This window comes from Oncorhynchus tshawytscha, linkage group LG05, assembly GCF_018296145.1.
Source record: "Oncorhynchus tshawytscha isolate Ot180627B linkage group LG05, Otsh_v2.0, whole genome shotgun sequence".
NCBI classification, from domain to species: domain Eukaryota; kingdom Metazoa; phylum Chordata; class Actinopteri; order Salmoniformes; family Salmonidae; genus Oncorhynchus; species Oncorhynchus tshawytscha.
The window spans coordinates 49,682,531-49,743,478 of NC_056433.1; the positions used below are offsets into that span (position 1 = coordinate 49,682,531).

The 60,948-nt window shown below is 41.7% G+C and overlaps 3 protein-coding genes and 1 long non-coding RNA gene across 6 annotated transcripts; 3 read left to right on the forward strand and 1 right to left on the reverse strand.

The window, feature by feature from the left end:
- The first annotated feature begins 3,807 nt into the window (after positions 1–3,807).
- On the forward strand, positions 3,808–13,852 carry LOC112250748 (disabled homolog 2). Its single transcript, XM_024421151.2, has 10 exons — positions 3,808–3,965; positions 4,321–4,436; positions 6,325–6,470; positions 8,443–8,541; positions 9,287–9,418; positions 9,694–9,783; positions 9,950–9,997; positions 10,207–10,269; positions 10,450–10,519; positions 12,363–13,852. Exons 2-10 carry the CDS (start codon positions 4,340–4,342, stop codon positions 12,758–12,760), a joined length of 1,143 nt encoding a protein of 380 aa, XP_024276919.1. The 5' UTR covers positions 3,808–3,965; positions 4,321–4,339; the 3' UTR covers positions 12,761–13,852.
- Positions 13,853–14,752: 900 nt separating this feature from the next.
- On the forward strand, positions 14,753–24,523 carry LOC112250749 (FYN-binding protein 1). Of its 3 annotated transcripts, none has more exons than XM_042322034.1 (14): positions 14,753–14,896; positions 19,744–20,389; positions 20,748–20,844; positions 21,040–21,137; positions 21,377–21,414; positions 21,565–21,590; positions 21,845–21,980; positions 22,252–22,414; positions 22,568–22,733; positions 23,192–23,255; positions 23,445–23,607; positions 23,836–23,866; positions 24,014–24,054; positions 24,264–24,523. In XM_042322034.1, the coding sequence occupies exons 2-14, from the start codon at positions 19,798–19,800 to the stop codon at positions 24,305–24,307; spliced, it is 1,659 nt and encodes a 552-aa protein (XP_042177968.1). In that variant the 5' UTR covers positions 14,753–14,896; positions 19,744–19,797; the 3' UTR covers positions 24,308–24,523. The 3 variants fall into 3 exon arrangements, with proteins under 3 accessions (XP_042177968.1, XP_042177969.1, XP_024276920.1); XM_042322035.1 differs by lacking the exon at positions 14,753–14,896 and adding an exon at positions 18,362–18,783; XM_024421152.2 differs by lacking the exon at positions 14,753–14,896 and adding an exon at positions 18,846–18,946.
- Positions 24,524–36,924: 12,401 nt separating this feature from the next.
- Positions 36,925–44,622, forward strand: LOC112250750 (amyloid-beta A4 precursor protein-binding family A member 3). The gene is made up of 10 exons (XM_024421153.2): positions 36,925–38,964; positions 39,101–39,131; positions 39,216–39,361; positions 39,953–40,039; positions 40,623–40,811; positions 41,333–41,512; positions 42,104–42,316; positions 42,776–42,895; positions 43,307–43,447; positions 43,613–44,622. Exons 1-10 carry the CDS (start codon positions 37,948–37,950, stop codon positions 43,682–43,684), a joined length of 2,196 nt encoding a protein of 731 aa, XP_024276921.1. The 5' UTR covers positions 36,925–37,947; the 3' UTR covers positions 43,685–44,622.
- A 3,480-nt stretch (positions 44,623–48,102) lies between these two features.
- LOC121846525 lies at positions 48,103–54,535 on the reverse strand. The gene is made up of 2 exons (XR_006083439.1): positions 53,799–54,535; positions 48,103–49,509 (listed from the first exon to the last, which is right to left on the reverse strand). It is a non-coding gene; the product is annotated as an uncharacterized LOC121846525 (long non-coding RNA).
- Positions 54,536–60,948: the final 6,413 nt, after the last annotated feature.

Consider the following 60,948-nt stretch of genomic DNA (forward strand, 5'->3'; position numbering starts at 1 on the left):
AACAGTTTTCCGTGTGTATCAAGAATGGTCCACCACCTAAAGGACATCCAGCCAACTTGAAACAAATGTGGGAAACATTAGAGTCAACATGGGCCAGCATCCCAGTGGAAAGCTTTCGACGCCTTGTAGAGTCCATGCCCCACTGAACTGAGGCTATTTTGAGGGCAAAAAAAGGGGGGGTCTGTTCTTAATGTTCAGGGATGATGTTATTAATATTTTGTACACCCATTGTATAGTCATACTACATGTAGGCCTACGTGTCTTTCCTTACGATTGCTCTACAGATCAGATTGTTTCATCTGAATGGTATTTACTGTATGTATACCAGTATGGCATGGTGTTCAGTTTAGTATTTAAAATTAACCATTTGCATGCCATTTCATGTACTTTGTCAGATGGATAATATTGTATTCTGTATAGGGAAAGGGGGATACCTAGTCAGTTGCACACCTGAATGCATTCAACTGAAATGTGACTTCTGCATTTAACCCAACCCCTCTGAATCAGAGAGGTACGGGGGATTGCCATAATCGACATCCATTGAACTCCCTCCTTTTACCTCTAAAAAAGGAGCGCGTTGGGCCTTCTCCATATGTTCCCTTACCACTGGCCATATGGCTGTCATCCGCTCCCTCATCATCTCCAGGTACTCTACCACGCTGCGTAAGGGGGTCGGTTGGGCTTCCCAGACCTCCTTGGCGAGGTCCAGTAGGCCGCGTGGCCTCCTCCCATAGAGGAGTTCGAAAGGGGAAAAACCAGTGGAGGACTAGGGTACTTCTCGGATTAAGAACATTAGGTGGGGTGGTAGCTGGCCAGTTCTTCCCATTCTGCTCTATGACCTTCCCCAACATTTGTTTGAGCGTTTTATTGAACCACTCAACGAGTCCATCCGTCTGCGGGTGAAAGACAGAGGTCCGGATCTGCTTGATCTGCAGAAGAGCACACAAATCTTTCATTAGGCGGGACATAAACTCAGTACCTTGGTTTGTCAGGAACTCGTTCGGGATGCCCACCCGGCTAAAGAGGTGGAACAGCTCTCGGGTGATTCCCTTGGATTCAGCCGCCCGTAGGGGAATGGCCTCGGGATACCAGGTGGCATAATCTACTATTACCAAGATGTACCGGTATCCCCATGCCGTTTTTACCAGGGGTCTCACTATGTCCATGATGATGCGTTCAAAGGGCACCCCGATGATCGGTAGGGGTACCAGTGGGTTTTGGAAGTGTGCTTTTGGTGCAGTGATTTGACACTCTGGGCAGCTGCGACAAAAGTCTTCCACGGCTCTCCTCATCCCGGTCCAGTGGAACCGGGCGGAAATCCGTTCCCGGGCCTTCTCCATTCCCAGGTGCGCACCCAACAGGTGGGTGTGGGCCAGCTGAAGAACGGTTCCCACGTACCATTGGGGCAGCAACAATACCTCTCGAAGTTCCCCCTGTTGGCGCGACCCCTGATACAAAAGGTTATTCTTGATTTGGAAATGGGGGTATCGCCAGTCACTCACCCCCGGAAGTAGCTGTCCATCCACCGCTATCACTTGGGCTGCGGCGACTTTCAAGTTCGGATCCTCCCACTGGGCAATCCCGAATTGTCCCATCAGTTGTTCCCCAGCGTGTGTCTCGACTGGCCCCTCAGCGCCCCCTCCGACTCCGAACCCATAGATACAGGTTGGTCAACCGTTTGCTTCCGGGCCGCACAGGCGATGGGTCGTCCTCACTCTCGTCTTCAGCCAGCTCATAACTTTTTTCTCAGCTCGTGCCCCCACAGGGCTGCGAACAACGGACAATCTCGTCCCAATAGGAGAGGTACCGGCAACTCTGGTACGGCACCCACCATCATCTGTTAGCTCCCTTGTGGCTTCACGATGTTGGCCCATATGGTTGGATACAGCTTTGTGTCACCGTAAACACAGGAAATGGACATCTCCCTATCACGTTTGGCCCCCTGGTTCAGCAGGCTCGTGGTAATAGAGCTTCCGTGTCGTATCCGTCAACCCTCACCGGGACCATGGGTGCAGTTGATTCGTGGAACGCCCAACAGGAGGTGACGTAGTTCACTGCGTGACCCACCTCGGCTCCGGGGCTTGCTGATGGCATCGACTCCTCTCGAGCCGGGCAATTCTAGACAATGTGTCCCCAGGCGCGACACTCAAAACACCTCCTTTGGTCTCCATCTACCTGGGGTCATCGGTGGCGGGTCAACCCTACCCCAGCCGAACTGTCGGTTCGGGGTACACAGCGGTGGGGCTGTCCTTCCATCCCCTCAAACGGGTCGCCGACTCGGCCTGGCTCCCACTCAGCAGGGCCTGAGTGTTCTGATGCGTCTCCACTGCTTCTAGGAGGCCCTCCAAGGTCTGGGGCGCGAATAGACTTGCTGCCCTCTTCATGTCGTGGGGTAATGCCCGTAAGAAGCGATCCAGGACCACTTTGTCTAGGATGGAGAAGGTGGACACGTCGGTTAGGAGCCATGCCCTGGTGATGCACAGTAGGTCGCTCATCTGGGCTCGGGGTGATGCGTCGGCTACAAACCTCCAGTTGTGGAACAGTTGAGCCCGATGGGCCAGGCTGTACCCATAGCGGCTGAGTATCTCCCGTTTGAGTCCGTCATAGTTAGCCGCCTGTTTGTCGTTTGCCCAATACGCCTTTTGGGCATTCCCAGAGAGGAACGGGTCTAGCAGACTTGCCCACTTCGGCCTTGGCCATCCTTCCTGTAGTGCTGTCCGTTCAAAAGTACAGAGGTATGTTTCGATGTCGTCGTCTTCCGTTAGCTTGATTATAAAACTGGTTTGGATGTGATTCAGTAGACGCTCCTCCTTGTAGCTTCCTGATTTCCTCAACGAGGCGGACGTTTTGTAGCCGCTGTTCTTCCAGGGTTTGTTCCTGAACCGCCTGTTGGGCTTGTTGGGCTCAGACTAACTGAGCTATCAACTCGTCCATGCTGATGCTGCGTAAACGTCAACCCTGATCTGACCATGTTATCAGATTGCCCGCATTCTCCACCACTTGTGGCAGACCAGGGGGTTTGGTCAAAACGTTTACACAAATCAGACACGGACAGAGTAGGATTAGCTCGGTTTCAAGGGTGTTTATTTGAATAACAAAACAAAACAAAAGAATAGGTCTCCCCCACGAGACCCTCTCCGGGATGCCGTCTTCTGGGCTCCAGGTCTTCCTGTATCCTGTGGGGAACAAAAACTGAACTCCCTCCTTTTACCTCAGGAACCGTCCCCAACTATACAGGAGTAACCTTTCTTCCCCCAGTCCCTTCTCCCGTGTGCTGCCCTTCTGGCAGCTTCAGCAATTGATTACTCACAAACCACAATCAGCCCCAATTAGTCCTGGCCGGAGAGCCCGTCGAGACCTGGCACGTCCAGCAGAGGGAGCCATCGCCTCGTGATGTATACTCCATCTGCCTCGACGAGTCTCCCCCTGGTGGCTGACCTGCTGTATGCCACAATATATATATATATATATTATACATTATGGGATATTTTGTGTAGATTGCTGAGGAAGAAATTTAAGAATGAGGCTGTTACGTAACAAAATGTGGAAAACGTCAAGGGGTCTGAATACTTTCTGAAGGCACTGTAAATGCTGTATACTCTGTGTATGAGTAATATGGGAGATGGGCTTCAATATTCCAATGTGTTTTTCAGCTGACCACCTGACATTTTCATTCTATTTAATACATGGTAAGACTGGCTTAGCATTGCTACACCAGTTTAGCCCTTATGACCTTTCGATTGTTACTTCTTTCATTACTGATGTCAATATCACCTGGGAGATTATGCTGTTGGTGGGAATTACAGCAACTCCGTTGAAGAGTTCCAAAGTATTTTATTGCAACGCCAGCGGATGTTAATACATCACCAGTGAGGCATCTTTCTGACCTTTGGCTCCAAGACATTTCACACGGCTTTGAGGCTCGAGTCGAGCCAAAGAGTAGAAAGGAACAACATCCTTAGCAGGTGAGATGTATGTCTTTCTCAAGGCTTGGACAGGGAGAAAGAGATTTACATTGTTAAATGACTAATGAAAGGTTTTTCCTTTAATGAGGTTTGTTGAAACGATCCTTCGTGTATGTTTATATTGCAAATGTTCTAATTAGTTATAAGTACAGCTATCTACTTTAAGCATTTACCTAGACTGAATTCATTTGCCCAATCTCTACTTTTTTGGCAATGTCCAGGTTTCGTTCTAAAAATGTGAATACCCCAGTACACCTAGCATAACGTGTAGCCTTCCACTGAATTACATATGTGTTTCTGAAGCAGATTGAGCTTCTCTCGTAATATCTCTATCCTCCATTACATTTCTAAACAGTTGCAAGCAGCACATCATTATGGAGACAGACCAAGAGGCTTGCAAGGTAGCTGCGAGCTGTCCAGTTCCAAGCCAAGGACCCGTCAAGACTGGCTGGCTGTCCTCCAACAAGAGGGGTAAGGGACTGTGTCCATTCTAAGAATCATGGGTCCCATCTACCACTGCTGAAATTAATCTAGTTTCTTCTGGAAAGTAATTTACCAGAGTAAATAGATGTTTTTTTCCTGAAATGTATTTTTCCATTACTTCTGGCAGTTAGCATGCATATTATTACTGAATATTACGTAATACTACTTGAATGCTTTACCTAGTAGTAGGGTATTTACAAGAGGCTGATAGATGGCTCTTTAGATTAATAAACTGATAAATTACTGGTCTTTGAGGGTTCCTTTCCTTTCCGGGACACAGAGTTAAAATTAGTCCTGAACTAAAAAACTATCAGTGGAGATTCTAAACTGTGTCTGGCAAACTGGCCCTGAATGTCTTAAAATCAACATCAAATCAAATTTTATTGGTCACATTCACGTGATTAGCAGATGTTATTGCGGGTGTAGCGAAATGCTTGTGCTTCTAGCTCTGACAGTGCAGTAATATCTAACAAGTAATAACAAATTACACAACATATACCCAATACCCACAAATCTAAGTAGCAATGAATTAAGATTATATACATATGGACGAGTGATGTCAGAGCGGAAATGACTAAGATACCGTAGAATAGTATAGAATACAGTATATACATATGAAATGAGTAATGCAAGACATGTAATCATTATTATGTGGCTAAGATACCGTGGGATAGTATAGATAGAATACAGTATATACATATGAGATGAGTAATGCCAGATATGTAAACATTATTAAAGTGACTAGTGTTCCATTCCTTAAAGTGGCCAGTGATTTCTAGTCTATGCCTATAGGCAGCAGCCTCTAATGTGCTAGTGATGGCTGTTTAACAGTCTGATGGCCTTGAGATAGATGCTGTTTTTCAGTCTCTCTGTCCCAGCTTTGATGCACCTGTACTGACCTTGCTTTCTGGATGATAGCAGGGAAAACAGGCAGTGGCTCGGGTGGTTGATGTCCTTGATGATCTTTTTGGCCTTCGTGTGACATTGGGTGCTGTAGGTGATCTCATTGGGTGTTTCTGAATTTAAAAAATTGTTTAGGCAAACACACGACTAGGAGAATCTTAGCCAAAATGTAAACATAAATGTTGTATTTACTACATTGTTTTTTATTCATAAACCTCAAAAAGATGTTAAAAATTAACCAATAAGAGCAAAGTTGTTTTTTATAGAATTGAATAACTTTTGATGAGTTAGGATTTTGTGCTGCCATAAAATGCCAATTTGATCATTCTCACAAATAAATGCTCAAAAAATGTGTACTTGACACTTCTATGCAACCAATGTTTTATAGAATCCTCAAGTCTTAGTAGAATATGGTACAAAGTTGCTAATTGTCTATAATGCTAAAGTTGTCTGTAATGAGATTTGAACATGCAACTGTTGGGTTGCAGAGTTGGGCTGCCAGAGTTTCGAGATATTTGTCCACCCATCCACCCTGACCAACCACCCTACTTTCATTTTTGCCTTAAGTAACCTTCTGCCTTATGCAACCATATCAAACGTAACATATCATACCAATTTGAGTGTCCCGGATTGTTGTTTACTATGTTACATCTAGTCTATGAGACCAGGCTGGTTAAAAATCCAACCTTTGTCACAAATACACTCTCTCTCTCACCCATAAACAGGTAATTGCAATTCCAGGAAGCATGAAAATAAAACATTGACTACTAGGCTACAAGGATTGTCAGGAGCTCTCTCTTGGATGAGCCAAATGCTGCCTCAGCATCAGCATAGACACTATAGTACTCACTGTCTGTGGGAGCAACCACTAACTCCCTGACTGACTCATGTTGTGGTGGGTTAAGTCCAATGGCCCTGTGGTTAGTTCCACTGTCTTCCCCGTTATGCCTCATTTACTCCCTCATGTTCTCAGGCCCCCCAGTAACCAAGCCGCCATCTGATGGGACCTCTCGTTTCCAAGGAGATGGGGTTCGCTATAAGGCCAAGCTGATTGGCGTGGACTGCGTCCCAGCAGCCCAGGGAGACAAGATGTGTTTGGACTCCATGATGAAACTCAAGGTAGAGCAGACTGTGGGAAAGAGTCCACTCTATTTCTTACTGTACATATCCATTTCAGGAAGTAGTGATGTTAGATGTGTCATCGATCACTAGAATGAGGACGTTGTGTGGTCATTTAGCGGCAGGTATTATATGAGAAAATTATGTTCTGTTCGTTTCCAAAAATATCTTCGACAGCTAGTCTTTCTGGGGTCCGACACATAATGAAAAAGACATCTAAGACAAAAACATTTTCTTGTTAACAAACTATAGTTTTGGAAGTGACACAAGGAATTTTTCCAACAACTGTTTACAGACAGATTATTTCACTGATAATTCACTGTATCACAATTCCAGCGGGTCAGAAGTTTACATAAACTAAGTTGACTGTGCCTTTTAAACAGCTTGGAAAATTCCAGAAAATTAAGTCATAGCTTTAGAAGCTTCTAATAGGCTAATTCACATAATTTGAGTTAATTGTAGGTGTACCTGTGGATGTATTTCAAGGCCTACCTTCAAACTCACTGCCTCTTTGCTTGACATCATGGGAAAATCAAAAGAAATAAGCCAAGACCTCAAAAAATTGTAGACCTCCACAAGTCTGGTTCATCCTTGGGAGCAATTTCCAAATGCCTGAAGGTACCACGTTCGTCTGTACAAACAGTAGCAGCCGTCATGCGAAAAGTGCACATCAGTCCCAGAACAACAGCAAAGGACCTTGTGAAGATAACTTTACTATCCGCAGTAAAACGAGTCCTATATGGACATAACCTGAAAGGCTGCTCGACAAGGAAGAAGCCACTAAAAAAGACAGCCTATGGTTTGCAACTGCACATGGGGACAAAGATCGTACTTCTTGGAGAAATGTCCTCTGGCCTGGTGAAAGAAAAATATAACTTTTTGGCTATAATGATGATTGTTATGTTTGGAGGATAAAGGGGGAGGATTGTAAGCCGAAGAACACCATCCCAACCGAGAAGCACAGGGGTGGCAGCATCATGTTGTGGAGGTGCTTTGCTGCAAGAGGGACTAGTGCACTTCACAAAATAGATGGCTTCATGAGGAAGGACAATTATGTGGATATATTGAAGCAACATCTCAAGACATCAGTCAGGAAGTTAAAGCTTGGTCACAAATGGGTCTTCCAAATGGACAATGACCCCATGCATACTTCCAAAGTTGTGTCAAAATGGGTTAAGAACAACAAAGTCAAGGTATTGGAGTGGCCATCACAAAGCCCTGACCTCAATCCTATAGACAATTTGTGGGCAGAACTGAAAAAGTGTGTGCGAGTATGGACGCCTACCAACCTGACTCAGTTACACCAGCTCTGTCAGGAGGAAGGGGCCAAAATTCATCCAACTTATTGTGGGAAGGTTGTGGAAGGCTACCCAAAACGTTTGACCCAAGTTAAACAATTTAAAGGCAATGCTACCAAATACTAATTGAGTGTATGTAAACTTCTGACTCACTGGGAATGTGATGAAAGAAATAAAAGCTGAAATAAATCATTCTCTCATTCTCTCTTCACATTCTTAAAATAAAGTGGTGATCCTAACAGACCTAAGACAGGGAATTCTTTACTAGGATTAAATGTCAGGAATTGTGAAAAACTGAGTTTAAATGTATTTGGCTAAGATGTATGTAAACTTCCAACTTCAACTGTATATATACAGAGCTGGTAACTGAGTCAGGTTTGTAGGCCTCCTTGCTCGCACAAGCTTTTTCAGTTCTGGCCACAAATTTTCTAAATTTACTTAAAAATTACTTGTGTCATGCACAAAGTAGATGTCCTAACCGACTTGCCAAAACTATAGTTTGTTAACAAGACATTTGTGGAGTGGTTGAAAAACTAGTTTTAATGACTCCAACCTAAGTGTATGTAAACTTCTGACTTCAACTGTATAAACACAACTAAAGGCATACCAATTTACATTCACATTTTTCTCAATTGTGTGTTTGTGTTTGTGTTTGCATGTGGGTGTGAACACAGGGCCAGGAGGTGGCAGGCAGGAGCCAGGGACGACACAAGCAGAGGGTGTGGCTGAAGGTGTCCATTACTGGTGTGAAAATCTTAGATGAGAGGACTGGGGTCAGTGCTGATACTGCAAGACTCCACAAACGGAGTTTAATGGATATATATTTAGAAATAACTGCCCTTTTTTCCAGCACGCAAATGTATATTTATGAAAAATAAGTTGGAGGCCCACAGAAGATAGGATGGGAATACTGTCCAGGTAAACTGAGAGGATGTAGGGGCACTAAACTAAGGGCTTTAATGTCTCTCTTAGGCACGATAACATGAAGCAGGACATAATCATATCCTATCAGATTGAATTATGAGGAATGGGATTGAGTTCTGGGAAGATATTTTTTTTAAATTAAAAAATCCTAATACCTAATCCAGATTTGTTGGGATATGTAATGCTGTAGGTAATATTGTGGGCACATTGATATTATAGATAATATTAAGAACCATTTCAGAGAAATTGCTTCTTTTTCAATTGTATTATTTATTATATATCATGAAAAATTACCATGAGAGAAACCAGCCTTCTGCTATTTTGAGGTACAGCATATCAATAATCATGTTTGAAAATGGCAGATATCCCAAAATCCTGACCTTCAAATTGCTACCTTGTCCTTTTCTCTTGAATGAACTAGTACATTCTTAGGATGGCAGAGGGCCATATTAGAACACTAACATTCGCCTTTACACGGATATAACCACTTTCACCAAGAGGTGCTCTCTAGTTGCAGACGACACGATGTTTACATCGCTGACTGTCTGGCTGCTATATCCATTCCACTGTCGTCCCATTGTGTTCACAATATAGGTTGTGGAGTATGACCATGAGAGGGGGAAGATAAACTCCCTGACAAAGGATGAGTCAGACCCTAGAGCCCTCTCCTACATCTACGATCATGAAGGCACCTACACTCTGTTCTACATCAAGATGGCCAATTTGGTAAGGGGTTTTGATCTGATCCAAAGATCCAGAGATGATCCATAATCGCAGTAAATACATATCTTGTTCGTACAGTATATTAATTATGAGTATGTCTTTTGGACATGCACCATAATTATGTCTGGAATTCAATCATTTACAGGATTTATAGAAGATTTCAACTCTGCACTTTCAAAAGTGTGTTTAATTTGTACAGCAGTGCAATGATTGAATTCTTGGCTAAAATCCTATATCAAATCAGAAGTGTAATTGACTTTTGGTTTCTTATGGAACAGGCTGACCCTGTCCTTGATGATATCAAAGAAGTCTGCCAAAGCCCAGTAACACAAGAGGACCAAGTCATAAAGGTCAATAAACCAGTAGAGGTGAGGATAAACTACACTTACTGTTGTCCAAAGGCTTGTATAGGCAATTTCTTCTGCTAACCATTTTAGGGATGTCCTGGTATATATACATATGTAGTCTCTATAATGGCCTGGGTGCCTTTTGATAACAACAATCCCTTGCTTCTCAATTATTATGTGTCTCTAGAATGCTGTCGCCTTACTGCTTCTTGATGAGAATATAGCTTCTCCAAAGGTAAGGAGAGCGAGTAACTGCAGAAGGTCTCTTCCTAATATGGAACAAACCAATGTTGTAGTTTTTGTATGGTAAAACCAAGTTAGATAGATTGAGAAATAATATGATTGCATACTCAAATATTCTAGCTACTGTACATCATCTCAATTGCCAACATGAGATATTTAATGAGATCATCTTTGGACATAATGTTAGCTTCTCATTTGAAGGGCCTGGATGACTTGGAAATGTTCAATTCCATGCCTAGCTCTCCGTCAGGGCAACCAAAGCAGGTAATGGACACATTTGATGGTCTTTTATCAACTTGTAACCATTTCTATGGTTTTATATGGTAGGCCTAGGCAAACCCACCAGTCATTAACTTTCAGCAGGTGGCAGACTTGTTTTTTGTGAATGTTACATTGAGCAGCGATGACAGAATCCTGTCTACTTTTTGTGGTTTGTTCCCACAGATCTCATCCAGGGACGAGCTGATGGACATCTTCTCTTTCCCCAGTCAAAACTCTGACATGAATCAACCAGGTGAGTTATTACCCAGCAAACATATTATGGTTGCCTATACTTTCTCAGAATGTTAACGCTTCAAAAAGATACAAGTGGTAAGCTAAAAAACTTCCCAGATGATAGAGGTTTCCAAATATGTTTCTATTACATCACTAATATGTCACCTTTGATGTAAAGAAAATGCAATGAAGGGGCAAATCTGACAAGTATCCTAGTTTTCGAAAGAACTTTCATGGGATATTCTAATGATAACCTTTGCTGCCTGAGGGCCATGTTGGGACTCAACCTGGTCTCAGAACATTTCGTATTATTCTGTATATAAATCCGAGATATACATTTAGTATGATATGTTATGTTTCGTATGGTATGTATTAATTTGTTGATGTCTATCAACCATTTCATATGATGTGTTACGAATTACAATTCGCATTATATGTTAAGAATTAGAAAAACGTACAATATGTTACAAATTAGCTAAACGTACTATATGTTACTCATTTGCAAAACGTATGATATGTTACGAATTTTAGCTAGGTGCTAGGTGGCCAACGTTAGCTAGCTGGCTAACGTTAGCGAGGGTAGGGGTTAGGATTAAGGTTAAATTCAGGAGTTTAGTGTTAAAGGGTTAGGGTTAGGGGAAGGGTTAGCTAAAAGGATTAGGGTTAGCTAACATGCTAAGCAGTGGTGGAAAAAGTACCCAATTGTCATACTTGAGTAAAAGTAAAGATACCTTAATAGAAAATGACTCTAGTAAAAGTGAAAGTCACCCAGTAAAATAGTACTTAAGTACTGGTTTTACATATAGTTAAGTATCAAAAGTAAAAGTATAAATATTTCAAATTCCTTATATTAAGAAAACCAGACAGCACCATTTTCTTGTTTTTTAAATTAACGGATAGCCAGGGGCACACTCCAACACTCAGACATCATTTACAAATTAAGCATGTGTGTTTAGTGAGTCCGCCAGATCAGAGGCTGTATGGAGGACCAGGGATGTTCTCTTGATAAGCAGGTGAATTTGACCATTTTTCTGCCCTGCTAAGCATTCAAAATGTAACGAATACTTTTGGGTGTCAGGGAAAATTTATGGAGTAAAAAATACATTATTTTCTTTAGGAATGTAGTAAAGTAAAAGTTGTCAAAAATATAAATAGTAAAGTAAAGTACAGGTACCAAAAAAAACTACTTAAGTAGTACTTTAAAGTATTTTTACTTAAGTACTTTACACCACTGATGCTAAGCAATTGCAAAGTAGCTAAAAAGTAGTAAGTGTTTGAAAAGTTTCTAATTAGCTAAAATTGTCTGTGATGAGATTCGAGCTCCCAACCTTTGAGTTACTAGATGTTCGCCCACCCATCCACCCCGACCAACCACCCTACTGTTGCTTTTGTCTTAAGTAACCATCTGTCTTATGTAACTATACCAAACGTAACATATCTTGCTAATTTTATAATCCCGGATTTATATTTACTATGTTATGTTTAGTCTATGAGACCAGGCTGTGGGACTACACAACAATGTTGACTGTTTGCTGGGTAGTAACATTGGAATAATAAAAGTCATATCATTGGCATTGTAACATGGCTTCATTTCAACCCTTGACTCATTTTAAGAATTTAGGCAGAATTTGAGATGTAAATATCCATCCAGACCACCACCACTAAACAACCTGCTTCTCTGACATACATGTTTTAAGCTATGTCCACATTGTAAGCGGACAATAATTACATTCTAGTTCATATGCCCAGCGCAATAATAGACTCCAATCCTATTTTTTGAACCGGAAAGTGTAGCGTGGACATAACTAGCATCACAAGGAGAATGCTTTGCCACTTTTAATATACCTTCTGATTTCTTCAAGGATCTCCACAGTCTCTGTCAGTTCCTCAGATATTTCCCACCTTCCCTGGTCAGCCGATCGCTGTTGCATCATTCATCTCACCTCCTGTTTCAATACCTTGGTGTCAGCAAGGGCCCCTCCCAACTCTCTCACCCAGCTCAAATGGATCCTGGGGGGCTCCGGCCCCCTGGCCTTCCCAGCCCAACATGACTGGATGGATCCCGGGGCCGGGTGGCATGATGCCCTATGGAGGCCCCCAGCTGCAGGGGTACGGAGTGAACCCACAGCCAGGGGTTATGTGGGGTCAGAACACAATGAGCTTTCCCACCTCTGCCCCAAACTACACACCCTACAGGGCAGAGGGACTCCAGCAGCAGCCCGGCTCTCCTACCACCAACAACAAACCAGCCCAAGGATGAACTGGCTTAGAGAGCCAATGAAATGTCCCTGTTGTCTTCATGTCTGTATGCTTGGCATTGTCAGGGTCGGATTACAGAACGGGCACGCAGGGCACGACCTTCTATGCCCCCTGATGTTCCAGGGTCCCCAGATAGCATATTATACCAAAATTTGTAGAATTACAGAAAAGGTGCTTTAAAACTGCAACCTTTTCTCTCCGCCTCATGGCAAAATGTGAACAATGGCATGAGATGAGCTGTAAAACAGAACATTCTTCTCTCTGACCCATGGCAAAAAGTGTAGAATTGCAGGAAATTAACTTTACAACTGCAAGATTTTCTCATAGCCTCATAACACAAGGTATAGAATAGCATTATAAAACTACACATTTTTTAAGGAAGTTAGCAGTTTTCCTATTAAAAGAAATGTCTGGATGCCCAAAATGCAGTAGTCCGGCCCTGTGCGTTGTCTTTCAGTACTTAGTAGTGCCTTTTCCATATGTATGTATTCCGTATTCCATTCCGTATGTATGAATCTGTTTACTAGGGTGCAGTTCTACATTGCTTTTGATAATGTACATTTGTGAATTTGAGCTCAACAGCAATTATATCTGTAGATTGTTCAGTAGACTTTACTTTTTTTGACAGGATCATTTAGATGAAGAAGTAAGACGGAAATTCAATTCAAATGCTGTAGTTTTGGAGGGATCTCACAGAGCTGAACTTGTTTACAATTCTGAGAATTCACATTAAAGACAAATTTGACATTATTTTCAGATGTATTTTCTCCAACTATGTAAACAAGATAAAGTGGTTATGTTTATGTTCTAGAAAGTGAATTCCATGCATGCTGTGGGTCTCATGATGGGATTAGTGTTCATAAATCATGTTTGTGTAGATATTTAAATCAAGTAATGAGGGTTGAATAGATTTGAGTATCTCAGCTCCATTTTGGATTAAATGGGTATTGGGCCTACTGATAATGTTAAAAACATTTTTTTTTAAAGTACTCGTTTTTCAAGAGGGACATACACCTTGTAATGTTAATCATCAAAAGTCATGGAAATAAATTGTGTCATGGATGTCATAATAAAAATGCATATCTTACGGTAATATACTCTACAGATTCATCATCTTATGGTCTAAATTAACTCTTCCAGTAGCCTTTTTGTCACCCCCATCTATTTCCTGATTTAGCATTGGGGATATCCATTGAGAAACAGACCGAACAATATAGCGCAGCATGCTTGAATGGCACCCAAAATACGAGTTCAACATGGAACACTTAATTTTCATCTAAATTGGAGTTAACCTTCAAACGGACAAAGATTGTAAGATATCACTTAAACATTGATGAAAAGATAGAGAAAAACATGCAAAAGATTAATACTATTGGACAGCCTATACATAGGCTATAATAAAATGGGGATATACGTTTTCTGCAGCGTATTAATGGCTACGTTTACACAGGCAGACCCAATTCTGATCTCCACCCAATTACTGGCCATTGGTCAAAATACCAATTAGTAGAAAAATATAAAAAAATTGGTCTGCCTGTTTAAACGCAGCCTTTTTAGCGCATATTCTCACTTTCTCTGTAACCCGTCACGGTTTCATGTTTTTTTTTCTTCAATTATCGCGCTTCTACAAATACCTTCTTGTGATGGGGTTTCGATGTCATGGCATCCATAAACCACGTTAAACTTGAAAAGAATATTTACATCTATCTCTGTATGGCAGTGGTCGCCAACTGGTAGGTCGCGGTCGACTGGTTGATCTCCAAGACATTTTTAGTAAATCACTGAACATGTCTGTAAAAAACCCAACGATAAAGCCTTTTTTATTGGTTTCGCGCTGTTGGAGGTACGTGTACTTGGTTCAGCAGCAGCCCTAGTTCCGGGAAGGCAAAGTGTTCTCATTTTTATCCATTTCATGTCTGAGGTAGAATTCCGCAGAGAGCAAGTCAAGTGCAACTATAGGCCTACCGCTGGCCAATCAGATAGCCCAGATCACCTTCTGCACAAGTTCCTCAAGCCATAGACTGTAAATATAAACCTCGAACGCACAGCAAAGCTGATACTGTGATATTTCAAAACGTGTAAAGCCATGATTAGAGAGAGACTCAACGAGTACAACAAAGAGCTGCTGTTTTTATGAGTAAGTTCATGTTTAAGTTGTTATTCAGCACTGTCAACTTTGTTCAACACTTGTATAAATCATAAAATGCACTTCAGACTGACCATCAGATCAGTCCATAAAAAAATCCCATTGTGATCATAGACCTACAAATTATTAAATATAATTTCAAAATGGTCTGAGAAGAACAATATTGGCAGGACAATTCAAGTATAGCCAATATGCAGTGATAATGTATTGGCATTGGCGATTTTAGCTTGTATATCTTGGTGAGGCAAACTCAATTCTTTTGGGGGGGGGGGCAATAAAAAAATACTGACAATTGAGATGTACAAACTATGGTACAAGGGGATGACGAGTGGATAAGAGGCAATCCGTAATTTTGATTAAGACATTAATGAGCGAGCTAAGACGGACGTAGTCAATATAACTATTTTTTCAGCACTTTTGAAATTTTAATTCAGAACATGGACCGTTCTTACAGTATTCTCCCTGAACACCAAGTCAGAACCGTAGGATAAATAATGGGGACATATAAGCAAACAATGAAAGCTCTTACAATGTTCGATGATGACATTTCTCTAAAACAGGCTATAGGCTAGGCTACATGTGCACCACCAAGTCAGAACAGTAGGGGGAAAGTGACCAAATTATTAGGATAAGGCACATGTCTGGTTCATCCTTGGGAGCAATTTCCAAATGCCTGAAGGTACCATGTTAATCTGTACAAACAATAGTGCGCAAGTATAAACACCATGGGACCACGCAGCCGTCATACCGCTCAGGAAGGAGACATGTTCTGTCTCCTAGAGATGAACGTACTTTGGTGCGAAAAGTGCAAATCAATCCCAGATCAACAGCAAAGGACCTTGTGAAGATGCTGGAGGAAACAGGTAAAAAGTATCTATAGCCACAGTAAAATGAGTCCTATAACGACATAACCTGAAGGCTGCTCAACAAGGAAGAAGCCACTGCTCCAAAACCGCCATTAAAAAGCCAGCCTACAGTTTGCAACTGCACATGGGGACAGAGATCGTACTTTTTAGAGAAATGTCCTCTGGTCTGATGAAATAAAAATCAAACTGTTTGGCCATAATGACCATCATTATGTTTGGAGGAAAAAGGGGGAGGCTTGCAAGCCGAAGAACACCATCCCAACCGTGAAGCACGGGGGTGGCAGCATCATGTTGTGGGGGTGCTTTGCTGCAGGAGGGACTAGTGCACTTCACAAAATAGATGGCTTCATGAGGAAGGACAATTATGTGGATATATTGAAGCAACATCTTCAAGACATCAGTCAGGAAGTCAAAGCTTGGTCGCAAATGGGTCTTCCAAATGGACAATGACCCCAAGCATACTTCCAAAGTTGTGGCAAATGGCTTAAGGACAACAAAGTCAAGCTATTGGAGTGGCCATCACAAAGCCCCGACCTTAATCCTATAGACAATTTGTGGGCAGAACTGAGAAAGTGTGTGCGAGCAAGGAGGCCTACAAACCTGACTCAGTTTCACCAGCTCTGTCAGGAGGAATGGGCTAAAATTCATCAAACTTATTGTGGGAAGCTTGTGGAAGGCTACCTGAAACGTTTGACCCAAGTTAAACAATTTAAAGGCAATGTTACCAAATACTAATTGAGTGTATGTAGACTTCTGACCCACTGGGAATGTGATGAAAGAAATAAAAGTTGAAATAAATCATTCTCTCTTCTATTATTCTGACATTTCACATTCTTAAAATAAAGGGGTGATCCTAACTGACCAAAGACAGGGAATTCTTACTAGGATTAAATGCCAGGAATGGTGAAAACGGAGTTTAAATGTATTTGGCTAAGGTGTATGTAAACTTCCGACTTCAACTGTATCTCCCTGGTATATTACATAATTTATGCAGCAGCATACAAGACAATTTTGGACTCACCTTGTTGTGCTGTGCCCACTTGAACAGGAAGGTGGCGTGGCGGTCCTTGTGGACAAATTTTGTTATCAAACTTTCTCATCAAAGTCTGGCATTCTTGGGATTGATGGTGCTTTCAATACAGGTGAGAATGTTTTAAAAAACAAGGTTGAATCATGACATCAGTGATCTTCAGGTCAGAGCTCTAGAAAGACTTGGAATTCTAAGTTGGATGACCGTTCAAAACGTATTTTCCCAGTTGGAGCTCGTTCCCCCCCCGAGTTCCCAGGGGTCTTGAACTCACTGAAGTCTGAGATTTCCCAGTTCTGAGTTTCCTTGGAGTTAGCCACTGATTCCTTCCAAACCACTCATTGTTAAATTTGCGATTTCCAACTTGTTGTGTGATGTTTATGTCCAATGGCCGATGAGCACCACTACGTTTTCTCTATAATTTCTCTTCATATGACAAGGATTGAAAAGGATTTGCCAGTAGATTGTTGACGTGATTGCTTGTCCGATGACTGCTTGTCTAGCTTGCTAGCTAAGATTTTGAAAGTATGATGTTGACATGATCGGTCCAATCAAAGCTATGGTAGCTTTAACGTGATTTGACGTCATTTTATCTGTGGCCAATGACTTTGAGCCTTCTTGGATGGTAATTTCTAATGTAACTCGATGGTAGCACCCAAGGTGCTTGAATTTTCGAGCTCTCCCTGTAGATTCTGCGGTGACGTAGTGTCCCAATGAGTGACAGAACACTGAGCCAATCACGGCGCAACTAGAGAACATTAGCTCCAAAAATAAAATAATAACAGGAGTTAGTTTTATAATAATAAAAAATGATTGAGTTAATAAAGCTGAATTTCTTTCTTGAGTAAGGCAGCTCCAAAATGCAAGTGTTTCAGCCTAGCTCAGTGCTTTCTGTGGTGGTGGGGCAGCCAGCGGAAAATACAGCGCGTAGGGGTTGGTAAACAGGTGGGGCTCAAAACAGGTGGGGCATTGCCCTGAATGATGTGTCGCCACTGTGTATTGGGCATAAACCTCATTGCTACAGAATTGTTTTTAATTGGTTAATGTTGCTTAGGCTTAGTTTCATGTTTGAAAGAAATCTGAGCGGTAGATCCCGGCTTGCATTTTGACTTAGAAAGGGATTTTGGGGACCACTGTTATATGGTAAAGACGAAAGAGTGACTTTCACATACTGCCTACTCTGTGATACAATCATCACTTGTTTAGATGGGCCATGATTCATTTCACTGTTCTCTGATTCAGTTAACAAATCCAACTTACAAACAATGCTGCAGGTTAGAATATAATTTATCTAGATTTAGGTAGCTAAAGAACAAAATAATGTCCACTATAAATTGCTCATCAGGATGTAGTGTGGAATAATCTGCTTTTCAGTTTGTAAATGACTCAATTAAGTGGAACATTTCAATTTGTACTCAAGCCATTTGATTGGTTGTTATTTATCTGTGTAAAAAGTAGTGGTTCAGTCAGTGATGAGAGGAATCATTGATATCACCAGTTAATTATTTACAATCAGCATACTTGTAACGTATACGCAGGGAGTCAGGAAGCAGGTGCAGAAGGTGAGGGCATACTGTGGCAACCTTGGACCTCTCGGTAGTGGGGGCCCCTGTCTGATGGGCGAAATAAAGATAGCACTGGAGTAGGAAGTCCCGTCATATTTGTCCGGGACAGACAATAGGGCATCACTGACCTGGGCGGACTGCTGGATGAGCTGGGGGACTGGCTCGCTGGGACGAATCGGTGTAGAGGGTCCTCTGCTAGTTGGAGCTGAATCCTCTCGGGTATTGTCGAAGGTTGTTGAGAACACGGCGGACCTCATCTATTACCGTACCCAGTTGAGCTAGCTGGTCATGGTGTTGACGGAGTAGGTGTTCCTATACGTCAACCATCTGGGAGATATCCTTAACTTCTGCTGCTTTCATATTTTCGTGAGGCAGTATTCTGTATTGTAAACACAAGGAGTCAGGAAGCAGGTGCAGAAGGTGAGTTTAATAATAATAAACATGAAGTTAATATAAAACAGGAGAAGCGTACTGAACGTAACCAAAACCAATACTGCCTGATGACAGAGGCTACTGAGGACTATTTGAAGGGAGAGTAATCAGAGCGGTGATGAAGTCTAGGTGGTTGCCAGGTGTTTGCCAGGTATGCACAATTTAATTAGATCTCCTATTTAATTAGATATTTGTTTAATCAGGTTTTTATTATTTGGAAACCAATTTTGCTTTAGCCTTTATACACCTATGCCATACACAAACTACACCTATATGTTAATAATATAACTCATGTGAACTCTTTCAGACAATTTTGGAATGTTCTATCTAGAGGCAATGCAAATGTCAAAGGGCACACAGTTCTGTTTTGAGTAATCAAGTGCTCGAGAACAATGCCATATAGGCTCCGTCTGTTGTGGTACAGAGACAGGTCTTTCTTATTTCCTCTGCGTGTCCCAATAAAAATATCAATAGCAAAACATGCACCTCATTGGCCCACTTATGACTGCGACTGCCATTTCTATGGCAACCACTGCAGAGGGATACATGAGGTTCGTAGGTATGTGGTTGTAGTTACTTCCTGCATCTCTTCATTGTTTCATTCTTGTAACCCTTAAATCTGCAAAGATCTCCCAATTCTTTCAGAGGTAACATTGATCATACAAGTGCATTGTCTGTGACAATCTGACCTACACTTGATAGCTGTGCCATGACCTCCATCTCAGAACATCTGCCCTAACTGGTTATATGGTAGTTTGGCTTGCATGTGACATGTGGTTTGGTTGCACCTACCATGTTAAATGTCAGTAGACCTGTAGTGTTTAGATGATTTGAAAGATTCTATTGAATGGATGTGGAAAGAAAGAGAGGTGTGTGGGGGTGGTTGCTCTGGTTTTTTTATTATTATAGCAAACTTCCTGCTTACGAACCTTGCTCCATCTGTTTCAGGGGGAGAGTGTGGATGTTCGTGCATTGAGGGCCAGGTTTCATGCCAAGGCTGACATGGCAGGTAGTCGAGACAGCACTTCTCCAAAACCTCCACTGCGAGGATTTGGGAGAGGAGGCCCGAGGTTGGCAGACGTCAGTGTTACAGCAAACGGAGGGGTCCGAAATAAACTCATGGTTCCCACACCACCACTTCCTGGATCAAGCTACTCCCCGGACCTTCAGAGGCTACCACCACGACATGTAAGGGCTGAACTGGAGGGCATGTCCACCAGCCCCGAGCCTCATAGTGTCTTCCACCACCTTCCACCATCACACCGACCCCACAGAGCAGCCAAGGAGCTATCCCTACCAGCACCCCCACCGACAAATATAGACCCACAAGGCAGGGTGAGAGTCACTGGGGAGCTTCTGCAGAACATGATGCTGAAGCATAAGGGAGTACACCCCGGCCCTACCAAGCCGACGCCCCCCTCCCTGCCCAGCCAGAGAAATTTTACAGGGGTGACCCCCCTGAGAAGGGCCCTGCCCCCTGAGGCTCCCAGCCCCATAAAACCCAGACGGCCCCCTCACATCAACCTGCAGGCCCATCAGAGAAGCACCAGGGCACCACACCTCGCAGGGCAACCAGGGTTAAGGAAGACTGACGGTACAGCTTGATTTCCAATGAAAAAGCACCCCCTCTATTACAAGTGTAAAAGGGGAAAACTGACTGAACACATGTATGGACTTACTGTAAACAGCATAGTAGCACAGGAAAGTCATCTGTTTATTTACAACCTATCAAGGTCAAGTATGCTGTGCACCTTATCTGGTTACTAAGTTAAAACCTCGACATATCTCTCTCTAAAATATTTTTTCCCCCTAATATTCTGTAAGAAATGAATGACGAAAAGAGGTGCTCAGACTGCCGCTGCAGAACACTGCCCTGTAATAAATCTGTTAATATTTAAATCATTTCAGACCTACTGTAAACCTAAAGTGCAGGTTGTTTCTATTCTACTCAGGTGGCAGTAGTCAGTCTCTCCCAGGGCTAGTCAGTTCCTCTGGCCCCCCAAGACTTCCAACCAAGCCCAGCAGCCTTCCACGGCAGTGTGCCCCAGTGTGAGTGTGCTCACTTGAAATGTCAAGTGTCGAGTGTTAAAGTGATAGTATGAACCAAGATTGGGAAGTCGTTCTTATATTTTGGCGTTTTTTTCCCCGTTACTATGTAGGCAAATGGTTACTGTACAGGAACACTGAAAAAGGTACATTTTCCACTTGATGTATTATTCCCTCTGATTCCTGTTGTCTCGTTAGACATTTCGAGGATGACCAGGGGGGATATGACGACGTAGGCCTTGATGTGAAACCACCTCCCCCGCCCCTAAATCACCCAGGGAGCTGGGACAAGAGTGGTATGACTGAAAATACCTGCTATTTAACCATGAACACATGCAAGAGATTCACTGGCTATTGTGAATTTAGTGCTGAATCAGGATGACTTGAGTTGACATGAATGTATGATTTACGTGAAAGCTTGTATTATGTACACATACTGTATCTCAATCCATCATTCCATAATGCATGTATTTGACATGTTTATCACTTGTTCATGCATGTCATCAATTGACCTTTTCTGCTATTTCACCCACAGACTCCTGGAATGACAATAGTTCTTCACGAGTAGATGAGGTAAGAACATTCTGTGGGAGCCTTCTATGTTTACCATCAGTGAGCATTCATGCAGAACACTGCTTCTGAATTACTTCTGAAATACTGTTCCTGAAAAACATGCTTTTCATGACATTTACCTTGAATCTATCTTTTTATTCCTGGCTACAGGGGAGCGATGGAAGTGATGTCAATAAGTAAGTGTAGTATAGCAATACAACTACATATTGTATGTTGAGTTCAAATATATTGGGTTTATGCTTGTCTTACAAGTAGACATCGCAATGCCTGTCATAGCACACTTGTAACAACCCATATCACAAGGCTAATGGAAAACATTTGAATAGTCCCATATCTGTTATAATATAATATGTTATAATATGGGCGTAAGAGCTGTCCACTGCAAATAGTATTACTGACCACTCATGTCTCTTTTCTTTTGAAATTTCAGAGGCAATGAACAGGAGGTGAAAAACACAAGTTCTGATAAGAAGAAACAGAAAGAGTTGAGGTGGCAGCAAGAGCAGGAGAAGAGAAATCAAAAGAAAAGACTGGAAAGGGACAAGAAATACAGAAAGAAATTTAAGGTGACGCACTACATTTCCATGCGCTAACCACTCACAAGTCCAGATATCCCCCCAAACAGTGACCTGTCTGTCATAACTCACTTGCTACATATGAATATCGAAACACGTTTCAGAGTTTTGGATATTCTCTTTGTGTTATTATGAGTATGTTTGCTTAATATGGAAATACAGTAATGTATTACAGTAATGTAACAGAGAACTCATTCATCTCTGTAGGTCAGAAACAACACTTTACAACCTTCTGTATGTATTTACTTTTACCCTTCCACAGCTGGGTACTGGGGACATAGATGTCCTTCACATGGGCAGGGTTCGACACGACTGGCAGGGGGGCAAGCATGATCTAAGTGTTCGGCAGGGAAACAGAGTGGAGATCATACGGGTTAAGAACAACCCCGATGGCAGGTGGCTAGCCCGCACACAGACTGGCACCTGTGAGTAAAACACTATTTAATTCCATAGAACTAAACAGCCCATATTTGTTCCGTATTTTATACTAGTTCGATATGTGCTGTGACAACGTTGAAAACCACCCATGTTGTGTACCTAAAGCTACCAAAAGCCAGTAATGAAGTGTTGCTTTGCAGATGGTTACATCATTAGCACATGTGTGGATGTGGATTATGAGGAAGTGAAACGTAAACTCAAACTGTCCAGAGCGCCTGACCCCTCACTGCCACCACCACCACTTCCTGTTCGTTCTGAAGACAATGACATCTATTATGATGTTGACTCCTCAGGAAACATGAACAGGTTGCTCTCCCATACACAAATATGCAAATGCACCCCCCCCACACACACACACAGAGAGATGACTATGATGATGTGCAAGGAACATCCAATAACTTCCTCCCTCCACCTCTTGTAAATTAGGTATTTGGCATTTGAATTTAATAGAAAAAATATGTACTTTTCAGATACACAGGAGGGTTAGTCAATGCCTTTCTCAGTCTGTGGTTTTTCTGAGTGTGGTGTTGCTTTGATAGCTTGCCACATTTGGCCTGTATGTTTACCTAAAACATGAAAATGGAGTTTTCTTGTATGTCAGTTTAGCTTGTATGTCTGTTGCATAGAGCATGCATTGCACTGAATATAAGTAAAGCAGTTGCTAATGGCTACAAAGAAGAAATAAGAGATAAAGTTGGCTACTGAAATAGGACAAAAACAACTTTTTGTGATCATACAAAAGGATGTGTGTCTTTATGTTCCAGTCTAGATCCAGTAATGAGAGAGATGCTGGAGAAAGATGAAAAGGAATTTAGAAAAAAGTTTAAGGTACATATTTTGCTCTTCTTGCAAATCTTCCAAGAAAACTGTTGAAAATTGGCATTTGACGCAATTCATGTGCACGCCCTGAAAAGCTCGATCACTCACTATTAGCCTACTCAACGATGTCATGTCATATGACATTACCAAGTCGTATAAAAAAAAAAAGTAAACATAACTTTTATTTTGTTCTTTCAGTTTGAGGGACCGATTTTGGTGTTACACAGCATGATGGTTGACCTGAACGCAAGCGTCAAGAAGACAGGAGGGATGGCTCTAGCTGTGGTTCAAGGAGAGATCCTGGAGGTCATTCAAGTCACCAGTGACAAAAAAGCCCTGTGTCGCAACAAGCAGGGGAAATGTATGTGAATACATCACCTTCTAGTGACAAGTCTGTAAAAGTCAGTTTTATATCTGATTAGGCTACTGGGCTATGTATGGTCGTAGTACAGCCAAAGATACTGGTAACTAACTAAAAGGTTTCCTCTTTTGTCTGTAGTGCAGCCTAATTATCAGTAAGAGATTCTAGATACATTATTCTAGCATGTGTCATTATTCTAATTGTTGCCTAATTTTCTTTCTCTCACAGATGGATATGTGCCCAGGGTTCTTCTACAGGCGTAGGTTTCTTATATATTTATTTAACACAATTATTTGGTCGATTATGAATCCAGAATCCCTGGTATTCAGTCACTGGTATCCTGTTTTGCTGTTGACAACTGTGTCATAATATTCTGGTTAATACTGTTTTCAATATTCCTTTTCAGGGAAGGAGATGATGTTTATGACGATGTCGATCATATCACCGGTATGTTATTATTATTATTTTTTACATTTTACTCTGGTTTCTTGAAAGGGTGCTACGCAGGAACAATTACTGTAAATCAAGCTAGTGGAGAGACTACGACGTCATTGTCCTGGCCGGCCCGAATTCCTAGACATGTTTTGTATACTCAGTGAATATGCTTAGTAGGAAAAGCGCAAGTCGATTTAACCCATTTCCTGGCCGCCTTACAGATATTTATGACAACGACAATGTCTATAATGACACAATCCACTGAAGCCCGGTTCCTTTCCTGACCAATGTGAATCACCAATACTGGACTCACAGTAATGCTCGTCTTCGATGGAAACACACACTCACTCCCTAAGAATTAAAAGAACAATCGGGGCATGAATGTTGTTTGCGGCAATTTGAAAACTATACTCTATGCCTTGTTCATGGCTGGGATTCTTGAGATTATTTGTTGAAAAATAAATACTTTTTTGTGAATATTTATTGTGTGTTATCATGTGTTATTACTAGAGGCGAAAGAAACACACCTATTTAGGAGAGGTGCTGACTAGCGGAATAGTACACCTGAGAAATTAAAGGAGAGCCGCACTCAGATGCAATAATTGAATAACCTATCCAACGTTTTGACAGACACGCTGTCTTCATCAGGGTATAATGACAATCACTGCGGGGTGACTCGTTTATATAGTGTCAAAGGACGCACACAGGTGTCTGTAATCATGGCCGGGTGTGGCCTGATATCATTGGTTAATTCTCATATATTAAAATGGCATACAAAAAACATAAATGGATAGCATACGATCATAGATACAATTTTAAAACTACAAACATTTACAATAGCAAAATCACAATAATGGCTTCAGATCAAAGTCTACGTTGAGACCGAAGGTAGCAAGGGTCTTTCAATTAAAGATACGGGTAGCCTCTCGTTTGAACAATAAATCCCTGTCCTAGGGAGGGTGACATGTTCGATGCCAATACAACGTAGGGACGAAATCGAGTGGTTAGATTCCAAAAAGTGGACTGCAACTGGGTAAATCGAGTTTTTGCACTTAATGGTGCTTCGATGCCCCGAGATTCGTACTTTTAATTCGCGCTTTGTTTTTACCCACGTCATTTTTTACCACAAGGACACGTTAGAAGACAAATAACTGCCTTAGTGGAGCACGTGATAACACCTTTGATTGGGATCTGTTTCCCTGTTTGAAGGATCTACATTTATAACTGCCATTACATTAAGCACAGCCATTACACTTGTGGTTGTCATCCAGTTAGTGCGCAAATAGACGTTGTGCAGGGATATCTTGAGAGTTTACCAATTGATCTCTGAGATTTCTGCCCCGCGAGAATACGACCAAGGGAGGGTCCGAAAACACATTACCGATACTGTCATCGGATCTTAGAATGTGCCAATGTTTGTGAACGATTCCCTTAATTTGTTCAGAGCACTTTGAATAGCGGATAGTTAAACGCAAGAATGCTTCTTTTTGCGAGACTGACCTTGAAAAGGCCATGTCTTCTTTTGTGTTTAATTTTCTCAATGGCAGTATTAATCTGACCAATTTTGTATCTCCTCTCCTTGAATTTTCTTTGCGACTCAGCCATATTTCTGTCGAAATTTGAATGATTTTGATTCGACAGAATTGGCTGTAGGGCAAACTCTTTTTCAAAGGAAGTGGGTGACAACTATCAGCCCTCAACAAACTGTTACGATCAGTAGGTTTCCTGTAAAGATCAGCGTAGAGAACATTATCCTCACACAAGATCTGAAGATCAAGGAAACTGATTTGACGTGTGTCAGATTGCATAGTAAATCTCAGATGCTCAGAACAGGAGTTAAGAAAAGCATAGAACGCCTGGAGCTGTTTTGCATCATCCCTCCATATAACAAAAATATCATCAATATACCGTTTCCACATAATAATGTTAGGCAAGTAAATATTTTTGAGAGGATTGAAAATGGACTGTTTCTCCATGTAACCCACATACAAATTAGCTTAGTTAGGAGCTATGTGGGATCCCATAGCAGTACCCTTCGTCTGAATAAAGAAATCACTTAGAAACATGAAGTAGTTGTGTGTGAGTACTATTTCAGCCAATGTTATAATGCATGCACTGGAAGGTAGTTCATTAGAGTCACGTTGCAGAAGAAAATGTTCCATAGCTTCAATTACCGCCCTCATGTGGAATATTTGTGTATTACGGGGAGGGGATCAAGAGATTCAATAATAGAGATCATACTGCTGGTGTCCTTTACAAAGGAGGGGAGCTGTTCTGTGAGTGGTCTAATAAAGTCAACAAAAGTCGATAGAGGGACCATTACTGCATCAATGCCCGCTACAATAGGGCACCCTGGAGGTTTTGTAACATTCTTGTGTAATTTCGGCAAAGTATAGAAAGTGCCAATTTTAGGGTGTTGAATAGCCAAAAAGTCGTGTTATTTTTTGTTTCTGACCAGAACTTAAATACCCATCTAGGACAGTAAAGATCGTGTTCTGAAATTGGGCAGTAGGGTCACTTCTGAGTTTCTTGTAAAAGGTGTTGTCAAGCAGTTGTCTATGACACCCATTTACAAGAACTGTCCTATCCATGAGTACAACCGACCCACCCTTATCAGCAGGACGAATAAGGACTGACGTATCGGATTGTAAATCAAGCAAAGCTTGTTTTTCATCCTGAGGTAAATGATGGAAAGATATGTACTCCTGTTTGTTCTTAAGGAGATGAACAACATATTTTTCAACGAGTCTGCAATATGTCTCAATAGAGTGATTGCGATTGGCTAGAGGTACAAAATAACTCTTACTTCTAAAAGGAGTCGGAGTATGTGCAGGTGAGCAACCTACACGTTCAGTAGAAATATCACGATTAGGGGAGCTAAAGTATTCCTTTAAACGGATGTTTCTAAAAAATAAATAAACTTAAACATGTCTACCTTAACATTGAAATCATTGCACTGAGTTGTAGGCACAAAAGATAACCCTTTATTAAGCACGGAGACATGGGCAGGGCTCAATATCTTGCTTGATAAATTAAAGACACTCAGTCCTGTGGGTTCTGCCTCTGGTGGTCGTTTCTTCTTACCCCGTCGGGTGCGGCATCTCGTCGGTGTGCGTGCCCACGACCACCTCCGCCCTTCCGTCGGCCCAGTCTCTCGTTGGAGGTGGTGAGGGCCCTTGGAGTGTGGTGTCAGGAAAATAACCTCTCACTCAATGTCAGCAAAACAAAAGAGATGATCGTGGACTACAGGAAACAGCAGAGGGAGCACCCCCCTATCCACATCAACGGGACAGCAGTGGAGAAGGTGGAAGGTTTTAAGTTCCTCGGTGTACATATCACCGATAAACTGAAAAGGTCCACACACACAGACAGTGTGGTGAAGAAGGCACAGCAGCGACTCTTCATCCTCAGGAGGCTGAAAAAATGTGGCTTGTCACCGAAAACCCTCATTAACTTTTACAGGTGCACAATCGAGAGCATCCTGTCGAGCTGTATCACCACCTGGTACGGTAACTGCATCGCCCCCACAAGGGCTCTCCAGAGGGTGGTGCGGTCTGCACAACGCATCACTGGGGGCAAACTACCTGCCCTCCAGGACACCTAAAACACCCGATGTCACAGGAAGGCAAAAAAGATCAAGGACAATAACCACCCAAGCCACTGCTTGTTCACCCCGCTTCCATCCAGAAGGTAAGGTCAGTACAGGTGCATCAAAGCTTGGACAGAGAGATTGAAAAACAGCTTCTATCTCAAGGCCTTCAGATTGTTAAACAGCCATCACTAGCACAGAGAGGCGGCTGCCTACCTACAGACTTGATATCATTGGCCACTTTAATAAATGGAACACTAGTCACTTTAATAATGCCACTTTAAGAATGTTTTCATATATCGCATTACTTATCTCATATGTATATACTGTATCCTACACTGTATCCTACACTATCTATTGCATCTTAGCTGCTCTGTCACTGTTCATCTATATATTTTAGATTTATATATTCTTATCCCATTCCTTTACTAGATTGTGTGTATTAGGTTTTGCTGTGGAATTGTTAGATATTACCTGTTAGATACTGCTGCACTGTCGGATCTAGAAGCATAAGCATTTTACTACACTCGCAACAACATCTGCTAACCATGTGTATGGGACCAATAAAATTGTATTTTACTCAATTAATCATACAATTGGTTGGCAATAAAGCATTTATACTCATTTATAAGCACTCATGGAAATGACCAAGTGAAATATTTTCCTTAGCTTGACTACTACCCCTTTTCACAAAGTAAATATTTGAATTTGTGTTCTATTACTGCTGCCTGGCTGAAAATCACTGCAGCACCTCCTGTTCAAATACAATAATAGTCCAGGCTTTGCGGGATCCTTTGGATGCCAGGACACGCATATTGCAATATCAAAATTAACTCTGAAACTACAATATTAATTTGGGGACAGGTCGAAACACATTAAACATTCATGGCCATTTAGCTAGCTAGCTTTCTGTTGCTAGCTAACTGTTGCCAGCTAATTTGTCCTGGGATATAAACATTGGGTCATTATCTTACCTGAAATGCACAAGGTCATTTTTTTCTGGATCTTTGTAGAATTTTGACCCTTTTTGGGTCACACAAAATTGTGTGTTCTCTACTCGACAATTAATCCACAGATAAAAGAGGAAACCTAGTTAGTTTCTAGTAATCTCTCCTTCTTCAGTCTTCTTCTTTTTCTGTGGACTTCATATGGCGGTTGGCAACAAACTTTAAGGTGCATTACCACCACCAACTTGACTGAAGTGTGGACCTCAGTTCACCTTTCAATCCCTCACGTGGGTATATACAGCTAAAAACCAATGGGAGAGGCGAGACTTGCAATGCGTCACGCAACAAAAATAGCAGACGCACATTGACGCATGCGAGCAGTTTGGATGAAATTATAATTTTTTGTTTCGTTTTTTTGTCTGTTTTTCATGTTATTTTGGCATTATTATGTGTCATATTAGTTTGAAAACAATGTTTAAAAAATTTGAGTTAATAAAGCTGCATACAAACAACTTTTTTGCTTTCTTGAGTAAGGAAGCTCCAAAATACAGGTGTTTCAGCCTACCTCAGTGCTTTCTGTGGTGGTGGGGCAGCCAGAGGAAAGTACAGAGCATAGGTGGTTGATAATGTTCTCTAGTTGTGCCGTGATTGGCTCAGTGTTCTGTCACTCATGGGGACTCTATGTCACCGCAAAATCTACAGGGAGAGTAAGAAAGTTCAAGCCCCTTGGGTGCTGCCATAGATTTACATTAAAAGTGCCCATCCAAGAAGGCTCAAGACCATTGGCCACAGATAAAATGGCGTCAAATCACGTTATATCTACCATAGCTTTGATTGGGCTGATCATGTCAACATCATACTTTCAAATTCTTAGCTAGCATGGTACAAAAGCAGTCATCATCATGAATCAAGTCAACAATCTACTGGCAAATCCTTTTCAGTCCTTGTCATATGAAGAGAAATGACAGATAAAACGTATCAATGTTCATCTGCCATCGGACATAAACATTACACAACAAGTTGGAAATCTCTAATTCAACAATGACTGTTTTGGAAAGAATCAGTGGCTAACTGCAAGTGTTGCAAAGCAATCACTAGCCTGCTATTCGGTGGAGAGAGTGTGTGGTCCAAGTCTGGATTTAAGGATCTCTTTTCCAAGTTTTAAAAGGATAAACATTCAAATGCCAAACCATGGGCCAGAAAAGGTTGAATACATTGGCCATGCTGTCAATCCAGCATGACTTCTGCCTCATTCAAACAACTGGAAACTCATAAACTAGGAAATCTCAGACTTCAGGGAGTTCAAGACAACTGGGAATTCGGGAAAAAACGAGATCCAACTGGGAAAATACGTTTTGAACTGTCATCCAACTCAGAATTCCATGTCTGGAACTGGGGCTTCTTTCTAGAGCTCCGACCTGAAGATCACTGACGTCATGATTCAACCTTGTTCCAGTTGTCTTGAAAGCACTATAAATCCCGTGAATGCTAGACTTTGATGACAAAGTTTCATGACAAAAATTTCCAATGAGAAGGACCGCCGCTCCACCTTCCTGTTCAAGTAAGCTCAGCACAACAAGGTGAGTCCAAAAAATGTATTGTACGCTGGAGATATGTATACTGTAGCTAATGAAATAATACTAAGTGTATGTTGTGTAGTAAGCTGTTAGTAGCCCATGTGCCTGACCTTAATAATTTGGTCCTTTTCCCACTCATAACTTAGCCTACTGTTCTAACTTAGTGGTGCACATGTAGCCTATAGCCTGTTTGAGAGAAATGTGATCATTGAATATTGTAAGAGCTTTCGTTGTCTGCTTATATGCCCCCTTAGGGTACAGGCAGAATACTGTAAGAATGCCCATGTTCTGAATACTGTCCTGCACATTTCAAAAGTGAACGATGGTGCCGCCAGACATGGCAGCTCTGCTTCTAGGTCCTAAGCAACTTTGCACTATTTAGTTTTTTTGTGTGTTATTTCTTACAAGCATTTCACTACACCCGCAATAACATATGCTAAATATATGTATGTGACCAATACATTTGATTTGACTTGAAGTGCTGAACAAATAGTTATATTGACTAAGTCAGCTTTAGCTCGCTCATTAATGTCTTAATAGAAATTACGGATTGCCTCTTATCTGCTATGTTTTTTTAAAGGCAGTAAATGAGACCGAATGAACAGTTTTGCTGCCATACAAGGCTCCGCTTACAGCCAGGTGTAACAGTGGTAAGGATTCACTCAATGGTGCTGAAAAGTAAGCTCTGCTGTTTGGACAGCTTTGTAGGCCCTAACAGTTTGCGGGCACCGTTTGTCACCATTATAGTGCAATTCATGTATTGTTTAGTGTTGTGTTGTGTAGTGGCTCTGCTGGCATGCATCAACAACAACAAAAAGTTAAATTTACCCAACCAAGATTTACATGCTAAATTCGCCACGGGAAATGATTGAATAACATGTATGTGTAAATGTATTTCGTTGGGATTTAGGGTAGGGACGTCCCAAGGATCTTGGATTGAACTACCTGTAAAACATTTGCTCTGTTGCACAAATTGTTAAAGAAATCTGTATGAGGCCCTACATCCATCCTGCCCTGCCTTTCTAAAGTCTTTGAAGGCCAAGTTAATAAACAGATCACTGACCATTTCGAATCCCACCGTACCTTCTCCGTTGTGCAATCCGGTTTCCGAGCTGGTCACGGGGGCACCTCAGCCTCGCTCAAGGTACTAAACAATATCATAACCGCCATCGATAAAAGACAGTACTGTGCAGACGTCTTCATCGACCTGGCCAAGGCTTTCGACTCTGTCAATCACCATATTCTTATCGGCAGACTCAATAGCCTTGGTTTCTCAAATGACTGCCTCGCCTGGTTCACCAACTACTTCGCAGACAGAGTTCAGTGTGTAAAATTGGAGGGCCTGTTGTCCGGACCTCTGGCAGTCTCTATGGGGGTACAACAGGGTTCAATTCTTGGGCCGACTCTTTTCTCTGCATACATCAACGATGTCGCTCTTGCTGCGGGTGATTCCCTGATCCACCTCTACGCAGACGATACCATTCTGTATACCTCTGGCCCTTCTTTGGACACTGTGTTAACTAACCTTCAAACGAGCTTCAATGCCACACAACACTCCTTCTGTGGCCTCCAACTGCTCTTAAACGCTAGCAAAACCAAATGCATGCTTTTCAACCATTCACTGCCGCACCTGCCTGCCCGACTATTATCACTACTCTGGACGGTTCTGACCTAGACTACGTGGACAACTACAAATACCTAGGTGTCTGGCAAGACTGTAAACTCTCCTTCCAGACTCATATCAAACATCTCCAATCCAAAATCAAATCTAGAATCTGTTTTCTATTTCGCAACAAAGCCTCCTTCACTCACGCCGCCAAACTTACCCTAGTAAAACTGACTATCCTACCGATCCCCGACTTCGGCGATGTCATCTACAAAATAGCTTCCAATAGACTACATCCAATTTGCTGAGTAGAGTATCACAGTGCCATCCGTTTTGTTACCAAAGCGCCTTATACCACCCAACACTGCGACCTGTATGCTCTAGTCGGCTGGCACTCGCTAAATATTCATCGCCAGACCCACTGGCTCCAGGTCATCTATAAGTCTTTGCTAGGTAAAGCTCTGCCTTATCTCAGCTCACTGGTCATGATAACAACACCCACCCGTAGCACGCGCTCCAGCAGATATATCTCACTGATCATCCCCAAAGCCAACACTTCCTTTGGCCACCTTTCCTTCCAGTTCTCTGCTGCCAGTGACTGGAATGAATTGCAAAAATCGCTGAAGCTGGAGACTTACATTTCCCTCACTAACTTTAAACATCAACTATCTGAGCAGCTAACCGACCGCTGCAGCTGTACGTAGTCCATCTGTAAATAGCCCACCCAATCTACCTTCCTCATGCCCATATTGTTTTTATTTACTTTGCTGCTCTTTTGCACACCAGTATCACTACTTACACACCATCATCTGCTCATCTATCACTCCAGTGTTAATCTGCCATATTGTAATTACTTTGCTACTATGGCCTTTATTTATTTATTGCCTCACCTCCTCATGCCATTTGCACAAACTGTATATAGACTTTATTTTTTTTTCTATTGTGTTATTGACTGTACGCTTGTTTATTCCATGTGTAACTCTGTGTTGTTTTTTCTGTTGCACTGCTTTGCTTTATCTTGGCCAGGTCGCAGTTGTAAATGAGAACTTGTTCTCAACTAGCTTACCTGGTTAAATAAAGGTGAGAAAAATAGTACTGTATTTCACTCAACGTTGTGACTCGTGTAAACCTTCATCCTGAAAAAGATTACGTCTGTCACGTGCATTTACAGCTTGTTACTTTGACGCTTTCAACACGGGCGGGATCAATTTGATTAACATTTGAAGTGAACAAAGCTGTGTGCTCCTGAATTTTAGACCACGACTGCTGTGTTTAGAGGTACATAATGCAAGAGTCCTTGCAGTCGCTTGTGAATGTGCTCGCGTCGTACAGAGGAAGAGATAAAGTGTACACTCCCAAGTTGTTCACCCCAACACACTCCTCCCACATCAGCACAATGGACATTGAGAGCAGGTAAATAGAGAGAAATAATTGAAGACGTGAAGGTCCTCTATCCAGACTTGTGGCCTGAAGAGCTGGACATTCAGTTTGGAGACAATGCAGTGAGACACCTGTGCGAGGTGTTCAGAGTAGATGGGATGGAGAGTGTTCGGGGATTCCGATTAGTTCAAGGATTCCAAAGCTACAAAAACGCAGGTCTCCTTGTCACCTCTGAAGGCAGTAGAAACCATTGCCATATCCACCAGTAAATGCAAGTGTAAATTCAGCAGCATGAATGACATCCTGACAGGCAAGCAAAATGCGCTCGCAGTCAGCCACCTATCCAATCTGCTTTTCCTCAAACGCAGCAGTCCACCACTGCAGCTGTTCAGCCCCTCGCCATATGTGAAGGCATGGCTAAGTAAAGGAAGGAGACACGCCAACACAACTGACTGCCCTGCCGCTGCCAAAGAAGACACTGTCACGCCCTGGTCTTAGTATTTTGTGTTTTCTTTATTATTTTGGTCAGGCAAGGGTGTGACATGGGTTATTTTTGTGGTGTGTTTTGTCTAGGGTTTTTTTGTAGGTTATGGGATTGTGGTTAGTGGGGTTGTCTAGAAAAGTCTATGGTTGCCTGGAGTGGTTCTCAATCAGATGCAGGTGTTTATTGTTGTCTCTGATTGGAAACCATATTTAGGCAGCCATATTCTTGGAGTGTTTTGTGGGTGATTGTTCCTGTCTCAGTGTTTGTTTGCACCAGATAAGGCTGTTTAGGTTTTCACGTTTATTGTTTTGTATTTGTTTGTGTTTATATTTTATTAAACATGTATCGAAATAACCACGCTGCATTTTGGTCCGCCTCTCCTTCGACGGAAGAAAACCTTAACAGACACATACAGTTGAAGTCAGTTTACACACACAAATAAATTTAAACTCAGTTTTTCACAATTCCTGACATTTGATCCTTGTAAAAATTCCCTGTCTTAGGTCAGTTAGGATCACCACTTTATTTTAAGAATGTGAAATGTCCAAATAATAGTAGAGAGAATTATTTATTTCAGCTTTTATTTCTTTTATCACATTCCCAGTGGGTCAGAAGTTTACATACACTCAATTAGTATTAGGTAGCATTGCCTTTAAATTGTTTAACTTGGGTCAAACGTTTCAGGTAGCCTTCCACAAGCATCCCACAATAAGTTGGGTGAATTTTGGCCCATTCCTCCTTACAGAGCTGGTGGACAATGGACAATGACTCCAAGCATACTTCCAAAGTTGTGGCAAAATGGCTTAAGGACAACAAAGTCAAGCTATTGGAGTGGCCATCACAAAGCCCTGACCTCAATCCTATAGACAATCTGTGGGCAGAACTGAAAAAGCGTGTGCGAGAAAGGAGGCCTACAAACATGACTCAGTTATGTTTGTAGGCCTCCTTGCTCGCACGCTTTTTCAGTTCTGCCCACAGATTAGGGCCGTTAATGGGATCGATATGACAACAGCCAGTGAAAGTGCAGGGCGCCAAATTCAAAACAACAGAAATCTCATAATAAAAATTCCTCAAGCATACAAGTATCTTATACCATTTTAAAGGTAATCTTGTTTTTAATCCCACCAAAGTGTCCGATTTCAAATAAGCTTTACAGCGAAAGCACCACAAACGATTATGTTAGGTCAGAGCCAAGCCACAGGAAACACAGCCATTTTTCCAGCCAAAGAGAGGAGTCACAAAAAGCACAAATAGAGATCAAATGAATCACTAACCTTTGATGATCTTCCTCAGATGACACTCATAGGACTTCATGTTACACAATACATGTATGTTTTGTTCGGTAAAGTTCATATTTATATAAAAAATCTCAGTATACATTGGGTGCGTTATGTTCAGTAGTTCCAAAAACATCCGGTGAATTTGCAGAGAGTCACATCAATTTACAGAAATACTCATCATAAATGTTGATGAAAATACAAGTGTTATACATGGAATTAAAGATATACTTCTCCTTAATGCAACAGCTGTGTCAGATTTTTAAAAAGCATTACGGAAAAAGCAAACCATGCTATAATCTGAGAACAGCGCTCAGAAAACAAATACATATTTCCTCCATGTTAGAGTCAACAGAAGTCAGAAATAACATTATAAATATTCACTTACCTTTAATGATCTTCATCAGAATGCACTCCCAGGAATCCCAGGTCCACAATAAATGTTTCATTTGTTCGGTAATGTCCATCATTTATGTCCAAATAGCTACTTTTGTTCGCGCGTTTGGTAAACAAATCAAAACTCACGAAGCGCGTTCACTAGTTGAAGACGAAATGTCAAAATGTTCCGTTACAGACCGTAGAAACTTGTCAAACGATGTATGGAATCGATCTTTAGGATGTTTTTCACATAAAGCTTCAATAAATATTCCAACTGGAGAATTCCTTTGTCTTCAGAAAAGCAAAGGAACGGAAGATACCCCTCATGTGAAATGCGCGTGACCAGTGCGTGACTGCTGCCAGACCTCTGACTCAATCCACTCTCATTCGGCCCCACTTCACAGTAGAAGCCTCAAACAAGTTTCTAAAGACGGTTGACATCTAGTGGAAGCTGAAAATCGACCAACCTCAGACTTCCCACCAGGAGTTGGACTTTTTTCTCAGGTTTTTGCCTGCCATATGAGTTCTGTTATACTCACAGACATCATTCAAACAGTTTTAGAAACGTCAGAGTGTTTTCTATTTCTAATAATATGCATATATTAGCAACTGGGACTGAGGAGCAGGCAGTTTACTCTGGGCACCTCTGGCACCTTTTCATCCAAGCTATTCAATACTGCCCCATGCAGCCATAAGAAGTAAGAAAAAACACGTTTTTGAAATGTGTTTTTATGGCACACATAGGGACCAACGATACCAGTAAAACAACATGCAAAGGCAACAGGGTATCTGAACTTTGTTGTCGATCAAATGCATCCCTTCATGGTATATTCTTGCTGGAACCATTCATTATGAATCCTACCCTAGCCTTGTGGCATAAAGTAATATCCAGTGGAACAAACCCATCGGCAGATAGATACATTGCTGCAATAAAGGGACGCACCTGATTGGCATTGACGTTCAGATATTATGTGGCATTCAAACGTTTATCTACCAGTATCAATGGGCATTATGTCTGAAACTAAAACACCCTACAACATCAAACTGCCACGCAATAAGTATCCCAGCTTTCACCAGGTCAGTCTATTTCATGGAATTGGAGGTCTACCAGATAAAGGTGCCACTCATTTATTCCTTCTTTTTTTTACTCCAGCCACACAGGGTGCAATTGGAGAAATAGAAACAGCGCCAACAAAATGTTTTATTATCTTACTTAAAAGTTCACTGTAATATAGAATAACCAATTATATTAACCCATATTTTAAGTTGGCATCGTATGGTTTGAAATGGTCATCACGTGGATGAATTTTCTACTAAAAAAAACATATCAAGTTTACTTCGATCTTGATGTGAAGGTGTGTGTGTGCTTTGACAATTTAACATTTCATAAACAGCACTACCCTTAGGCTACTGCAGCCTCTGCAGCCTCATTTTACCCGCGATATCAAAGTAATTTTTAGTAAGTCACGAAAATGAAATAAAATGTTTGGTGTAATTTGGAATATGGGAGATTTAATACGTGTGCTTCAAACTGTTTGCTTTGAATGATTTGTAGCTATCGTCTCTGTCGCTGCATGACAGTGCATCCTACACTGTTCCCCCTACCAGAAAACACGCGGTACCGTAAAGTGGTGTGTATTCGCGCAACAAATTCAGGCGGAAACTGAAGAGCGGATGAGTTGAGTAGACCGCGTTTTGCGAGTGTCGGTCTGACAGCAGTGAAACAACGACATCGTTTTATGTATCATTAACACGATATGAGCGTCCAGCAAATGTACTTATCAAAATTCTGTTACATTTGTAGCTATTACTATTAGCTGACTTGCATTGCTGACTTCTCTGTTTTGGTGCTGAGTTCCCAAACAAGTAAACTTCATCCGTGACAGTTAAATTCAAGCAGTTGTCAGTCATCGGATCCAGAATTTAACCGGGTGAGCATCTGGATCATGTCAGATTTATGTTGGTAATGCCAATATTGTCCTCAATGTCTCGTAATTGGCAAACCAGCTTATTTAGTGACGCTTCTTGACTGTAAATGAGCTGAGTAGCCGTAGGTAGCTAAATTAGATAGCTAGCAAATTAGCTCGGGTGATCCAAGCTGTAATGACAATCCAGCTACTGTAATTTCTCTAGCAGCACTGCCAGCATATGTGTTTTCTCTGTAATTATTTTCAGAAGATTGGAGTCTTGTATTTTTTTGTGAGTAGCTCACCATGATCATAATCACTTATGCAATTTTTATATTGGTTATAGCTCTTTTACTGGTCATTTTGTTACAGATGGATCAAATGTTATTAATAGCCCAATACAAATAAACCATACCATATTGTCATAGGCTGAATGCACAAAGGGTACTTTCTATATTGGTGACACGCATGACAATGACATGTACTTTGAGCCTGAGGCAGTAGCACTGCTATCTTGATGGACATAGGTCAATGAAGAGACTAAAAAAAGAGTGGTTGCTTTTATTATTCCCCTGCACAAGAAGTGGTGAATGCAAAAACGGTCTACTTTCACAGTGAAAAAATACCAACTTCCGACAGTTACCCCTATAAATTGCAGAAACACCCTACTAGGCATTGAAAGGGGCTTGTATGTATGTGGAGTCTCCATCATTTCAACCTGGTAATGTGCTGCCTATGATCCCGTGCTCTTATCCACAAAATGGAGGCAGGTAATTGCCCTGCTGGAAAAGAGGAGAAACAAACCGTTTCCTCACCTTCAGCTCAACAGGAGAACACTGCTTGTGGTGGACCTGCTGTAGATGAGCCAGACAGCCAAAGCCAGTTCTCTAGAGCTGCTTCTTACCCTGAATCAGAAGACCTGGACTCCTTTAACCTAATAGAACCCCCTCCTCTGGACTGGAGGTCAGACGACTCTAGTGAAGCAGGTTCAGTGGAAGAGATGGACGACCCTAGCTTCCCTCCCTCCTTGGTCCCTGTGGACATTTTAGAGGACAGATTAAGTGAGTCCCTACCTCCCTTGTACACCAGTGACACTGCAGCTTCTTCTCTGGTAGTTAGCCAGGAGGAGCTAATCGACTATGCTCCTGAGGATAACACCCCAACCAAACAGGTTCTGGATCCTAGCAAAGAGGGAGGAGAGGTGGGGGATGCGATGGAGGAGAAGGTTGAGATCAGGAAAACAGGTGACAAAGACCACACGCGGATCCACCACCTGCTAAACCGACTCCAGGTCATTGGAGAAAGCCCTCTCCCCAGGGACTCAACCTCTGACCCTACACCACCACCACCATCAGAATTCTCTGAACCCTCTGAATTTGAGCCTCCATGCCCATCTCTGTTGATGGACATCAGCCCATTGCTACCAGACCCAGAGCATAACCCGAAACAGGCCTCAGAGATGCTTTTCTCAGAGAGGAACCAGAGAGACCTATTAGGGCTGTTGGAGTGTACAGAGATAGGGGCTTCCCAGCCCAGTTCCTCTGACATCAAGGTTCCTCCTTACATGGCCCGGAGAGGGGAGATGGACGCGGTGGTGTCAGTCTCCTACAACCAGGAGGATGGCGAAAGGTTCTGGGAACATTTTGGGAATGGCTGGCGGCTGCGCCACAGGGATGACTCCGTGGAGTCTTTCCCGGAGGACGAGGTCCCAGAGCCTGTATGGATGAAGTTAGGGGAGGAGGCTCCAGAGGTAGACTCTGCAGAGAACAGTCAGCGGGTAAGTTTGACATGCTAAAATATGGTTATCAATGATGAATGGTGGTGTTATTAGTGTATATTACTTTGCTGATGATTGGTTCAAATGAGCTGTGTCTTTCACTTTGTTCAGTAATCACTAACCTCTTCATTTACAGGGGGCAGAGGACCGCCCAGCCTATAAAGACGGTAATCTCAATTTAGGCTGTATGTAAAACTTCTATGCTTCTCTCATTGGACTCTTAAATAATAATAGTAATGCATTTCTGTCAGTGCCTGGCCCCTGTGATCCAAATGACCTCCTGGATGGGGTCATATTTGTGGCCAAGTATCTGGGCTCCACCCAGCTCAAGTCTGACAAGAACCCCTCCACCAACGCTCGAATGAAACAGGCCCAGGAGGCTGTGGACAGGATCAAAGTGAGTTTTCATTTGACATTTTAGTCATTTTGCAGACGCTGTTATCCAGAGCGACGTACAGTAAGTGCATTAATCTTAAGGTAGCTAGGTAAGAAAAATCACATATCACAGTGGTTTGAGGACTGCTGGGGTAAGAGTACGCTGTGACAGAACCGTTTGCGGGTTATATTTCTTGCTATGGGGTGTTGCTACGATCATAGTAAGTAAACATTTTCCTCAATAAAGGAAAGTCAATGATAGTATGAAAAGATAAATGCAAGTGTTAGTACAGGAAAGGCAAGTGCAATGGTAAGGTGTTTGTTCTTCTTTGGGGGGGGACTGTGGGATTATTTAAGATTCTGTTTGAAGAGGTAGGTTTTCAGCTGTTACGGAAGTTGGACTGGGAGTGTACTGACATTAGGGGGAAGCTTGTTCCTTCCTTAGGATGCCAGGACAGAGAAGAGCTTCGACTGGGATGAGTGTGAAACTGGCCTCATAAGGATGGGAGGGCCAATAGACCAGAGGTGGCAGAATGGCTCAGACCATTCTGCCAAGAATGGGTGATCTGCTTTAAAAAGTATCATCAAAAGGTTTGCTCTTGTCTTACTCCAGGCCCCAGAGGGAGAGTCTCAGCCTATGACCGAGGTGGATCTCTTCATCTCCACTCAGCGCATCAAAGTCCTCAGCGCAGACACACAGGTAGGCAACTGCTGCCACTGACACAATCAGCCGAGCATGACGTGGTTTGAATGGATGACAAAGTAGTTGAAGGTCATTCCTTGAATAGCAGTGTCTCTAATTTGAGTCAAACTCGTCCTGTACAGTTGAATAGTAAAGAGAATCAAAGTGGGTCAGTTTGTCAGCTTGCTCCCTTCTGCATGGCTGACTGCGTCTAGATATATAGTGGGTGCTGTTAGGCTGTGTTCAGAGGCAGCCCAATTCTAGTAATTTTTATCTACTAATTGTTATTTTGACCAATTACATCAGATATTTTCATATCAGATCTTTTTCAGATTTTCAGAGCTCATCTAATTGGACAAAATACCAATTAGTGAAAGAAATATCAGAATTGGGCTGCCTGTGTAAATGCAGTCTTAGACTAACCTAGCCCTCTTCGTTGTTAGACCTAGTGAGAATGGGTCCATCATGGATTTTTTCACATTCTTTTACCAAAAATCATTGCCTCTGTAACATTAACGTGTTAGTTAACTTACGTGAACGTGTTAGTGAACAGTTAGTACATGTTTCCTCCACACATTCATCCCTTCTGTTCCACCTACAGGAGGCCATGATGGACCATCCTCTCCAGATGATCTCCTACATCGCAGACATCGGCAGCATCGTGGTCCTGATGGCCCGCAGGAAGCCGGCCGGGGGGCGTAAGGGCCAGGAGGGGAACCCTGCTGGGGTCAACTCCCCCGGGCCACAGAATAAGTGCTGCATGATCTGCCATGTGTTCAACTCTGACAAGGTGAGTCATTCAATCAGAAACCATACAGCATTTTGTCCAATTGGTTTTCTGTGGGGATTTGTTTGTTGTTGAAAATAATCAGATTAGGTTGCACTGGTTAGAAGAAGAAAAAAAACATGTTTTATTCCCAGTGCCAGTCTTTTTCTACAGTACTTGAGCCATCAGTACTTGCCATGCAACTAGGTAGCGGAGCTTTGTTGAACACAAAAACAAACAGCCTGGCACCCAGGTTACTTTTCCATGCCAGGAGTTGTTAAACAAGAGGAAATTAGCAGTTATGGTTAGGTTAGAGTTTGGGATAGATTATGGTTAGGTTTAATATTAGGATTGAGGTAAACCAATGGGCCATATCTTGATGGTTAGCCACAGCCTATTTTGACAACTTGAAACGCTCTGTAAGATTGTGAGGAGGAACAGGATTGCCATATTGTTATATGACAAGGATTATCGTACTCTTACCTGCCAGGCTGGGACACGTTTGAACATGCCCACTGACTCACTGTGTCTCTCCTTTCATGCAGGCCCAGGTGATCACTCAGGCGATTGGCCAGGCCTTCGGTGTGGCCTACCAGCAGTTCCTCCATGCCAACGGCATCAAGGCCAGTGAGCTGAGGCCCAGCGAGTACAGTGACTACCTGGGGACACAGGAGCACTTTAACGGAGACCTGGTACACTTCTCGGATTCAGATAACATCAGAGAGGTACAGAAACCCGTCAGTATTTCAGCACCATGTTGTTATTACCAGCCAGCGTTTCCATTTGAGTGTTGGCCTATAAACGCAGTATTCCTCCTACCTTTAGCCTAGATAAGCATCTGTTTTTACTCTTGATCTAATTGACTCATGTTCGCGTATCGAACACAGTCTGTGGCGATTTAACCATCAACCAGGAGCCTATGAAATCTGTTTTATGTTAACATTTGTTTGTGCATGGAGTTAAATGTTGACCTTCATAAACCAAATAGATATTTGCTGGTTGTACACAACAAGCACTTCCTATCTGCAACAAGCACTTCCTATCTGCAACAAGCACTTCCTATCTCGCACAAGACAGTATTGAAACAGATCCATACATTTCATGATGTGTCTTAAGTGGAATGTACATCAACGTTGTGTTCAGTTGGGGAAAAAACGTTTTGAAATGGAGTGAGTTAATACCTGAACTTTTCCACTAAGGACATTGTTTTTTTTTGTTTTCAATTGCAAAACGTTTTGCTATAGCGTTTCCCTACTGAACACCACCCATGAAATCCCCCCTTTCTCTTAAACCATCTCCCTACTGTCTGTGTCCAGGTGTCCATCTCCAAGGCTCCCAGGGAGATAGTGGGGGTGGCTGTGGTGGAGTCGGGCTGGGGCTCCATCCTGCCCACGGTGATGGTGGCCAACCTGCTCCACGGTGGTCCTGCAGAACGCTGCGGGGCCCTCAGCATAGGAGACCGCATCATGTCAGTCAATGGCACTAGCCTGGTGGGCCTCCCCATAGCCACCTGCCAGAGTATAATACGGGTAAGAAGGGGGACTGTGTCTGTGCCTGTTTCATTCTTTCCTGTGAGCTGTCTTGGCTGTGTCTATTGTATAGTTCCTAGAATGTACACTAGATGGTGCTGTATTGCTGAAGTCATAGAGACAGATGCGTGTGATATGTGGAGAGGAAGAAGAATTGGTGGTTTGTTTGCTTTCCAGGTATTATTTCGGCATGAGGTTGGACCTGATGGCAGGTTGTTGCATTTTGTCACCTAATGTTGTTTTGTTAAATGTATTCCATGCACATGCACAGACACACACACAATACTCCTCTCATTCTGTGAATGTCTTTCATTATCTAAGAAGCACAGAATGCATAGGGATAGTGAACAGGTACTTTAAGGTGACAGAGACATTTATCTTTGCAGACATTTACTATACGTTGGCAGACATATTTCTAGTATTTGTATTATGTATTTTCCACTTTTGTTTTTGTGAAAGGATTTAAAAAACCAAGCAGAGGTGAAGCTCAGTATCGTTCACTGCCCTCCCGTCACCATGGCAATTATCAAGCGACCGGACCCAGAATTTCAGTTGGGCTTCAGTGTAGAGGACGGGATTGTAAGTGACAGTTGCTTTATTATTTTACTCTACAAACTTGTATGAATACAACTGCCAGACAGAATCCCCAAACAGGATCCAACATTCATGTTTCATTTATGTTTTTATTATTTTTTTAAATGTTTTTTTGCTAAGGCCCAGTCCAATCAATAGTGAGTAGTATTAATTTGTGTTTTTTTTTCATTTATCACAGTGAACATGGTCTGGAATAAAGATAAAAGTGAATCTTAAATTAATGTGGTCTGTAACAGCATTTTAGACTGAATAGTAGATGTGCGGCATCCATTTTAGGAACTCTATAGTAGTCAAGCTAAAATTGTCAATTGTCCACTTTCACTCACCTCAAAACTCTCTCACTTATCTTTTAATCTCTATTTTCTATCTTTCTCATCCTACTGTTGCCTTGAGCAGATCTGCAGTTTGATGCGTGGAGGGATCGCAGAGAGAGGGGGCATCCGGGTTGGACACCGCATCATTGAAATCAATGGGCAGAGTGTGGTAGCCACTCCTCACGAGAAGATCATCCACATTTTGACTGACGCAGTCGGGGAGGTGAGAGAGGAATTCAACACCAATCCTGATCAGAAGCACTAGATTTTACACTGACTTTCATTTCATAAATCTAACTTTCTCTGTATTGATAGAACATTACTCAATAAGTAAATGAATTGGTCAAAGAAATATTAGCATTGTCATTCATGGCTGTGTTCATGGCAGATTCACTTGAAGACCATGCCAGCCTCTACATATCGCCTTCTAACGGGACAAGAAACTCCAGTATTTCTATGAGAGAACGGTGGAGAGAATGCTGCCTGTGCTCTCAGAAGCAAACAAGGAAGAATACCATTTGGAAGCTATACACATGCACACACGCAGCCTCTATGCAATTGGACTGTATCACCTGGCTATTGATACACCACTGAACATTAAAAAAAATTTTAAAATGCCTTTATTTAACTAGGCATGTCAGTTAAGAACAAATTCTTACTTTCAATGTTGGCCTAGGAACAGTGGGTTAACAGTGGGTTGCAACCTTTCGGTTACTAGTCCAACGCTCTAACCACTAGGCTACCCCTACATAATGGGGTTATCCACCTGAACAGAATATTTTATGATGTATGTTGGAATATCAGGATGATACAGCAAATGTTTTCAAAGATAGAATTGTTAATACATCTGTTTATATTTATGAAATGTTAAAGCAGATAACTGAGATCGTCAATAAGAAAAGTGAGGTTATCTTACTACCATACTAATTATCTTTCTGAACAGGAAAAGCATGAGTACCTGCAATTAATTACTTCCACCGGCCATTCTTTAGTTGCCGATGTGCCTCAGCTCAGTGGAACTTGAATTCATGGAGAGGAGCCTAATTTAAGAAAGCTGGTCCGTATGTCTCGTCATTACGTGCTTCCCAACTCTAGACAATGTCATTGAGTAACATGCACATCAACAAGCGACTACTACATCAGTATTACATTGTTATTATGTGTCTAGGAGCAGTGTCCTATTAATATGCTGAAAGATTTTACGTTGTGCATGACATTCCCTATTGTTCCCATTTCAGTGCCTGGAAGAATTCAGAACTTAGTTCTGTATTTTCAGAATCAAAGGTATCTGCCTTTAGTGTTAGAGATATACACTGAGTGTACAAAACCTTAAGGACACCTGCTCTTTCCATGACATAGGCTGACCAGATGAGTCCAGGTGAAAGCTATGATCCCTTATTGATGTCACTTGTTAAATCCATTTCAAATCAGTGTAGAAAGATGAAGGGGAGGAAACAGGTAAGGATTTTAAGCCTTGAGACTATTGAGACATGGATTGCGTATGTGTGCCATTCAGAGGGTGAATGGGCCAGACAAAAGATTTAAGGGGCTTTTGAACAGGGAAACGCTCAACAGCTTTTCCATGGGTATCAAGAATGGTCCACCACGAAAGGACGCCCATCCAATTTGACACCTTGTAGAGTCCATGCCTGACAAATTACGGCTGTTCTGAGGGCAAAAGGTGCTGCAACTCAATATTAGGAAGGTGCTCTTAATGTTTTTTACACTGTAGTGGCAAATCGGTTCAAAAATGACACATCCAAGAACTTTATGAAAATCAATGTAGACTTTTAATACAACAGTATCATAAGCCGGAGCGGTCCGCGAAACACACACACTTTTTTCAGAGCCCTCGCTCTGAGTTATACACCTACCATATAAGTCCCTCCCATATGCAAATTAAGTTACATCCCAATCCGTGCTTCCTGCTTGTTCAGCCCAGTAACGCCCACATCTGCTTTCAGTCAGATTAAAAATGATTACAAGACCCTTCTTTTGACCTAAAGATAATATACATCCCCCTTTCCTGTGACTAGCTGTTCTGGTCGCCTTCTCTTCATATGTTTGTATAAGATTAAACAGACTTGTGTCTCCCCTGCGATGTAACTGATATCTGTAATTCATCTGGGGTCATTTGGCTGACTCCCTCCTTGATATATCACTCTGACCTTTGTATGTCCAGTCATTTCTAGGCGTCTATGTGTCTGCATTCCTTTAGTGTTCCCGGCTGTTCCATACTCCCATGGTCTTTCTCGGCTTTCTGCCCTATTCAATAGAAAATGCACTTTACCAGAACAGGAATGAACCCATAAATGTACATTTTCTCTTTTGTTATCAAATCATGTATATAATTCTCCCACATAACCTCCCTCTGGTGCTTTAATAAGCACCAAAAAACTTAAAAGGACATATCCGAACATAATATCAACAGTTGATTAACAAAAATCAAGCTTCCTAATTAACTTAGACCAAACATCTCTAGTATTTCATAAGAGTAAAAGATCTAGTTAGAAGCAAACAATAAAATAAATACATAACATTCTGTTGAAGCATGAGTATGTAGGTACAAAGTCAAATTGACACAACATCATTCTACATTTAGGCTTTCAACATGATCCTCCCTCTCAGACACCTCTCCAACAAACATGATACCAACCTCTGTTAGAAGATTAAGGACATGGTCCATAGACACTTATAACCGGGATATCCCACTGTTACCTTCATGTTTTTGGCAAAACTAACTTTTAATTAAAAGAAAACCCAGATATATTCATCGATATACCTATAAAAACATTCAACAAAACATACAAAAACACAAGACCAAAAGCAAAAATAGAAATACATAGTACCCCTGTATTTACTATGGAAAATACCCTTTTTGTGGATACGTATCAGTTGACTGTCCTATGACTTTGGAATGTCAGCATCTACATGTAAACCATCCTCATGAAAACCCTGGCAAGTGTAACCACCTCCAGAGACCACTCCATACAGGCAGTTTGGATTACCAAAAGGGCAGTCAAGGGGTCCACCAACCACATTGCATAACTGTCCATTCCCATCAGTATAGTGGCCTGGCCTACCCGGCACAGAATCAACTATCACCGGAGTGTCAGCTCTACTTACAAACATCTGTTTAACCGTTGTCTGGATCACAAGTGATTTCACCCAGGGTAAAACACAACAAAATACAATACCCAGAGCCAATATCCCCCCTCCCAGCATAAAGGTCATCCTAGCAAACATGGCTCCCCATTTCCCCAATGCTAAGTCTAACCAATCCCAAACATGAGAGTCAACCCCAGCATTTGCCTTAACCTCTACTCGTAACCCTTTAAGTTTAGCCATAGCGATTGCAAAGGATCCATCTGGCAGTACATTCAACAGTTTGTTATTTCCACACATCCAGAACTATCCGCAAGACCTCTGTCTTGATTGTTTAGCATAATAAGAGATGGCGCAACCTGAGTTATTTTACCACACAACCCTTTTCTATTCCTCACCAACCCTTTATCTTTATTTCTACGAACCCCTGCAGTCTCTAGTACCCAAATAGTATCACATTCTACAGTGGTGTTACCTACATCAATACCTTCGGTGTTATGGCTGTAAAAACATTCATATATTCCTTTAATCACAGTGTTTCCATCTAACAAAGGTCCATTTAATTCAGTTCAAATGTTATAGACAGCACAATCATTGTCACCCAACCCAATGTTGTTCAACACAGTCCTGCCTCTACTGCTCCCATGGGCAATCCTACATTCTATGTCACACAAAGGAATGTAGTATTTTCTCTGAATATTGAACATTTTACATTTAACACATTTCTTCAAACGATGCAGGTTCAGGTACATTCGTTTTTCACCTCTTCTTCCTGTGTGGTGCCTTTGAACGATTCTGAGTCTGATACATCTATATCTGTCATCTTGGCAATGTTCTTGTCATGAGATAGATCATTTGAGTTTGAAAAAGAATTCCAAATCTCATTAAAGAATCCTTTTGGCTCTGATGTGTCAGGTGTCTTTGTGATTGCCGTGGTCTGCTTGGTAAGAGCAGTTGGTGTCATCTCAGTGGTAGTTGGTCGTTACAGCAGCCGCCACCATTGTTGTCATTACTTTGGTTGTCACCAGCAGTTTTTGTTCAGGTGCTGGCATAGGACCCAATTTAACATATTCGTAACTGTTTCCTTCACTCAGTCCTGTTCTTGTTATTTCAATTTCAAATTCTTCACCTTCTGCTGGTGTCATCTTGTTCATGATAAACTCCCAGCCTTCCACACGTTTGGTTAGTGTCAGGTCACATCCTTTGAGGTCCCAAACAGCTTCTCCCTTTGTTATATGATGCGTCCATCCACAGAGTGGCTCCTCCGGTACAGGTTTCTTCTTCCATACAGAACCTGTCCTCTGTTCCCCTGGTTCTGTTAGAAGTTGTGGCGGAACATGAAACTTAAACCTATCAACAGGTCCTGTCTTTTTACCTCGTTCGACAGGTTCCTCTCTTCTCTTCATGCTTTTATCATTTATCTTGATGGTGAGTGCGTGCATCATCTTCGTATTGTCCTCAGTCGCTCTTACTCTGTCATTGTCACTGTTCTTTCGTGGTCCTAATTCCAATGGTTCATTATGGAGATCAGGTAAGAGCTGAAAAATCTATTTTTGGGGAAATTGCCATTTTCTTCAGCTCACTCGACTTTTCCTTCTCGTTAGTGGGGTCTCTCCTTCTTTCCTCCCCTGAAGCTCCCTCCTCAGGCCGGACTGGGCTTCCATTTGGAAGGTGTCCATTTCAGGGAAGAGATGTTCCCATTCTTTAGGCAATACCTCGGAGCCCCTCTGTAGAGTGCTTCTGTCAAAGAGGCCTGCCCCAACAGGTATATCATCAGGAGTGGCAGACATGTTACCCCCTCCCACTTCTGGGCTTTCTGGCCATACTGGAGGAAACTTTGGTCGTTTGTCTCTTTTCTTTTCAGGCTCTTTTCTTTTCAGGCTCTTTTCCCCTGGTGCTTCTTCTGAGTGTGTTAGCTGATGCACTCGTTGTATCTGGTCTGCCATTTTCTTGAGTCCTCCCCGGGGCTTTGATCGATTCCTCTGCTCCTGCTCCCTCCGGGGTCCCCTCTGGTGAATCAGCATCCTCTGTGTCCTCATCTCTGTATGGTTGTGTCCTTCTCTCCGTCGGGACTCGGGTGCAGTGGTTTAGATGATACCACGTCTTGCTTCCTTTCACTTGGACGGCCGTGATTGTGGCCGTTGCCACCTCGTAGGGTCCTTCTCTCCTCGGCTGATCCCACTTCCTTCGGAACACTCGACCGTAGACTGGATCTCCTGGTATCACTGGGAGAGGTCCTTCTGGTCTCCTTGGATCATCAGATGTGGAACCTCTCGTCCTGGTTCAGGTTTCTGCCTTCTTTCTGTGGGGCATTCATACTTAAAGACTTATGGCCTCTGTTCTACGATTACACCATACATTCTCTTACTTCCATCACTCATCACACAAACTGACATTCCAGCTGAAGCTGGCGAACCCTTCTCCATCTGGTTTCCTAAACAAAAGACTTGTAAAACAAAAGACACAACATAACAGTATTGACAATGTTATGTGTTATGCATGACTGTATTCATAAATACTGAAATCTAAGACCATGACAATTCCCACTCTCTCTTCACCCGACTCTATGCTTTCAGGATGTGTTTCTGCTGGACTCTACAAAAATGGAGGCCCTAATTAGCTTCCTCATGCTTTTATCCAGTCTTCCCCTTTCGGCCACAGGTTCTGAGAGGTGTTCCCAAATCATGTCATTTTTTTAAAACTTAGTTCCCTATTTGCTCTATATCAACTGATAAGCATGTGCATAACCTTAATCAACATTATTTCTTCTTGAAGTAATTCAACACTGAATGGGCTTCCACATCGAGCCTTCAATATGTGGTTTAGGTACAACTACCCTAATATCTATCCTTTTTCACATGATACATTATCAAATAAAACAAATAACCCCCAAACTCAACCCAGTATGTCTACAGTGGAATCTAGTCTCTCTCTCTCTCTTTTGTTTTGTTTCACGTCCTCTGTCATGGTGTTTTCAAGCTCACCCATTATTCAGCTGGACCTTACTTCTTGTGAAACTTATGCACCCATCAAAGAGAGACATGACGATCTTTACCACTGCAGGTGCTGTACGAAGTATATCCCCAGCCTGGTGTATCTTGATGTACACTCAGTCTCCAGAATTCAGCCCATGCCCTTCCATCTGGCGTCTTATGTACTCTTCTCCTGGAAACATACATACTAACACATGGGTTATTTCCTGACAACAGACTTTCTTAAATAACAGCCCTATGTTAACATTCTGTTATGTAAACATTCTGTCTCAAATACCTGACCTCTTGCCACAAAAATATTCATAATGATATCCAAGTTATGGTCCCTACAGCAACTGCTGTAAGAATAACATGTACTCAGTCAAGTGTCTTCCAGTTGAAAGAATATCCAATCCTAACAAAACTAAGTCCTAAGCTTCTTCAAAATGCCACTACTTATTACTTTTACCATAATCTAGGTGTGTGTAATGTTCTATCTACCCTTAGAATTGTCCCTATATTTCTACAAGACCAACTGTCCTTCCTTTTCTGTGAATTATCTTGTCTATTAATATACATTGTTTCTAGAAATAACACCCCCCCTTGTTATCATAACCTTCATATGAATCCCCAATGTAGTTACAGTTTCTAACCCATAACACATAAGTCACTACTCCTAAATTCCTTTCATAGTTTGATACATACCTAAACATTCTCAAATCATTTTTAGTCAATTTATCAGTCTCCCCTCAGACACTTATTTTCCTCAAAACAAAAAGAAATTGACCAAACAAGAAAAATAGTAAAGTAAATTATAATAACTGCATATTTGCAATAAATTACCACTATTTGTAATGTCTTCTTCATCCTTGGGTGTTATCACACAACAGACTATACGTTTTATTCAATTACTTATGTCATTCCAATGTATCACTCCAATTACAATGATATTGTAAAATAAAAGAAACAAAAACCCTTAATCTAATATTCTGCAAGTTCTGTCAACCAACCTATCTCAGGATTAGTTTCCAGAGTTTTCCCATATTCAAAACATAACTAAATGTTGTTTATAAATTGTCCAATCCAATATTCAGGACAACAGTCCTTAGTGTTTACTTTAACTCAAATTTTACCTACTCAATTTAGTTCATCATCCCTTTAATAATTAACATTATACTAAAAACTTTTAGTACCAGTAACATCTATTTTATCATGCACCTTTTTTCCTCTGTTTTTCTGTCATGAGTGGCCTGGTACTATAAGGTCATTATCTCCTTTAGTCTTTCTTCTCCCAGTACATAGCATTCCAGAGACAGTTCACAGGTCATCAGACACAGTGGTCCCACACTATTCAGCCAGTAGGGTGGGTTAAAGTTCCACACACACTTGTTGTGGTGATAATCACATTCCATGATAACTCCCTTATTCTACTGGCAATCTCTCAGATGAGCTACAGATTATGTAGTTATCAACATAACCCTTGCAGAAACTCCCACTCCAATAACCTATTTGGAGTAACTGTTATCCCTTGTTTACATATCTTTCCATTTTATATGTAGAATGAACAAGGCATATTTTGTATTTACCCAAAGACCATAACCCCAGGGAATTGATAATCTCAACTATGAACCCATGTTTAATATAAATAAACCTATTTGAATAACTAGTCAATTCAAGATTACCTCTCTTCATCTTTTTCCCAAGGAAATAATAGAATTTCAAAGTGATGGTACACTTTGAATAGAGACTGGTGTTGCTCAATCATTTTATAATTCAATCCCACCTGTTCCAACAATTTCTAGTGAAGTTGATCAGTCTTCACAGGAAATTATTAGGGTTCAGGGGATTTAACACCATCAAAATGTTCTCACTCTCTTTTCTTTAGAAACATCTTAACCACACTTTCAAAAGCACTTCCATCCTTCTGCATACCCAGTCTAAAACTGAATTGAAAAAACCATTGAAAATGTAACCCCTTTTCTTCTGGAAAAGAAATGTACATGTCGTTAACATCCACCATGCCACCTTCCAAATCAGCAAGCCAACAATAAAAATCCCCTCACTTTTCCCAAGCATGCAATAAAAGCTCCAGCCATGCACAGAACACACAATCCCTCCCTGCTCGGCCATCTGTATCCTACCCTTAGAAATTGAAAACACCCATACACTACAATTTGCTCTTCTTCTTAACTAATCTTACCACGTTTGTGATTTCTCATATACGTTTATTTTCCGTATTTTGACGCAAAAAACAACTTCCTCCACGCATTTTATCACCATTGAAACCGCCATTTTAATGCAAAACGACTCCAAGTGGGGCTATTTGTAAACGATCAGCCACTGTTCTTTTGAAAAGGGTGCTACCGCATTCCAGTGTCATCTTACACTAATTTTCCCCCACACTAGTTAGCCCTGATCTTACAACTTCTTACGCTTCCCCCCTCGTAATGCATTTCTGATGATAGAATGTTAATTAACATTAAAACGCTGGTAAGTTAAACTTTTTGTTATGGTTTCATGTGATTGTTCCAATTCATTCCTGTTTACCGGGCAATGTTACCCTACATTATCTGGTTTGCTCCTTCATATTCAAATTGAATTGGCAGAATTAACGTTCGCGTCTTTCAGCGTCCCTATGGCTTTATTACATTTCGCTATCTCTATATTCCAGGGAGAAACAGTCCGTTGTTTCCATGTCACGTATTTATTTCCCTAAACACTCCCATCGCATTATACACTTTATTTACTGTCTCCCAAGGCAGATCTACCCTACTTTCTCAAATAATAGTTTATTCACATCACTTAATACCCCTAGTAAAACCTATTCTATAATGTCTACAACTGTTTTACTGAATTCTACAGAAGCCTTAATGTCTTATTCTAGTACAGCACCTCAAATATCACTGTGTTTTTATCTTTGCTTATACTATTACTTTAACTTTGTTCAGTGTATTAAATCCTATTTCATATCATTTTCCTTCTAATTCAGCTTATTCATAATGTAATGCACTCTCTTATCTCTTTATTTATCCGCTTGCTATTTTCTCTCAGCCTATTTTACTGTTTAATTCCTGAGGCTATTTTTAAATTGCAGCTTTCTATCTTGTTTACGGGGCTCGTGATATTTTTAATATGTATTCTAGACTTCTCACTTTATTCTAGACCGCCTAGATTTATTTGAACCAGTATATTTTAGTCTATTTCTTTCTACTTCGCATCCGTTATATACTACCCATGCCTTGTTTAATACCTCTTTTTGACACCTATTGTATTTTTTACAACTCATTATCCAGTCAATGTTTTATCCTTATGTATAACTTATCTTGCCCAATATTTATCGATTTCGTTCCTCTTCCCAGTGAGTGTTAACTGCGCTCTCTTTCTCAAATTACACTGTTAACTGTTAGAGAGGCCTGCGCATTCCCAGTTGGTCACAGACACACAGCCTGTTCTTCCTCTTCTTTCTAATCTGCTCATTCATCACAAAGAATTGTCATTCATTCAATTTCTTTATTCACATTCGTTTCACATACACCCTTCGTTTTTACCTAAAAACGACCTATAGTTTCTTACCTAACTTAATTCTCTTCCTCTACATAAACTGGTACTATCCTATAGGATTTTTCACGCATACTCTTCGTTTTTACCTAAAAACGACCTATAGTTTATCCCCTAGCTTAATACACTTCCTCTACATAAACTGGTATTATCCTATAGGATTTTTACGACATGACGAGACTACTGTCTAATCGGATCAGCTTGTCTTCATATCCTATTCATCCACCCCGTATTGATCTTTATTCTACGTTAGAGCAATATCGTGGCGCGACCTACTGATTTATAAACCCCCGTTTAGCTAGACGGAGCGTTTTGTATTCGCAGGATTTCCTTTTTCAGTTGAACGTCGCACAATCAGGCCAGCGTTCTTTCTGTGTTTTAAATATTCACCCGTACAGGCCTTCATTTTAAAGCGGTAGCCATGTGTATTTATTTACTAAATACTCATCCGTACAGACCTTTTCCTTGAAGCGGTAGCCATGAATATTTCCCTATCTACTTATCAGTAAAGTAGCCTACCCATACAGTCCTTCAGCTAAATATTTCGAGGCGGTATCGCAGGATTACTTATCAATAAAGTGACCTACCCATTCAGACCCTCTGGTAAATATTTTGAAGCGGTATCGTAGGATTTCTATAATTATCTTATTCAGACTTTATAAGCAGGTAACTGCAGCTTGCGCCCAACATGCCGAATAACACACCCGACACCAGCGAAGTTCACAGCCCCCGCCTACTTACTCACTAAACATGCACATTCATTATACAATTCCCAAGCTTACACACATGCATGCAAATTCATTGAATTTCAAAAAGTTCTTTCGTTTCTATAGTTTTTAGGAAATTTGAGAGAGAGAGACCTACTTGACGTTCCCCCCACTGGGACAGGATCTCCGAAACAATCTATGCAAACATAACTACAGCAAGTTCTTTGCTTACCTTGCTATAGTTAGGTGGCCACCCGTGTTTGCCAGATCGCTCAAAAGACCCCGCCGTCAGCCAGGAACGCCCCGGTCTCTCATCACTCCTGGCAACGCTCGCCAAGTCTGTAGTGGCAAATCGGTTCAAAAATGACACATCCAAGAACTTTATGAAAATCAATGTAGACTTTTAATACAACAGTATCATAACCCGGAGCGGTCCGCGAAACACACACACTTTTTTCAGAGCCCTCGCTCTGAGTTATACACCTACCATATAAGTCCCTCCCATATGCAAATTAAGTTACATCCCAATCCGTGCTTCCTGCTTGTTCAGCCCAGTAACGCCCACATCTGCTTTCAGTCAGATTAAAAATGATTACAAGACCCTTCTTTTGACCTAAAGATAATATACATCCCCCTTTCCTGTGACTAGCTGTTCTGGTCGCCTTCTCTTCATATGTTTGTATAAGATTAAACAGACTTGTGTCTCCCCTGCGATGTAACTGATATCTGTAATTCATCTGGGGTCATTTGGCTGACTCCCTCCTTCATATATCACTCTGACCTTTGTATGTCCAGTCATTTCTAGGCGTCTATGTGTTTGCATTCCTTTAGTGTTCCCGGCTGTTCCATACTCCCATGGTCTTTCTCGGCTTTCTGCCCTATTCAATAGAAAATGCACTTTACCAGAACAGGAATGAACCCATAAATGTACATTTTCTCTTTTGTTATCAAATCATGTATATAATTCTCCCACAACACTTAGTGTATATTTTTAATGACTGCAGTTGTGTACATCATTTCTGTGATGGGGATATGGCCCGGACACATTAGCCACCACAGGTGAGTACCAGGGTCATGTATTAAGGGCACACAATAGCGAATGTTTCGAAACGTTGTGCAACGGAATAAAAATGTCTTGATAATTATTTAATCACTCCAATATTGAAATCAATTGTATACTGCAGTGCCATAGCTAGTTGAACAAAGATTAATACACAGACAATGGCTTGGCACTAGGGATGGCCTATGAAATTTCCTAAATTGAATTTGCAAGTGAAATCAGTTGTGTGTTCACCAATTAATTAATTTAGGTGAAACGATGCTGTTTATAAACAAATGATAGGTTGCGGAAGGATTCGTTGGGCAAAAGTTAATATAGAAATCTCATAATCACATAAGCCAATTGGGATCATGAGGATTGCAGTATCAACATGGGGGAGTCCTGAGCAGTCCTGAGAGGACTCCTTGTGACAGGATGGCATAGGACCATCGCCTTCGTGCTTTGTCATTTGTGCGATTGTGTGTTTTTGTTAATATTTCTCCTCTCCCATATTAGATAACCTTACTCTCAAAGTTTTCCAACTGTAGCTACACTAAACCCATCTGTAATGTACCAAGGTGTGTCGTGGAAATTCTACACAGGGTTACTCGAAGTCGATCTTAAATTAATAATTGTTTATTAACAGTTAACTGGAGAGGTTCCATCAAACTGGATGCACCATAGTACACATCTGTCAGGAGCTCTCTTGGGGCAGTCCCGTCAGATCTCTTATATACAGGTTACAGACACGTTACATTGGCATAGTTCATAGGGTTGGTTCCAGCAAGTCTCTGGCATAGTCTCCTTTCTTAATTTATAGAACATATTCTGGGTGTTCTGCCAGGTGGTCCTAAGGAGGATGTCATGTTGCCACCCCCTCATATCTTTACCAAGCACAGGCAGGAACCAAAGATTATTTATGACACTAAGACAAGATTAACATTTGAGAGGCAGTCTCTTCACAAGTTAAAATGTTCCATCACAGGTGTAGTAAAAGAGCCTGTTTATTTTCTGGATTAAGCTGGTGTGATCTACAGGTGTCGTCTGCTGCCTGTAGGGAAGTAGGACTTATAGGACAGTATGCTGCCGCCTGCACCTGAATTATCCATGTACTTTGGCATTAAGTGGAAATAAGTTATCAGTTGAAATAACAAATATCCCTATTTTTCTGCCTGTTTGACATTTCCAAGTGGAGTTGCTAGCACTGCTGTTGTGTAATTTTTTTTGGGGGGGGGTCAGAACACAGGTAAGTAACTCTGCTCTCCCTCATGCTTTGTTCATATAGTGCTGCACAATGGGTTGGTAGCACCTTGCAGCACAACATGGGGATTGGGACTCTGCTATTGCTCCTACTCTGGTAGAACATCACTTACCGCAGAAGGAACAAGTTGGGAATTGAACAAAACAGGTTTTGTGGTGTAGCAGTAGTTGGCTCTACATCACATACACAGACAACTTGGATATAAAGAACCAACATTTCTCTTTCTACAAATTCTATAATGTATTCTGTTTCTGATTCTAACGTTTCTACTGAACATGTCCCCTTTTATCATGAATGAAATTGATATCCATGCTGTAGCCTAATGAATGAATGAAGCCTTTATGGCCATTAGGCTATACTAGCCACTAGCCACTGTGTGTATGATGATGATGTCTTCCCTTTCCCTTACTCCAGATCCCTTGTTCCTCATCCTCATCTCAGTGCGTCGCTCTCATCCTCCCTACAAACCGAGCCAATGTGAGTGCTCATCATTCAGTGTTCTCTTGTGTTGACAGTGCTGCTCCAGTGTAAGCTGCCTACCACCTCTGCCGTAACACACAGGTTAAACACTCCCTCCCCCCTCTGAAATTTCCAGCCAATCACATAAGCTAGGTAAGAGTGATGCTGGGTGCCACGCACACTTTCCCCAGCCTGTTAGGTTCTTCGTCTTCATCTGGCTTATTATGGACCTTTGTCATGCAGTGGTTCAATCACACAGAGGTTAATCACAGGTTAATCTTAGTCTTTGCATTTGAGTCCATGGTTCACGTCAGTGAGTGTGTTTTAGACTCTGGTTTCAAGCCAATCCTTGTCCTCCTAGGCAAACTGGTTGCCCCCCCCCCTACATTACAATGCTCTGACTGACATTTCTGGGACTAGGCCAATCCCTCTGTGCTGAAAGGAAAGTGATTATTACACACATCCAAATATAGGACAGGAACTGGGCAATAGTTCACCATGTTGACATGTTTTGCATGTCTCATGACAATCCCTCAGCTAACAAATATACAGTGCATTCGGGAAGTACTCAGACCGCTTCACTTTCCCCACATTTTGTTACGTTACAGCCATATTCGAAAATGTATTACATCCCCCCCCCGCATCAATCTAATACACAATACCACATAATGACAAAGCAAAAACTGTTTAAAAAAAATGTTGACAAATATATAAACAAACAACTGAAATAGCTTATTTACCTAAGTATTCAGACCTTTTGCTTTGAGACTCGAAATTGAGCTCAGGTGCATCCTGTTTCCATGGATCATCCTTGAGACAACAAGGATCATCCTTGAGACAACTACAACTTGGAGTCCACCTGTGATAAATTAAATTAATTGGATATGATTTGGAAAGGCACACACCTGTCTATATAAGGTCCCACAGTTGACAGTGCATGTCAGAGCATAAATCAAGCCATGAGGCTGAAGAAATTGTCCGTTGAGCTCAGACAGGATTGTGTCGAGGCACAGATCTGTGGTAGGGTACCAAAAAATGTCTGAAGCATTGAAGGTCCCCAAGAACACAGTGGCCTTCATAATTTTTAAATGTAAGAAGTTTGGAACCACAAAGACTCTTCCTAGAGCTGGCCGCCCGGCCAAACTGAGAAAATAAATTGTGGGAGGGCCTTGGTCAGGGAGGTGACCAAGAACCCGATGGTCACTCTGACAGAGTTCCTCTGTGGAGATGAGAGAACCTTCCAGAAGGACAACCATCGCTGCAGCACTACACCAATCAGGCCTTTATGGTAGAGTGGCCAGACAGAAGCCACTCCTCAGTAAAAGGCACATAACAGGCCGCTTGGAGTTTGCCAAAAAGCACCTAAAGGACTCTCAGACAATGAGAAACCAGATTCTCTGGTCTGATGAAACCAAGATTGAACACTTTGGCCAGAATGCCAAGCGTCACGTCTGGAGGAAAGCTGGCACCATCTCTACGACGAAGCAAGGTGATGGCAACATCATGCTGTGGGGATGTTTTTCAGTCCCCAAAAGTATGTATTCTATTCACATAATATAGTCTTTCAGCCACTCTGGTGGCTTCACATCCCTGTTTTGTTCTTCCGTACCTCAGCTGAGCCTGGGTCAACCACATAGGAGCTTGGGGCATCCGCTTTCCTCAGCACTATTGCTGGTGTCTGAGTTTGTAATCAGTTCGTCAGTCAACTGTAAGTACTGTTATTGGGAAGTGGAAACATCAGTGACAGTTTTTAAGGAAGCCAACAGCGCTGGTCCCTCCCCCCCAACTTTCTTTGATGTAAACAAAAAGTTCACATTGTCCGAGAGAGATGCTTACACATATAGTTTATGTGTGTAAGCTATTTCTACTGTAGGACTCACACTATATAATCAGATTGCTTCAGATGGATTAAAGTATTAATGTGGCCATGCCCCTGTAACAGTATAACTTTAGTCCGTCCCCTCGCCAGGGACCCTCTGCACACAGACAACAGTCACCCACGAAGCATCGTTACCCATCGCTCCACAAAAACCGCAGCCCTTGCAGAGCAAGGGGGAACCACTACTTCAAGGTCTCAGAGCAAGTGACATCACCGATTGAAACTCTATTAGCGCGCACCACCGCTAACTAGCTAGCCATTTCACATTGGTTACACCCCCGAGTAGGGTACAGCCTTTACTCCCATGTAATTATCCTAACTTTGGCGGCATTCTAAGCAACTTACTGACCCTTTTTTGACGTTTCAATTAACTTTTTCTGCAGCCTCACGTGTCGTTATTAACATACTTGGCTGTCACAAAAAGTTATTCTCCCACTAATTTGTTACCCGACCTGCTAACACTGACAGTAGTTGGCTGGCTAGCTAGAGAAGTTTCTCTATCGAATTTGCTTGTTTTAGATATGTCGTATAACAACTTCCAGTCTTTGCTGCCCACGAACGGTCTAGGTATTTTAAAAAGTTGATTGTCGGCTTGCCTATATGTCCTTTCAACTTGCTGGAGAGCAGCTGGGGAGATGAAACTACCAAATGGCCCCAAGTAGCCTATGGCGATATCTATACTTACTACCTACACCTAGCCAATTTATTGAAAGCTAGCCAATGTAACTTTTACTAGCCTAGCCAGCTACTGTAAATGTAAATTTGCCTGCTCAGAAGGGGCTAATGTTTCATTAGCCATCTTTGTCAGTGAATAAGAATTTTGAATCATGATATGTCTCATTTCATGTAACTAGCTGCGGCCTTAAAGAAACATTCAAACATAAACTTTGCACAGAAACCCACATAAATGCATGTAGATACAAGTGTGTGTGTGTGTGTCATGTATGTTAGAATGCATATTAGCCAACACAGCATATCCAACACACATAGCATACATTGCAATACAATCTTCTCTAAAAACAGCTGGGCAAAATGTATCCAATGTGCCCTGCAATCAGATAACCAGAGCTTGATTTCTAAACTCATTCGTCAGTATTACAGGTTTGCCTAGACAAATACAGCCATAGATTCTTCAACTAACCTGGTATTGGTGATACTCTCTTCGTTATCTGTTCTGAAAAACAAATCTTATAAATGTTAGTGTCCAGTTGCAGGTGGTTCTACAAACACCAGAGAAAACTCAAAGATAGTAAATCCTTTTGTACCGCGCAAGCTGCCGCACATCTAGAATTTTCCAGCATTTTTGCCAGAACTAGTCATTTCTCTGCGGCACAGCTGTGTCCATGTGTAGAAGTAGATGACAGTGCGTCACACAGTGCTACCAAAACAAAGATCTACACACATCTCACTCGATAGAAAACACGAATTTACTATCTTTGAGTTCACTCTTGGTGATTGTAGAAAAGTGTCAAAGTAGGCTATTACCACTTTAAGAATAATGAATACTTTGGGACTTGCCAATGGATTAATATTCAAATTATTATTACATTCTAAAATATGTGAGAATAATGTGGACTTGCCTGACAAAATAAATTGGATGCAAGCATGGCGGTTTTTCTAGACTGTGGCTGACGCAGGCACACATAATAAAGCCATAATTCAGGATTAATTTCACCATGACAGTTTTTATAATGAGAAAGTGACCAAAAACCAGGTTCCTTTTTTAATGGAGGGATTTGTATGGAAAGCCAAGTTGAACAGAGTAGCGCAAAACCCTTCAGTTGAAACGCCGGGAAACAAACTAAATTGGCCACATCTCTCACAAAAACGGGGGGAAAATGAAATCATAGAATTCAGTGGTGACCCGTCATTCAGGGCAGTTGGGGCAGAGGCCCACCTGTTTAGCCTGTTTTGCATGTTATTCTGGCATTAATACGTGTCACATATGTGACCGACCGGCTATATTGGGTCTTATGTAGCAAAATTTGAAATTGTGTTTGTTACATTGGATAAAAGTACACTCCGAGCAAGAAAATTGTATATCTTACACTACAGTTGAGGAACAATGGGAAAGTAATTCTGCTTTGAAAGATGATAAACATAAACCAGGGCCATTTTCTCAAAAGTGAGGTTACAAGTTTTGGTACCTACTTGAGAGCTCTTCTTTGTCTACACCCATTCAGTACCCTTCAGACCCTCTTAAGCTTTAGCCCCAGCCATCTCTTTAAGGATTCACATGTGAGGCCATGTACTAAACAACCAAAGATTTCAAGACTAAATGCTTGCTTATATTATGGGTGTGTTCGTAAATTTAATCTGGAGTGCCATTCGTAAATTCAGAGCGTTCAGAAAGCACACTGGAAGCTCTGGCTGAGGAGTAGGGTCGATCCAAGCGTTCTGAATTAGCTACTTCCAGACATACAGTTGAAGTCGGAAGTTTACATACACTTTAGCCAAATACATTTAAACTCAGTTTTTCACAATTCCTGACATTTAATCCTAGTAAGAATTCCCTATCAGTTAGGATCACCACTTTATTTTAAGAATGTGAAATGTCAGAATAATAGTAGAGAGAATTATTTATTTCAGCTTTTATTACTTTCATCACATTCCCAGTGGGTCAGAAGTTTACATACACTCAATTAGTATTTGGTAGTATTGCCTTTAAAAATTTTTAAAACTTGGGTCAAATGTTTCGGGTAGCCTTCCACAAGCTTCCCACAATAAATTAGGGGAATTTTGGC

Bases quoted from the DNA above. Each gene is read 5' to 3' on its own strand.
- LOC112250750 (XM_024421153.2), top strand. From the start codon at position 37,948: ATGGAGGCAGGTAATTGCCCTGCTGGAAAAGAGGAGAAACAAACCGTT. The intron at 40,040-40,622 runs GTAGGCAACTGC...TTCCACCTACAG, and splicing joins TCCTCAGCGCAGACACACAG to GAGGCCATGATGGACCATCC. The intron at 42,896-43,306 runs GTAAGTGACAGT...TGCCTTGAGCAG, and splicing joins TCAGTGTAGAGGACGGGATT to ATCTGCAGTTTGATGCGTGG.
- LOC112250749 (XM_024421152.2), top strand. From the start codon at position 18,914: ATGAAGTCTAGGTGGTTGCCAGGTGTTTGCCAG. The intron at 21,591-21,844 runs GTAAGTGTAGTA...TTGAAATTTCAG, and splicing joins GATGGAAGTGATGTCAATAA to AGGCAATGAACAGGAGGTGA. The intron at 23,256-23,444 runs GTACATATTTTG...TTGTTCTTTCAG, and splicing joins AATTTAGAAAAAAGTTTAAG to TTTGAGGGACCGATTTTGGT.
- LOC112250748 (XM_024421151.2), top strand. From the start codon at position 4,340: ATGGAGACAGACCAAGAGGCTTGCAAGGTAGCTGCGAGCTGTCCAGTT. The intron at 4,437-6,324 runs GTAAGGGACTGT...TCATGTTCTCAG, and splicing joins GCTGTCCTCCAACAAGAGGG to GCCCCCCAGTAACCAAGCCG. The intron at 9,998-10,206 runs GTAAGGAGAGCG...TCTCATTTGAAG, and splicing joins AGAATATAGCTTCTCCAAAG to GGCCTGGATGACTTGGAAAT.